The 71,350-nt window shown below is 44.1% G+C and overlaps 3 protein-coding genes across 4 annotated transcripts in view; 2 read left to right on the top strand and 1 right to left on the bottom strand.

The window, feature by feature from the left end:
• BRAT1 (BRCA1 associated ATM activator 1) overlaps nt 1–18,419 on the top strand; it is a 25,596-nt gene extending 7,177 nt beyond the window's left edge. Inside the window, exons 2-13 of the mRNA XM_070954999.1 lie at nt 7,398–7,552; nt 8,255–8,402; nt 8,931–9,303; nt 10,281–10,400; nt 11,321–11,415; nt 12,455–12,534; nt 13,307–13,490; nt 14,258–14,337; nt 15,662–15,764; nt 16,120–16,218; nt 16,591–16,772; nt 17,481–18,419. Of these exons, the coding sequence (XP_070811100.1) occupies nt 7,398–7,552; nt 8,255–8,402; nt 8,931–9,303; nt 10,281–10,400; nt 11,321–11,415; nt 12,455–12,534; nt 13,307–13,490; nt 14,258–14,337; nt 15,662–15,764; nt 16,120–16,218; nt 16,591–16,772; nt 17,481–18,197 (2,336 nt within the window). The 3' untranslated portion in view covers nt 18,198–18,419. The remainder of the gene's footprint in view (nt 1–7,397; nt 7,553–8,254; nt 8,403–8,930; nt 9,304–10,280; nt 10,401–11,320; nt 11,416–12,454; nt 12,535–13,306; nt 13,491–14,257; nt 14,338–15,661; nt 15,765–16,119; nt 16,219–16,590; nt 16,773–17,480) is intronic.
• Nucleotides 18,420–37,312: 18,893 nt separating this feature from the next.
• On the top strand, nt 37,313–45,225 carry AMZ1 (archaelysin family metallopeptidase 1). Of its 2 annotated transcripts, none has more exons than XM_070955219.1 (6): nt 37,313–37,616; nt 38,467–38,634; nt 39,341–39,469; nt 41,289–41,458; nt 42,523–42,642; nt 44,628–45,225. In XM_070955219.1, exons 1-6 carry the CDS (start codon nt 37,313–37,315, stop codon nt 45,198–45,200), a joined length of 1,464 nt encoding a protein of 487 aa, XP_070811320.1. In that variant the 3' UTR covers nt 45,201–45,225. The 2 variants fall into 2 exon arrangements, with proteins under 2 accessions (XP_070811320.1, XP_070811319.1); XM_070955218.1 differs by having other exon boundaries at nt 42,466–42,642.
• A 7,770-nt stretch (nt 45,226–52,995) lies between these two features.
• GNA12 (G protein subunit alpha 12) lies at nt 52,996–65,606 on the bottom strand. The gene is made up of 4 exons (XM_070954955.1): nt 65,159–65,606; nt 62,154–62,369; nt 55,105–55,155; nt 52,996–54,373 (listed from the first exon to the last, which is right to left on the bottom strand). The coding sequence occupies exons 1-4, from the start codon at nt 65,528–65,530 to the stop codon at nt 53,804–53,806; spliced, it is 1,209 nt and encodes a 402-aa protein (XP_070811056.1). The 5' UTR covers nt 65,531–65,606; the 3' UTR covers nt 52,996–53,803.
• Nucleotides 65,607–71,350: the final 5,744 nt, after the last annotated feature.

Below are 71,350 nucleotides of genomic sequence, written 5' to 3'. Positions count from 1 at the left end.
GACTCAGGGTTGACTCAGCCTTCCATCCTTTCTAAGGTAGGTAAATTGAGGACCCAGTTTGTGGGGGCAATAAGCTGACTTTGTATAAATATACAAAAGTATGAAGGCTATTGCTTAACACACTGTAAGCCGCCCTGAATCTCCAGAGAAGGGCGGCATATAAATCAAATTAAAATAAATTAAAATACAATACAATACAATACAAAATACAATACAATACAATACAATACAAAATACAATACAATACAATACAAAATACAATACAAAATACAATACAATACAATCAATACAATACAATACAAAATACAATACAATACAATCAATACAATACAAATACAATACAATACAATACAAAATACAATACAATACAATCAATACAATACAATACAGAATACAATACAATACAAAATACAATACAATACAATCAATAAAATACAATACAATACAAAATACAATACAATACAATACAATACAATACAAAATACAATACAATACAATACAAAATACAATACAAAATACAATACAATACAATCAATACAATACAATACAATACAAAATACAATACAATACAATCAATACAATACAAATACAATACAATACAATACAATACAATGCCTGGTGGCTCAGCAGACAGATAGCATTGTGATTAACACCAGCTGCCTGCAATTATTGTAAATTCGAATCTCGCCAGGTTGACTCAAGGTTGACTCAGCCTTCCATCCTTTCTAAGGTAGGTAAATTGAGGACCCAGTTTGTGGGGGCAATAAGCTGACTTTGTATAAATATACAAAAGTATGAAGGCTATTGCTTAACACACTAAGCCGCCCTGAATCTCCGGAGAAGGGCGGCATATAAATCAAATTAAAATAAATTAAAATACAATACAATACAATACAATACAATACAATACAATACAATACAATACAAAATACAAAATACAAAATACAAAATACAAAATACAAAATACAAAATACAAAACAATACAATACAAAATACAATACAAAATACAATACAATACAAAACAATACAGTACAATACAAAATACAATACAAAATACAATACAAAATACAATACAAAATACAATACAATACAATACACAATACAATACAATCAATACAATACAATACAAAATACAATACAATACAATACATACAATACAATACAAAATACAAAATACAAAATACAAAATACAAAATACAAAACAATACAAAATACAATACAAAATACAATACAATACAAAACAATACAGTACAATACAAAATACAATACAAAATACAATACAATCAATACAATACAATACAAATACAATACAATACAATACAATGCCTGGTGGCTCAGCAGACTGATAGCATTGTGATTAACACCAGCTGCCTGCAATTATTGTAAATTCGAATCTCGCCAGGTTGACTCAGGGTTGACTCAGCCTTCCATCCTTTCTAAGGTAGGTAAATTGAGGACCCAGTTTGTGGGGGCAATAAGCTGACTTTGTATAAATATACAAAAGTATGAAGGCTATTGCTTAACACACTGTAAGCCGCCCTGAATCTCCAGAGAAGGGCGGCATATAAATCAAATTAAAATAAATTATAATACAATACAATACAATACAAAATACAATACAATACAATACAATACAATACAAAATACAAAATACAACATGCAATACAATACAATACAATACAATACAATACAAAATGCAATACAATACAATACAAAATACAATACAATACAATACATACAATACAATACAATACAAAATACAAAATACAAAATAATACAAAATACAAAATACAAAACAATACAATACAAAATACAATACAAAATACAAAATACAAAACAATACAATACAAAATACAATACAAAATACAATACAATACAATACAATACAAAATACAATACAATACAATCAATACAATACAATACAAGGCTATTGCTTAACACACTAAGCCGCCCTGAATCTCCGGAGAAGGGCGGCATATAAATCAAATTAAAATAAATTAAAGTACAATACAATACAATACAAAATACAATACAATACAATCAATACAATACAATACAATACAAAATACAATACAATACAATCAATACAATACAAATACAATACAATACAATACAAAATACAATACAATACAATCAATACAATACAATACAGAATACAATACAATACAAAATACAATACAATACAATCAATAAAATACAATACAATACAAAATACAATACAATACAATACAATACAATACAAAATACAAAATACAATACAATACAATACAATCAATACAATATAATACAATCAATACAATACAATACAATACAAAATACAATACAATACAATACAATACAATACAAAATGCAATACAATACAATACAATACATACAATACAATACAATACAAAATACAAAATACAAAATACAAAACAATACAATACAAAATACAATACAAAATACAATACAATACAATACAATACAAAATACAATACAATCAATACAATACAATACAATACAAAATACAATACAATACAATACAAAATACAATACAAAATACAATACAATCAATACAATACAATACAATACAAATACAATACAATACAATACAATGCCTGGTGGCTCAGCAGACTGATAGCATTGTGATTAACACCAGCTGCCTGCAATTATTGTAAATTCGAATCTCGCCAGGTTGACTCAGGGTTGACTCAGCCTTCCATCCTTTCTAAGGTAGGTAAATTGAGGACCCAGTTTGTGGGGGCAATAAGCTGACTTTGTATAAATATACAAAAGTATGAAGGCTATTGCTTAACACACTGTAAGCCGCCCTGAATCTCCAGAGAAGGGCGGCATATAAATCAAATTAAAATAAATTAAAATACAATACAATACAATACAAAATACAATACAATACAATACAATACAAAATACAATACAATACAATACAAAATACAATACAAAATACAATACAATACAATCAATACAATACAATACAAAATACAATACAATACAATCAATACAATACAAATACAATACAATACAATACAAAATACAATACAATACAATCAATACAATACAATACAGAATACAATACAATACAAAATACAATACAATACAATCAATAAAATACAATACAATACAAAATACAATACAATACAATACAATACAATACAAAATACAATACAATACAATACAAAATACAATACAAAATACAATACAATACAATCAATACAATACAATACAATACAAAATACAATACAATACAATCAATACAATACAAATACAATACAATACAATACAATACAATGCCTGGTGGCTCAGCAGACAGATAGCATTGTGATTAACACCAGCTGCCTGCAATTATTGTAAATTCGAATCTCGCCAGGTTGACTCAAGGTTGACTCAGCCTTCCATCCTTTCTAAGGTAGGTAAATTGAGGACCCAGTTTGTGGGGGCAATAAGCTGACTTTGTATAAATATACAAAAGTATGAAGGCTATTGCTTAACACACTAAGCCGCCCTGAATCTCCGGAGAAGGGCGGCATATAAATCAAATTAAAATAAATTAAAATACAATACAATACAATACAATACAATACAATACAATACAATACAATACAATACAATACAAAATACAAAATACAAAATACAAAATACAAAATACAAAATACAAAATACAAAACAATACAATACAAAATACAATACAAAATACAATACAATACAAAACAATACAGTACAATACAAAATACAATACAAAATACAATACAATCAATACAATACAATACAAATACAATACAATACAATACAATGCCTGGTGGCTCAGCAGACTGATAGCATTGTGATTAACACCAGCTGCCTGCAATTATTGTAAATTCGAATCTCGCCAGGTTGACTCAGGGTTGACTCAGCCTTCCATCCTTTCTAAGGTAGGTAAATTGAGGACCCAGTTTGTGGGGGCAATAAGCTGACTTTGTATAAATATACAAAAGTATGAAGGCTATTGCTTAACACACTAAGCCGCCCTGAATCTCCGGAGAAGGGCGGCATATAAATCAAATTAAAATAAATTAAAATACAATACAATACAATACACAATACAATACAATACAATCAATACAATACAATACAAAATACAATACAATACAATACATACAATACAATACAAAATACAAAATACAATACAATATAATCAATACAATACAATACAATACAAAATACAATACAATACAATACAATACAAAATACAATACAATACAATCAATACAATACAATACAATACAGAATACAATACAATACAAAATAGGAAAGTTTGTGGGGGCAATAAGCTGACTTTATATAAATATACAAAAGTATGAAGGCTATTGCTTAACACACTAAGCCGCCCTGAATCTCCGGAGAAGGGCGGCATATAAATCAAATTAAAATAAATTAAAATACAATACAATACAATACACAATACAATACAATACAATCAATACAATACAATACAATACAAAATACAATACAATACAATACATACAATACAATACAAAATACAAAATACAATACAATATAATCAATACAATACAATACAATACAAAATACAATACAATACAATACAATACAAAATACAATACAATACAATCAATACAATACAATACAATACAGAATACAATACAATACAAAATAGGAAAGTTTGTGGGGGCAATAAGCTGACTTTATATAAATATACAAAAGTATGAAGGCTATTGCTTAACACACTAAGCCGCCCTGAATCTCCGGAGAAGGGCGGCATATAAATCAAATTAAAATAAATTAAAATACAATACAATACAATACAAAATACAATACAATACAATCAATACAATACAATACAATACAGAATACAATACAATACAAAATACAATACAATATAATCAATACAATACAATACAATACAAAATACAATACAATACAATACAAAATACAATACAATACAATACAATACAATACAATACAATACAATACAATACAATACAATGCCTGGTGGCTCAGCAGACAGATAGCATTGTGATTAACACCAGCTGCCTGCAATTATTGTAAATTCGAATCTCGCCAGGTTGACTCAGGGTTGACTCAGCCTTCCATCCTTTCTAAGGTAGGTAAATTGAGGACCCAGTTTGTGGGGGCAATAAGCTGACTTTGTATAAATATACAAAAGTATGAAGGCTATTGCTTAACACACTAAGCCGCCCTGAATCTCCGGAGAAGGGCGGCATATAAATCAAATTAAAATAAATTAAAATACAATACAATACAATACAATACAAAATACAATACAATACAATACAATACAATACAAAATGCAATACAATACAATACAATACATACAATACAATACAATACAAAATACAAAATACAAAATACAAAATACAAAACAATACAATACAAAATACAATACAAAATACAATACAATACAATACAATACAAAATACAATACAATCAATACAATACAATACAATACAAAATACAATACAATACAATACAAAATACAATACAAAATACAATACAATCAATACAATACAATACAATACAATACAATGCCTGGTGGCTCAGCAGACTGATAGCATTGTGATTAACACCAGCTGCCTGCAATTATTGTAAATTCGAATCTCGCCAGGTTGACTCAGGGTTGACTCAGCCTTCCATCCTTTCTAAGGTAGGTAAATTGAGGACCCAGTTTGTGGGGGCAATAAGCTGACTTTGTATAAATATACAAAAGTATGAAGGCTATTGCTTAACACACTGTAAGCCGTCCTGAATCTCCAGAGAAGGGCGGCATATAAATCAAATTAAAATAAATTAAAATACAATACAATACAATACAATACAAAATACAATACAATACAATACAATACAAAATACAAAATGCAATGCAATGCAATGCAATGCAATGCAATGCAATGCAATGCAATGCAATGCAATGCAATGCAATGCAATGCAATGCAATGCAATGCAATGCAATGCAATGCAATGCAATGCAATGCAATGCAATGCAATGCAATACAATACAATAAAATACAAAATACAAAATACAATACAATACAAAATACAAAATACAATACAATACAATACAATACAATACAATACAAAATACAATACAATACATTACAAAATACAATACAATACAATACAATACAATACAATACAATACAAAATACAATACAAAATACAGTACAATCAATACAATACAATATAATACAATACAATACAATATAAATACAATACAATACAATACAATGCCTGGTGGCTCAGCAGACTGATAGCATTGTGATTAACACCAGCTGCCTGCAATTATTGTAAATTCGAATCTCGCCAGGTTGACTCAGGGTTGACTCAGCCTTCCATCCTTTCTAAGGTAGGTAAATTGAGGACCCAGTTTGTGGGGGCAATAAGCTGACTTTGTATAAAATATATAAAAGTATGAAGGCTATTGCTTAGCACATTGTAAGCCACCCTGAGTCTCCGGAGAAGGGCGGCATATAAATCAAATTAAAAAAAAATACAATACAGTTGTTGAGCAAATGCCACAGTCATGAATACAATTACGATACAAATACAATACAAATTTTTATTGTCACTTTGAATGTACACTAATCGGCGTACGTTAAAATGAAATTTCATTGCATACACGTTTCAAAGGGTCACCAGCTCCAATATACCCTACATAACCATGACAAAATAAATAAATACAAAATTATGCATATACCCACATATATGACACAGAGAAACAACTCAGTCTAGTTTGGATGTACACACGTACATGGCGAGAAAAGCAAATCTTGTGAGTTTACGAGATGGATGGCCTAGGGAACAAAGCTGTTACAGAATCTGGTAGTCCTACAAATACTTCGAAACCTCCTCCTAGAGGGGAGCAACAGAAGCAGGCAGTGGAGTGGGTGTGTGGGGTCTCTAACAGTGCTTTGTTAGTCTAATTTAGTACTTATAACCAGTATTCTGAATAACAGGAAGCGAGCTTCCTATAATCTTCTCCGCTGTCCTCACCACTCTCTGTATGGACTTTCTATCTGAGGCACTGCTGCCACCAAACCAAACGGATGCAGTTTGTTGCCTTTGTTGTTAAGTGAAACATTATTAAAAATGAGTCCATTTTAGCCCATGTGTGTTTTCTGCCACAGATGGGAAGCAAACACCATTTTCTGACAAAAAAAGCTAAAAAATTGTGGTCGCATGACTGCAGGATGCCTGACATGGCCATAAATGCAGGCTGGTTTACCAAGTACGGAAAATGCTATCACATCAAAGCAGTGTGTATATTTGGCTGTCAGACTTCGAAACTGGGTCATAAGTAGTTCTGGGAAGGTCCGTCGTAACTTGGACTGGTCATAAATTGAGAACTACCTGTATTTCCCCCCCCCCTTTCTTTCCCCCTCTAGGGCCTAGTTTGCTGGTGTTAAAAGAGAACCCATGTCTGATCGAGTTGATCCTTGCGGTGCTCAAACAAGGGGAACCAGATCCCGTCCTTCTTTCTTTCGTCCTGAGGCTGACGGGGATCTTTGCAGCTTCCGAAAGCAGCTTCCAGTATCTGCAGGTTAGTCAGACACACAGGAACCAATTCCAGTGCAGGTGTCCTTACTGAGCGAGGGGAGAAAAACTGCATGATTTAAAAACTGCAGATTTAGTTTAAACGCCAAAAAATCCCACCAGTTTGAATGTCTATTGCAGAGCCCGGATGGATGGGTCAGGATTTCTCAGCCATTATTTAGTAGTTCCACAGCAGTGAGGCATCCTTCAGAGCAGCAAGAGACTGATCTGGCAATCCTTCCTTCCTTCCTTCCTTCCTTCCTTCCTTCCTTCCTTCCTTCCTTCCTTCCTTCCCTCTTTCCTCCCTCCCTCTTTCCTTTCGCTCCCTTCCCTTTCCCTCTTCCTTCCCTTCCTCCTTTCCTTTCCTTCCTTTCCTTTCCTCTCCCTCCCTCCCACCCTTCTTCCTTTCCTTTTCCTTTCCTTCCCTTCCCTTCCCTTCCTTTCCCTCTCCCTCCCTCCCTTCTTCCTTTCCTCTCCTCTCCTCTCCTCTCCTCTCTCGAAATATTAAGATGTCTACTGTTTTACACAGTGCCCCCAAATGACCATACAAACTTCAAGCGTTGCCCCAAGGAACACAACCTAGAATTTCATTTAAAATTGAGATAAACTTAACCCAGGAGGAAAATGTAAGGTGCAGTCAACCAGGGAAGCATCATGATTTCAAACGAAAGCTGCCATCTTGATGTCTTTTCTTTTCCTCTCGCGTCAGCAACGGGAGGTGGTGTTTGGAGCCTTCGGAGAAGCGGGTCCCCTGGGCAGCCCACTCTGGGAAGACATGACCATTCGGAGCGGCTGGGTGCAAGGCGCCTACGTCATGCTGCAACATTACAGCGCCTTCCAGTTCCTCTGCAACTCTGGCAAGTATAGATTTTTCCACCTCTGGGATCAGCTTGTCCAGACGGTTTCTCCTACCCTGGATCCCATACAGATAGTCCTCGACTTACGGCTGTAATTGAATCCAGAATTACGGTCGTAAGCCGTGCCTCTCATTAAGCACAGGCCTGTGCCTGTTGCTTGTCAGGGAAATGAAGATTTAAAGCTGACCAGCTGTTGTAAAGCTGTAAATCAAGATGATGAACTGAGGATGAGTCATCAGGTTTACTGCCACTTTAAGAAGCTGTCTATATAAGGGAGGCCATTAGAGGGCGTCTCTCTCTCCTTCTGTATCATTCTCCTCGCCGTGTTCTATCTCCATTGTAGCTCTCCGTGTAGAGTTGAAGAATGGTTGCTTGTCTGGTATGTGCCTACCACTTGTATGTCTATATATAGAAGTCTTGTATATAAACCACTGTAAGACAAATCTCTGTGTCCTGTATTTTGCTCCTGGGTTGTCTCAAAATAGTAGTCACGCTGTAAACACTGACATTGCTTATTGCTGCCTACAGGAGCTCTGGATGTGATCTTCACTCTTCAAGGAGACCCCAGCCTCTTCATCGCCGCCGGAGCCAATCGGCTTCTTGCCCGCCTGCTCATTTTTTCCGTAGAGTCCGAACCGTCTCGTCTACTCAGTTCAAAGGACTGCGATTGGCCGGCCTGCGCTCGGATGATGGTCGTCCGTGTTGAGGAGGCTCTCGCGTCCCACTCTTCGTCTCGGATCAAGCATTCCCTGAAGCTCTTAATGACATTATTCGAACACAACCAGGATGCCTGGACTGAAATCTTGTGGTCACGCATAGCAGAAACGGTGGAAGCTGTCCTGATGGAAGAGCCAATCCAAGCAGGACCCTGGTTGGTTGATTTGTTCCTTAGCATGGCGAGGTAAGAGAGGGTCCGTAAGTTACTCTTTAAGAGCCCTGAATTGGTTAAGATGGCGGGACAGTGATTGTATGTAGGGTTCTTGCATTGTTCTGACCCATCAGGTCCTATGTTTCAACTAACAAAATAGCGGGAAGGCAGCTAAGCCAGCAAAGTTGAAGTCCACAAGTCTTAAAGTTGGAGCCAAGGTTGGAGACCCCTGCTCTGATTAATTGTCACTATCAAGAAATTTCTCCTCTGTTCTAGGTTGGCTCTCTGGTTGGTTTCCATCCATTGCTTCTTGTCTTGCCTTCAGGTGCTTTGGAGAATAGCTTGAACCCCCTCAAACCTATTGGTTTATAATCTAATAGGTGTCAAGTTTCAAGGTCGTCTCAAATAAATTGCATTTCAAACAAAGTCTTTGATGAAAAACTCCCATTTATTAAGCACGACATTCTAATTCTGACTCCATCGTAGCCAACACTGACTTCTGACCCAAAACCCTCCCTTTCCTTTCCCCACTCCTCTGCACTCATTGGCCATCTTCCAAGTCACTCTACCCCTAATCTACTGCTCCAGCTCAAAGGAATTTCCCCCCTCCCATCCCATCTCCTAGGGGATATTATCTCCAGGGAAAATAGGTAGGTGAAAAGTCAAACGTCCCTTTCCAGACGCCTCCACTTCTCCTTCTTATGTCAGCACTAGAGTAAATGCAGCTTGAAGTGCTGACAGTAGGGTGACATCCATAAATTATTCCTTAAGAGCTCTTGACTTGGTTAAGATGGTGGGATAGTGTTTGCCTGTAGGCGTCTTGCATTGTTCTTCTCTATCATGGATGATCCTACACTGCTGGGACTTCTGTTTCAGCTACTGACAAAAAATGGGACATGTAGGGAAACATGTGAGCACTTCATTACATTGGAGGGAGGAAGTGGCTTGCTTTAAGTCTTGCAGATGCTTTAAACAGCCAGCTCTTCAACAGGTCATTCTTCCTCCAATAGGTCTCCTGCATTTCGCTCTCATGAATGCAGCCTTTGGAAGCTGGTGGCCCTCGCCCTGAAGAATATCAGCCTGGCTCAGGCCGGCCCTCTGGCACACGGACTTTTGAAGCTGGAGGCATGGTAGGAACGGATGCTCTAAAAAAAAGGAGGCAATGATCTAATGCAGTTGGCAACTTTAAACAGATGTGGACTTCAACTCCCAGAATTCCTAGAATAGTAATATTCAATAATGAAGGAGCCTCATGGAGGGGTTTGCTAAGAATTTTGCTTGTTTAGCCGCAGATTCCAATGACACTTTTCTTCCGGGGTCACACTTAAGCCCTTTTTTCAAACCTGATAAAAATCTGGGATCGCAGTCCTATTGGGTGGAACTTGAGTTTTCCAATCAAGCGTTCAGTTAAGGTGAGCCCAGACAATCGTGGCTTATTGGAAAAACGTTGGCTTAGGGTGCTGTATGAGCTCAAGTCATAAAAGCCAGAGAGGCCCCTTCTGCTCCGGACTCTTTCCCCTTTTCTCCACTGTGAAGTTTTTAACGTCCTTTCGATAGTTCTAAAGATGGTAGAATTTGTAGAAGGTAGCGAGTTAAACCAAGTAACATATCACTCATATAATTTGAAACATGGTATGTGTGTGTATCAGAAGTGAAATGCTCCCGGTTCTGACTGGATCGCCCGATCCGGTAGCAATCGTGGCGGGCGGTTCGGAGAACCGGTAGCAATCGCGGCACGAGGCTCCACCCATCCGCCTGGTTGTCGTTACTTCCTGGTTTTAATCAGGAAGTAATGTGTTTTGTATCCTCTGTACATGCGCGGAGAGGATTTGAGCATGCGCAGTGGGTCTGCGCACACATGTGACGGCACATGCATTTCCGAACCGGTAAGGAAGGTAGGTAGATTTCATCCCTGGTGTGTATGTAGGCACGTTGTGTGGTTTTACGTTGAAGGGATTTTTGATTTGCGAAACAAACTTTTGACCGACGTGAAACCAAGGGAAAGCGCTAATCTTCGTGCACGCAAAGCAAACTTTTTCTCTTCTTCAAGCCCGCAGGCCATCAAAGCCCAGAGCCTGGCTGTTTTGCTCCAGCCCATGGACTGCATCTTACGAGCCACTTCGCATCGCTTAGCCGCCTCCCCAAGTGAGTGGTACAACACAGTCTTATTAACGCCCATATCTGTTAGACTGGAGTTCCCCCAATGTTTTGGGCTTTGCAGACCTGGGGATGGGGGGGAAGGGGATGGTTTTGCACAAGGGGCTTGCAGGTATGTGCGCCCGCAGCACCATATGTGCCAGCGGTGTGCACATGCACCTGCCACTCGCTTAAATGGGAGTGTTGTGGCCTGTCGGCCACCGGCCCCTCCAACAGCCAACTCAGAGGAAGAGGAGGAGCGTGGGAGTCAGGATCAGCATCAAGGCAACCTGAGAGCTCCGAGGGGGGGGGATGGACCTGTCAGACAGAGGCAGAGCTTGGGACGTCCGTCAGCCCTCAGTTGGAGAGTCAACAGCCCCTGGGTCTGGAGGTGGCTGATGAGGAAGAGGAGGAACGGCTGGGTCCAGTGCCTGACATGCGGATGCACAGAAGGCAGAGGAGAGGAGAGCAGTGGAAATCTATGGGCCGGTCCTTGGGACGAAAGAGCCACTGCTGCTAGCAAGGCCCCACCCTAGTTCTGGGGATAAAAGGCAGGAGGCGGAGATGAATAGGTGTGGCAGACAACTATTCCTCTCCCTGCCGGACAGACTTGTTAGCCTGCTGTATGAGAGAGAAACATTTTACCCGGGCTGCCGGCATTCCTAATAAAGGAATCTTTTGCGTTCATGTCAGAGGGTTTGTCGTGTTTGGGGAGCTGGGTCAGAACAGGGACGTGCATGCAATCACCTGCTCGTGCAAGTGAGGATGTGCGTGTGTGCCCTCGCCGGCCGTTTCCATGGCCTGGTTGCAAACCTCTTGTGGCCCATTAGTAGGCCGTAGTAGCCCACAGGCTGGGGATCACTGCGTTAGACAGAACGGGAGGGTAGGGAAAAAGAGGCCCTTGGATTATCCGGAGACTGGGTTTAGAACAGCTCCAATGCTTTGTAGGATCAATGCATGGGAATTCACCTGTTTGTGGTGAATTGTCCAGCCGTGTCAGAGATGCCTGTTTTTGTCTGAAAATTGTCGTCTCATCCCATGCTTTCAGATGCTTCCTCTGCAGAGTCTCTTCTCTCTACCAGTCTCCTGTGTCAGACGATGGCTCATCTCGAGGAGGTCCAGGAGACGGTAAGAAAAGAGCAGGCTCTCTTGACGCGTCTATGGAGATTCTCCATCGTCCAGGTCATCGTATGGCCCCAAAGGTGCTCCTTCCAAAAGGCGATGGGGCTTTCCTGAATTTTTTACCTCGAAAACGTTTCGTTTCTCGTTCCAGAAGCTTCTTCAGCGTCTTCACGCGGAGAAAATAGGCTTGTGGGGGGCCTTCTGCAAGTTCAGGTTTTCCCAAAAGACTCCCTCGTCATTTGAAGCCTGGAAATTTCTAAGTGTGGTGAATTCTGGGGATTTGAAGTCCGTAAATGCTGACTCTGTGGCATTCTGGGAATTGAAGTCCACAGAGCTTAAAGCAGGAGTGAAATGCTACCGGTTCTCACCGGTTCGTCCGAACTGGTATTCCCGACAATCAGCTGTGTGTTGCGTGATTTATATTCGCTAAAAAGTGGGAAATAGTGCTTTCTAGCGAATCTAACTCATGCGGCACAGCTTTCCCCCCCCCCCCCTCGCTGTTCTACTTACCTTGTTAAGTTGTCTTTTTCTGTGCGGAGTGCGCATTTCGCATACACTGTACATGCGTGCACACCCAGAGTGCATTTGGTGTGTAGTGTGCATGTGCACGCAATGTACTTTTGGCACACACTGCGCTTGCGCCCACGCAGCACAAGTTTGGCACGCATCGCCCATGCGCGGGCAACGAACCAGTTGAGGATTTCACCACTGGCTTAAGTTGCCACAGTTGAGAAACTCTGGTCTACAGAGTTAGAGCTCTGATCATTTGCTTCTCCAGGCCTGCTTGGCGGTGGACTTTCCCCATAAGCCTTTGTTATGCTCCGTGGTGACCATACTACAGGTTTGCGCTGGCCAGGCTGTGTCGTCCTCCTTCGGAGCTACACTAAGCCACCTCTTGATTGGCAGCTTCCGAGTCCAGAGGGCAGCCCTCAGCCTCCTGGGAGCACTCTCACGATGGGCTGGTAAGTAAGGCGTGTGGTCTGTGTCGGATGCCCAACTGCGGAAGAATTGCAACCGTGCCTGAAATTCTATCCATAAATGTTTCTCACTTGCCCGTCAGGATTCTGTTAACCGTCAAGATTAGAAGTTTCATAAATCAGGGTTATAAAAGTGGCTTTATTATCCCACTTTTCAATTGTAGGTACTGCCAATATTCCATTTGTTGTGACATTTATTTAAAGGGACGGGGTTATAAATAATTGAGCAACTCTCGATTACTCAGATGGCTTCCCAGCGTCTATGGAAACTGCCATATTTTGTCTGTTCAGTTAGTAAATAAATAATAAGAGATGGAGTGTTATAAAACTGAAAATGTGATGTATTATAAAAGAAAATGTATAATAAAAACATTTACAAATTATTATTATTATTATTATTATTAATAATAATAATAATAATAATAGTAATAATAATAATAATGCTGTTTGCAAAATATGCACTTTTTTACAAAAACCCTATTCTGCCATTCAATCAAACACCAACAATAATCAATAGGGATAAAAAGCAGAAGAGATCCAAAGCTCTTTTCCCCCCTCAAAAGCAACTTATTTGGGGCAAACTGAACATAAGGAGTCTTTTTGTCAGGTCCATTTTAGCTCTTAAGGTTTCCTTGCTACGGAGCAACTGTTCCAGCTATAAACTCCGAGAAGTAAGATTGGGGATGAAATCCAGGCTGGATTGGAAGGGCAAAAGAGCACACGCAATTAAAATGTTTGTTCTTTATATTTAGCATTGGTTCACGACGAAGAAAGGCTGCAAGTGTTTGACGTTCTCCTGACATACTTACGGAGTCCGGACAACAGTCCTGTGGTGAGTGCAGGATTGTACCAAGGCTTTCTCTTGTCTTCTGTAAGGAAGTCTGTTGCTTAGAGGGGTGGGGGATGCCTTTCCTTTGGACGAGAAATGGGAATAAAAGCCAGAGAGATATATCACCTCTGCTGGGAGACCAGCAACTTCTGGAGTTCCTTAGTTATACCCTGCTTTTCATATTGTTGCAAATAACTCAAGGCTGCAGCCATACCCGTTGTAATAACGTGTTTCCCCCAAAATAAGACCCAACCAGAAAATAAGCCCTAACGTGATTTTTCAGGATGCTCGTAATACTGAAAATAAGACATCCCCTGATAATAAGCCCAATCGGGCTTTAGACCGCATGCGCTAAAATAAGCCTCCCCTCCCTCCGAAAATAAGCCCTCCCTGAAAATATTTAAATGCAGAGCTGCATATCAGGTAAGACGGCAAGAGGAGCCCCATCTTGCTCCACGCACCCCAAAATAATAGGACCTCTCCAAAAATAAGGCCAAGCACTTATTTTGGGGTTTTTTTTAAAAAAATATAAGACAGGGTCTTATTTTCGGGGAAACACGGGTAAGCCCTACCTCCAAAATAAGTCCCAGTTTTAAGATGGTTCACAGGTTTCCAAGTGATGAAACCCATTCAAAAAAGGGTTGGCAAAATCCATCTTCCAAAACAATTTTTTTTTTATTTAGGTAGGCATCAAATTGGCAAAGACTGTTGTAATTCCGGATCTGACACAAACCGGAATTGCACCACATAATATTGTAAGATAGAAACATCCTTCAAAAGTCACATTCTCCAATAAACACTCCATCCACATTTCCCCGGTGACTTCAAACTTCACCTTCCACACTCACCAGGAGTAGCCTCTGTTCCCATGGGAAAGAAAGTCACCTAGCCAAAACAATCCTCACTATCTATTCCTTCCTCCCACCTTAAGAATGTGGTGAGCCCGAAAAAAAACCTCTTACAAAACAGAGAGGAAGACAAGGAATAAATGAGTATAAAATAAAGCTAACTAAAATGGCTACACATATGTCAATTTTGGGTTCCACACTCGTCAGCCAGATGGATGCATTTAGTACCGTATTTTCTCAAAAATAAGACCCAACCAGAAAATAAGCCCTAGCATGATTTTTCAGCATGTTCGTAATATAAGCCCTCAGTTAAGTTCACCAGCCAGACTGACGCATTTACTATCGTATTTTCTCAAAAAATAAGACCTAACCAGAAAATAAGCCCTGATGTGTCTTTTGGAGCAACGATTAATATAAGACCCGGTCTTACGTTTGGGGAAACACGGTAATAAATTAAATATCTTTCCACTTCCTTCCAGATTTTGAAGAAAGTCCTTCAAGGAACCCTGAAGTGGCTTCTGACTGACTTGCAGCCTTCTGTCTCCCTTGCCGATCTCCAGCAACACCAAAAGTTTCTCAGAGGTGTAAATAGCAGGACTAGACGAGACACACACGAGCTTGAGCTAACTTGTCAGAAAGGAATCCGCTACTCCAGCCTTCCTCAATCTTGCAGATGTTTGGGGATGGCACTGACCAGCACATCTGGACAGTGCTAGGATAGGGAAGGCGGGTCTCTGCAGCTGATCCATGCTAACTGCCCAATATTGTGTTATCGTTGTTGTTTTTTTCCCCTTGCAGTTCAGATATTTAATTTTTCGAGCCGGAAGGCTTCGATTTTAAGCCAGTGTTATTTCCTCCAATTGACCTGCATTGAGTAGTGGATTAGAAAGGATAGCCAAGTTTTGCAGCCTACAATTTTCTCTCCTTTTCTTTGAAGATACGCTGCAGGTGTTACGGAAACATCTGTGCAGTCCAAGCTGGGAAGTACGCGATTCCTCCCTGGAGTTTCTCAGCCTGGCGATGAAGCATTTGAGAGGTAGGGAAGCACCAAGATACAGATGACACATGGAGCTATATTGGGGGACATGCGAGCGTTGCACTGGCAGGCTAATTTTTGGGCCTTCTGGGCCCACTGGAAGTCGGGAAACAGGCTGTTTCCAGCCTCTGGGGTGGGAGGTCCATTTTCGCCCTCCCCAGGCTCCAAGAAAGCCTCTGGAGCCTGACACAAAACCTCCAGACCAAACTGCAGCAAATGGGCTGGGAATCATGGGAGGGAGGGCAGGGGGGGGCTACATTCGGTGTATAAGATGCACCTAAATTTTCACCCCCTTGTAAGGAGGAAAAAGGTGCGTCTTATACTCTGAAAAATACGGTACTTGTATTTTAGCAGTGCCATTTCCTTACACAGGGCTAGACTGGTTTTGGCAAGAGCTGCTCTCTTCAGAGTTGCCCACGCTTTTGGAAGATCTCCTGAATGATCCCGAGAGCTACGTGCGTGCCAGCGCCGTGAAAACCTGGGGCCTTTTCTCCCTCATGGCCCACTCTGGTCCAGAAGCGCCTCTTGTCAAAAGGAACGAGAACACCAAAGAGGTACGACACTTGTGCGCAAACTGGGGTTTTTAACTCCCCATTTCTCTACATTGACAGATTAACAGAGTTAAGAAGGGACCTTGTAGGTCATCTAGTCCAACCCCCCGCCCAAGCAGGAGACCCCACACCATTTCTGACAGAGGGCAGTCCAGTCTCTTCTTGAAAGCTTCCAGTGATGGAGCTTCCACTACTTCCGAAGGCAACTTCTGTTGATGGTTCTCACTGTCAGAAAATTTCTCCTTATTTCCAGACTGAATCTCTCTTTGTTCAGCTTCCATCCATTGTTCCTTATCTGGCCTTCGGGTGCTTTGGAAAATAGCTTGACCCCCTTCCTCCTCTCTGCGGCAGCCCCTCAAATATTGGAAGATGGCTATCATGTCTCCCCTGGTCCTTCTCTTCACTAGATTAGCCAGGCCCAGTTCCTGCAACTGTTCAGCATATGTTTTAGCCTCCAGTCCCCTCATCATCCTGGTTGCTCTTCTCTGCACTCTTTCCAGAGTCTCAACATCTTTTTTATAGTGTGGTGACCAAAACTGGATGCAGTATTCTAGGTGTGGTCTTACTAAGGCTTTATAGAGGAGTTTTGATTGTACCCCTCTGTTAATGCAGTTTAGGATTGCGTCGGCTTTTTTGGCTGCCGCTGCGCACTCAGACATAGAGATGCCAAGTTTTCCCTTTTGAGATTCTCTCTGTCCGCTTGTTCCCCAGATCTGTGTCGGGGCCGCTCGCTTGCTGGAAATCTTGTCTTTGGACTCCGAAGGTTTTCCTCGCCGAGCTGCCATCGGTGTCTTCATTGACTGGCTGAAGGAAGGACATCCTGAGGCCTGGGCGGATCCTGCTGAGTTCGTTTCCCGAGCTCTTCAAGCTGTGGATGGAGACTTAGATTGGGAAGTCAAAATTAATGCTCTGGAACTGGCGGGAGTTTTCATCGCCCAGACATTTGACCGGCTTGGACTCGGACAGAGCTCAACTTCAGCTGGTTCTTCGCTTGCCAAGATGCCAGCGCATCTCGCCGACGTGCTGCGGCTCTTCTGTCAAATGAAAATGTTTGGCTTCCTTTTCAGAGCCCTTCAGGACTGCGACAGGCCGGTGGCACTCAAGGCCTGCGAGGTCGTTTTGGCTCTGAAATCCGCTCTTTGCAAACACCGGTCGAAATCGTCACCGTCGGGAGATGCTGCTGGGCTAAAGGAAGTTCCTACAGAGACACCCTTCTCTTGTCTTTTGAGCCTTCCTGCTGGGGAGGCTGCCGAAAAGGATTGCCAGGATCCAGAAAGGCTGCGCCTGATATTAGAATCTGTGGACCTGGAGGGTTTGCGAAGGGCTCTGGATGTGAGCAGCGATCACCTGGAGAGGAATCCCCAGTCTCTCCTGCAGGATATCCTGGCTGCAGGGAACGCGGAGGAGAACAAAGTAGATTGCTATTGAAAGGATGGGCTGGAGCTCGCCAGCCAGCTTGGAAAAGGGGCCAACTGTAAGAACTAAATGACTGCAAGCACGCTGCTTTTTCCAGGCACCTCCAGAAAATGGGCCTGGTAGAGCGAATTAAAACAGGAAGAATAAACACCAAAGAAGAGCTAATGGACATTTGAACCAAAAGGCAAAACTCACACAAACTTGGGGTGAATGCAGGGGATGAAAATAAATGAAATAAAGACCCAATACTCCTCCTTCCTTCTATTTTTCTCACAACAATGATCTTTAACCACTAGACCCAACTGTCTGTCTGTCTGTCTCTCTCTCTGTCTGTCTGTCTCCCTGTCTCTCTCAAAACAGCATTTCCTCAATCTACCAGTAAGAAAACGCCTCTCCATCTGATTTCTCTAATGCATTTGACAAGATCCTAGCAAAGAGGGAAAAATCTTAACTTGGTGGTGGGTTATTCCTAGCCTGGCCGGTTTTGCTTCAATTCATGGGAGTGGGAGATCAGCTGGATTTGGGCTGAACGGGATCCGGCTTCTAATTAATCACTGTAAATTACGCATCTTGGTCAGGAATGCCTAATCTTGGCAAGAGTAAGGCTTGTGGACTTCAACTCCCAGAATTCTGCTGGCTGGGAATTCTGGGAGTTCCCAGAATCCCACAAGCCTTACCCTTGCCAAGATTAGGCACTCCTGACCTAACTAATCCCACTTAAGAAATCCTTGAGGAGAAAACGGAAGGTTTATTTGGGCTCGTCACGTAGCAGCCTATGTCCGGAGTACGTAGGAATGGGTCTATAACAACTCGCCATGGCCCAACTTTCTGCGGGACAAGAGTTATATTAATATCAAAGAAACGGTAGAATAGAGTCATCCAAGGCTGCAAAAGGACAGAATGAAACGTGAATGACAAAAATTAAAAAGGTTTGATTTATTTTAAATAATTAAGTTAAATTGTCCCATAGCGAGTTGTCCCATTCTATGTAGGAATACCCACAGACTACGCCAACAAAAGTGCGTCTAGTCAAGGCTATGGTTTTCCCAGTTGCAATGTGAGAGTTGGACCATAAGGAAGGCTGAGCGCCAAAGAATGGAGGCCTTTGAACTCTGGTGCTGGAGAAGACTCCTGCGATTCCCTTGGACGGCAAGGCAATCCAACCGGTCAGTCCTAGAGGAGATCAACCCTGACTGCTCTTTAGAAGGTCCTAAAGATGAAACTCAAATACTTTGGCCACCTAATGAGAAGGAAGGACTCACTGGAGAAGAGCCTGATGCTGGGAACGATTGAAGGCAAAAAAAGAAGGGGACAACAGAGAAGGAGGTGGCTGGATGGAGACACCGAAGCAATCGGCGTGAACTTAAATGGACTCCAGAGGATGGTAGAGGACAGGAAGACCTGGAGGAACGTTGCCCATGGGGTTGTGATGGGTTGGACATGACTTCACGACTAAGAACAACAAAATACTTAGTCCATTAGGGCAGGTCCTTCCTAAGTTTCTTCCTCTGACCATTAAGCAATTGTGGGCTCCTGCCTCTCTTCTCTGATTGCTTCCTAGTCAGTATCTCCTCTTTTCCCCCCAAGGTCATTCCTACGATCCATTACAAGCAGACCCGTGAGATTAAATGGACTCGGGGAGATGGTAGAGGACAGGAAGGCCTGGAGGAACGTTGTCCATGGGGTCGCGATGGGTCGGACGCCAACAACCCACAGAGTTGAACCCTGCATGGCGGGCCACTTAATTATTAAAGGAGGAAAGCCAAAAAAACGAGAGCTCTGAGCAAAGATCCCAGGTCTTAAATCACAGCCAAAGGACGGGGGAGGAGGACCATGCAGATAATGGACTTCTATTAAAAATGCATTTTCTTACATGGAACTACACTTATTTCCTGCCGAAGAGCCGTGGATAATAATGGTGATTATAAATGATTACAGCCAAGTTTTTCCTCCTCCTTCCTCAGGAGGAAGAATAAAATGCAGTTTTATTCTCAGGGCAATGAGGAAAAGTGCTTGGCTGCCTTCAGATGAAGCAAATTGGGCCGAGATTCGTAGGTTTCCGTCGGCACAGTCGAAATCGGAGGAATCTCAGACATCAAACACGTAGCACTTCTCACATGCGTCTCTTGATGTGTTGTTTGGAAATCTGAACAAATGTGCTGTGTGCAGCTCCTGTCTTGAGTTAGTGGGGAGCGGAGCGCTCTTGAGTCAAGTCCGAGATTTCGTGTGGGCGAAGACTCGAGACAGAACTTAATAGAAAAGAGAAGAAAAAAATAATAATAATAACCCTTTAACGCCAAAGCCAGCCGAAGCTACAAATCCAAAGAATTACATTTGCCTTCTGGAAGCATTGACAGGAGAGTATAAAAAAGATGATTTATTAGTTTTTTTATGACTCTTTAATCAAGCATATCTAAGCAGCTTGCAAAAGTTCTATTGGATCGCGTATACGACCATGCAGGTATAGATAAAAAATAAATTCAGTTATAAATCTAAGGTTTTACTTAATAAGGGTTTTGTACAAAAGTGGACACTGATCCCATCTGGGGAGAATTAATCCATTCCAGGGGAAGGGAACCGAAGCCCCCGCTAGCAACCCACCTCTGGATTGAGGTCAGCCAGATGTGTTAGGAGTATCTCACCCATAATCCTCAGCCAGGAGGGGCGTTGCAAGCCAAAACGATGCCAAAACGAGGAATTCTATCCTGAAATGGGTTCTGGACATACCTAATAAAAGAAAAAGGACCCACCCCCACACACACAAAATAATTGTAGACAGAACTATTTGCATTACTTTCGACAGCCTGGTGCAGTGATGGCTAACCTTTTTGCCATCGTGTGCCAGGAATAGGGGGGGGGTCGCACATGTGCCCACACCCATAATTATATGCACCCTACCCTCGCGCATGCGCACACAAATCACCTCCCCACACTCCCCACGCTCCTGGCATGCGATGGCATGGTAGGCCCATTTTTTGCTCTCCCCAGCCTCCAGAGCCTTTCTAGGAGTCTGGGGAGGGCAAAAACGGCCTTCTTATTTATTTATTTTATTTATTTGATTTGTATACCGCCCTACTCCCGAAGGACTCAGGGCGGTGAACAGCCAAGCAATAAGATACATAAATACAAAAATTTAAAAAACCAGTTAAAATCGAATTAAATCATTTTTTGGCCCAGACAAATTAAAACACCCCAATAATTTAAGAACAGATTTAAAATTTATATATTAAAAGAGGGAGGAGATTAGGCCAAGCCTGCTTGATGGAATAAAAGAGTCTTCACAGCGCGGCGGAAGGTGCGCAGATCCGGGATCCTCCGTATCTCTGGGGGGAGCTCATTCCAGACGGTAGGTGCCCCCACAGAGAAGGCTCTCCCCCTAGGGGTCGCCAGCCGACATTGTTTGGCTGACGGCACCCGGAGGAGTCCCTCTCTATGAGAGCGTACTGGCCGGTGGGAGGCTATTGGTGGTAGTAGGCAGTCCCGTAAATAACCAGGTCCTAAGCCATGGAGCGCTTTAAAGGTGGTAACCAAAACCTTGAAGCGCACCCGGAAGACCACCGGGAGCCAGTGCAGCTTCTCCACCCCCACCCACCCCTGGAAGGCCGAAAACAGCCCATTTGCCAACTTCTGGTCCCACCAGAAGTTGGCAAACAGGCCATTTCTGGCCTCCGGAGGTCTGGGGAAAGCCATTTTTGCCCTCCCCAGACTCCTAGAAAGGCTCTGGAGTCTGGGGGGGGGAGAGAAACGGGCCTTCCCCACCAACCCCCCAGATCCTCCAAAGGCAGGAAACAGCTTGTTTCCCTACTTCTGGTTGGCCCAGAAGGCCTGAAAATCAGCTGGCTGGCACGCGCATGTACACCGGATCTCAGCTTGCGTGCCCACCAATATGGCTACCCGTGCCACCTGTGGCACGTGTGGCATAGGTTCGCCATCATGGGCCTAGTGCATTTTTCCCGAAACAATATCAGGGTTGGAAGGGACCTAGGAGGTCGTCTAGTCCACCCCCCTGCTCAAGCTAGAAACCCTAAACCAGTGGTCCCCAACCCCCGGTCCGCGGACCGGTGCCGGGCCGTGGAGTACCTGGCACCGGGCCGCGCAGCGGCCGGGGGACATGAATGCTGCAGCGCAAAGGCTCCTGGGCCGTGCGCAATGGGCCGTGCGCAAAAGCTCCTGGGCCGTGCCCCCACCCCTGCGCGTGCTCAGCGGGCCGCGGCGATAAAAAGGTTGGGGACCACTGCCCTAAACCATTTCAGACAAATGGTTATCCAACATCTTCTTAAAAACTTCCAGCGTTGGAGCATTCACAACTTCTGGTGGCAAGTCGTTCCATTGGTTAATTGTCCTCCCTGTCAGGAAATTTCCCCTTAGTTCTAGGTTGCTTCTCTCCTTGATTAATTTCCACCCATCGCTTCTTGTCCTACCTTCAGGTGCTTTGGAGAATAGCTTGACTCCCTCTTCTTTGTGGCAACTCCTGAGATATTGGAAGACTGCTATCATGTCACCCATTAAGACAATTACAAAAAAATAAATCAGTTTTTAGCCATCCAAAATGCCTCATTTTAGCTGCTCTGGATATATGGAAAGCAGCTTTTGGCCATCTGATTTTTGCTCCCCAAAACAGAAGGAGCCCTTTCTTTGCAAGGGGGTGGGAGGCTGGGGGGGCAGGAGAGCTACGGAAGACCTACAACCCTAATTATCTTAAGCGCCGGAGCGTGCTTGGCTCTGCCTCTGCTCCCAGCACCCGGGCTTCAGGGCTTCAGAATTTAATGAGAATTGTTACACGTAAAGAGAAGAATGCATCAGACAGGATGACCGATCCTCCCCCCCCCCACCCCTCTTCCAGGTCTCTGCAGAGAATGAAAATATTCGACATCTGCAAGAGATGGGGTTGGAGGCAACGACAGCCTGCTTGTTGACATCATTTAGCGCCCGGCGAAGGCAAGCAAATAAAAATATTAAAAGCCTTGCACGCTGCAGTGATTCACCCTGCTTTGCAAAACAGGGACAAATGATTCCTTTAGCTGGGAAGATCTGGGCAGGCGGGCTCCTCCGGCAGATGTGGTGGGTGATCTGAATAGGTGACATTTCCCCTCTCCTCTCCCACAGGTGTGTGTCTCCCAAGTGTGAGAAGGAAGCACGCATAAAAGCGAATCGGAATATTCCACCAGCTTTAAACCAAGCAGCGATGAAGATGCGATTATGGGAAATAAACCTCTGTTCCTTTTGCAGCTATGCTAATAGCAGAGGCTAGAGCAGTGTTTCTCAACCTTGGAAGCTTGAAGATGGGTGGACTTCAACTCCCAGAATCCCCCAGCCAGCGCTGCTGGCTGGGGGATTCTGGGAGTTGAAATCCACCCATCTTCAAGCTACCAAGGTTGAGAAACACTGGGCTAGAAGTGTGTGGCTGTTTTTTTGTGAATGCAAAGACATCTCCAGACCATTCAGTTGGCTTTTTTTTTTTTCCCCATTACGATGCGATACAGCATCTCTCTGAGGCCAAAGCTGACACCCTCTGCCTCCGAGACAGAATGAAGTGTGGTGCCTCCACCCGTTTTAATTGACTGGGGAATTCTGGGAACTGAAGTCCAGGAATCATAAATGCAGGGGGAATTCTGGTGGTTGAAGTCCACCGATTTTAGTTGGCTGGGGAACTCTGGGAATTGAAGTCCACCTGTTTTAGTTGGCTGGGGAATTCTGAGAGTTGAACTCCACCCGTTTTAATTGACTGGGGAATTCTGGGAATTGAAGTCCAGGAATCATAAATGCAGAGGGAATTCTGGGAGTTGAACTCCACCCCTTTTAGTTGGCTGGGAAATTCTGGGAATTGAAGTCCAGGAATCATAAATGCAGGGGGAATTCTGGGACTTGAATTCCACCCCTTTTAGTTGGCTGGGGAATTCTGGGAATTGAAGTCCAGGAATCATAAATGCAGGGGGAATTCTGGTGGTTGAAGTCCACCGATTTTAGTTGGCTGGGGAACTCTGGGAATTGAAGTCCACCTGTTTTAGTTGGCTGGGGAATTCTGGGAGTTGAACTCCACCCGTTTTAATTGACTGGGGAATTCTGGGAATTGAAGTCCAGGAATCATAAATGCAGGGGGAATTCTGGGACTTGAATTCCACCCCTTTTAGTTGGCTGGGGAACTCTGGGAATTGAAGTCCACCTGTTTTAGTTGGCTGGGGAATTCTGGGAGTTGAACTCCACCCGTTTTAATTGACTGGGGAATTCTGGGAATTGAAGTCCAGGAATCATAAATGCAGGGGAAATTCTGGGAGTTGAACTTCACCTGTTTTAGTTGGCTGGGAAATTCTGGGAATTGAAGTCCACGAATCATAAATGGAGGGGGAATTCTGGCGGTTGAAGTCCACCGATTTTAGTTGGCTAGGGAATTCTGGGAATTGAAGTCCACCCATTTTAGTTTGCTGAGGAATTCTGGAAATTGAAGTCCACCCATTTTAGTTGGCTGGAGAATTCTGGGAACTGAAGTCCAGGAATCATAAATGGGTGGGGAATTCTGGTGGTTGAAGTCCTCAGTCTTAAAGTCGACACTGTTGAGAAACTATGGTCTAGCATCAGAGGCGGACCTGTTCTTTTGTGGAATATTCCACGGGAAAACAAGGAGACATCCTTGTGGATTGGACCTGGGAATGCAGAAGCCCCAAATCCAGTTGGAAGAAGGAGATGGAGACAGAGAGAGAAATATACACTGAAAAAACATTGGCCAGTTTAAAGCCAGGCCATCTCGGCCTTTTTGCTCTCGGCTCCTGAAGCTCAACCAGTTTTGTGGACGGCCCCTTCCTTAAATCCAAACAAGGAAGACCCCCATCTGAACAGACTCCGTGCCCTCCAACTTCCAAGGGGCAGCCTTTAAAAGAGAGAGAGGGTCATTCAATCATTTCCTTGGAAAGGAGACGGGAGGGCTTGGGAGTTCAACACACACGGAGCTTTCTTTTGGAGACAGACATGATTAAGAAGGAAGAGGGAGAGCAATGAAAGGCGAGAGGGACACCCCCCTCCCATGACCTCCCCTCAGAAGCCAGGAGGGAGGGGGCTTGCCAAAGGTCAAGGCTGAGACCCAGACCCCCATGCCCAAGAAATCTGGAAGGCGTTCCTAACCCAGCCTCTGGATAATTGGGTATCTTTGGGAGGATGGAAAGCAAAGCGTGAATTCTCGAATACAGCTCATCTGCCTGAAACCCGCATTCGGGAGTAGGGCGGTATATAAATCTAATAATAAAAATAAAAATAAATAAATATATAAATTGCATATCGGACATTAATACTGTTGCAATATTTTCAGGATCAGACTCAATAAAGATAATAGAAGTTATAGGTTTAAATATAATTCTCTTTAATCATAATAGGCATTCTATATTCGCTGAATATTCAAGATAGAAGCAAGGAAAATGGGGAGGATGGCTCCTTTTATATACAAGGGGCGGAGCCAGGAATGGGAGTGGTAAAATATGAATACATTAAAGCTCAAGTAATAAGTTAACCCCTGATGTTCCATATATACATTATTTACACATTAGAGAATAAGGCATTTACATCTGACAAATCCCCCTCTAAATGCCGGTTCGTTATACAGCACCAGTTACATTCAGATTCAGGACAATATAATACATATAATTTAGAAGTTAAATATTTGTGTTGTTTAGAAGGTAAGGGTTTTGTTAATATGTCAGCTAATTGTTCAGAAGTATCACAATGTATTGCTTTGATGAATCCGTCTTGAGATAGTTGTCTCACGTGCTTAAATTTTATATCAATATGCCTGGACCTTTGTCCAATTGCATCGGATCTAGAAATTTCAATGGCCGCTTTATTATCTTCATGCATAATAAATGGTAAAGTAGGTTTCTTCCAAACATCTGTGATCAAATCATTGAACCATACAAGGTTATTTGCAGCTTTGGACAAGCAAACATATTCTGCTTCTGTGGTAGAGGTGGCTACCAGTTCTTGTTTACCAGTATACCAGTAAACTGGACAATCGTTCAATAGAAAAACATAACCAGAGGTACTCTTTCTGCATGATGTATCACCAGCCCAATCTGCATCAGCATAACAAGTAATTTTTGGTTCTTTGTCATTATTGGGTTCCAATATTAAACAAAAATCTAATGTACTTTTCAGATATCTTAAAATTCTTTTGACAGCTTCCCAATGATACAAGGTTGGTTTGCTAACATATCTTGACAATAAATTGAGAGGTAATGCAATATCTGGCCTAGTCCAATTAGATATATAAAGGAGTGAACCTATAACTGATCTGTAAAATGTGTTGTCTTTAAACTCAGGGGAAGATTCATCATTGTTTCTAAGAAAATCAGTTTGCATAGGTGTGTCACATGTTTTGGCATTATTTAAGTTACATTTGTTTAGGAGTTCAATGATTTTATCTTTTTGGGTAAGTTTGAATCCCCTTTTTGTTTTGTTAATTTGTACACCAAGGTATTTATTCACTCTACCTAGTGATTTCAATGAGAAGTGTTCGTTTAACTTATTTACAAAGATTTCCCTGCTCTCTTTATGCTTTCCAATATATAAAATATCATCCACATAAATTAATACAAATTCAATATGATCATTGCTCTTTTTTACAAAGAAACAGTTATCAGCAGTGGTGGCGTTGAAATCCATGGTCTTTAGTACTTTTACCAAACAATCGTACCATCTTTTGCCAGATTGCTTCAATCCGTACAGACTCTTATTTAGTAACCAAATTTCGTTCTTATTAGTGTATTGACTGTGTGGTGCTCTTACATATATTTCCTTATCTAATTTTGCATGTAAGTATGCAGTCTGTATGTCATATTGAAACACGTCTAGATTGAGTGCAGATGCTACTACAAGAGCTGTTTTGACACTCTCTGTTCTCACTGTGGGTGAATATGTGTCAGTATAGTCTTCTGGATATTTTTGTGCATAACCTTGTGCAACTAGTCTGGCCTTGTATAAGGTATTACCTCCTTCTAAATTCTTAATTTTATAAATCCACCTGGTACCTATAATTGTTTTATCCTTAGGTGCGATCGCAGGTGTGAATACATTTAATCCTTGTAAACTTTTCATTTCTTTTTCCATAGCTAGTTCCCATTTTTCTCTTTCTTCACTGGGAAGTTTCAATACTTCCTCATATGTATTAGGTGTTATTTGTTCTCCATCCATATGCATAATATAATCTTTGTATTTATTTGGTATTTGGTTTCTATTATTTCTAATATTTCTTTCAGGTTTGCTATGGTTGTCATGCAAATATCTGGCTTCCTTTTTTGTTAATGTGTCTGTCTTTATTTTATGCTGACTATTTGTCCAAGTTTTGGTTTTGTTCTTACTTTTGTTAATATTTTGATTTTCTGTTGTTCCTTCCTCGCAAGATATATTATCTTTGCTTTTATTAGGAAAAATTTCATTAAGGTGCAACTTAGACCAATTGGCCTGCTCATGAAACACAGCTGTTCTGGATACTATAAATTTGTTATTATTATCGATGAATCTGTACCCTTTGGTTCCAGTTTCGTATCCCATGAATCTTAATCTCCTGGATACGTTTTCTCCCTTTCTCCTCAATTGTTTAGGTATGTGCACGTCTGCAGTAACTCCAAATATGTGCATGTGTGCTAATTTAGGTTTTCTATTGTACATCACCTCATATGGTGTCTTATTCACAATACTGGACCATGTTCTATTTTGAGTGTAATTTGAATAATGTAAGGCTTCTGACCAAAATTGTTTGCCTAAACCAGCATCCTCTAATGTGCATCTAATCATGGTTTGTAGTGTGGAGTTCTTTCTCTCTGCAATCCCATTTTGAAAGGCAGAAAATGGATTGGACGTGAAATGTAGCATCCCTCTATCCTTTAACCATTGGGAGAATTCTTTAGACATGAATTCACATCCCCTATCTGTCATAATTTGTTTTATTCTGATATTATGTTGTGTTTCTATGCGTTTGTAGAATTCCTTAAATTTCTGAAAGGTTTCATCCTTGTGCTTTAATGTGTAAACAAAACCATAGCGACTGTAATCATCCACTATTGTTAGGTAGTAACGTTTTCTATAGGTAATTGATGGAGTTAATGGACCAACTAAGTCCATATGTACCAAATCAAAAATATTGTTAGTTGATCTGTTAGATTTTTTTGGTCTAGGACTGGTTTTTAGTTTGGTGGATTTACATACTGAGCATTCTAAATAATTTTCACAATTTTTTATTCTTACACCTTCTGCGTGTTCAGTCATTTTTTGTACTACAGGAAAGCTTGCATGTCCTAACTTCCTATGTAAGATATGAGCACACTCATCATGAATTGGTTTACCTATTTTTGGTTTCTTCTCATTGTGTGTATTTTTGTTATCATGAGTTATTTTACATTCATCATTGTCACTGTTACTGACATTTTCATCATCTGCTTCAATACAATCTTCCATATTTGAATCAATGTTATGTAACCATCTTTCTTTGGTTATCAGATAGGGTAGACCCCCTTTTATCATCACTGTGCCTACATTTGTTTTGTTCTTTTCTATAGTTGCTTTCCCCTTTGAGAAAACTATATTGATGTCAGATTCTCTGCTTAGTTTTATAGCACTTAGTATGTTGTGAGGTATTTCTGGGATTAATAATACCCCCTCTATTTTCCCTAAACCAGGCAAGGTCACATTTCCTCTGCCTAATACTTGAACCTTTTCTTGATTAGCTACCTTTATCACAAACTTATCTTCTGTAAATGAAGATAATATACTTTTGTTATTAGTGGTGTGATTTGTTGCACCAGAATCAATAAGCCAATTATTGTTCTCATCTTGTTGTGTTTTGGTGCTGTCTTGTTTATTTAGCCCATTTAGTGACCCAGATTTTCTCTCTTTTGAATTTTCTCTACCCCCTCTACTTTCTCTGTAGTTTGGTGGACTTCTATATTTGTGTCTATCTGTGGAAGATTGTCTGTAATTGTATTTGCTCCTATATTCTGGCCTATGTCTCTCCCTTGGGACTTTGGGACAGTCTCTTCTACTGTGTTCCCTGGATCCACAATTGTGGCATCTAAAGGCTTCATTATATTTATCTTGAAAGACTACTTTCCTAAAAGATTTGTGTTCTGTTTGGTTACTGGAACGATTTTTTCTTGAATTGTCTTCTGCTATCAATTTGTTAGATAGACTTTCTATTGATAAATATCCCAAATTAATGGTATCTAAGTGTGACATAAAGCTATCCCATGATGGATCAAGTGAATTGATAATAACACTTTTCATAGTTTGATCTGAAATCACTTCCCCCCTCAATTGCAGCTCAGCTCTTATTTTGTTTAGATTTATCAAATGTTCACTTATAGAAACCCCTGGTTTCACTCTAGAAGAAAAGAAATCCTTAGACATTCTTGTGGTTGTGGCTACGCTATCGCTGTGAAATAGATTAAACATGCATTGAATTATTTCTGATACAGTTAGGTTTGGTTTGATGCTATGATACATTGCAGGAGACACGCTAGAAATTATTATGAAAAATGCTCTATGATGTAAACAGTCTATTTTTAAAGTCCAAGGTCTTCTTGGAGGACTAGTTATAAAGAATAGTAAATTTTCTTTCATAAAAATAACCTGAAGCTGTTGGTACCACTCTTGTAAATTAATGCCATCAACTCTAAGTTTTGGGAAGTCACTGGGTAAGTTCCCCACATTATTTTGTCCATTACTTACAACCTGAGGCAGTCCGTGGTCTCTCAAGTGCAGGAAATTACAGAACGGCATTGGGATGCTTGTAACGAGTCTGCGCGGTTCTCTGGCCAGTTCAAGTCTTTCGGGGCCGTCTACGTAGTTTTGCACATGCGCGTTGCTCATTTCTTCTTTGGCGCCGTTGTGGAAGGTTCTCTCCATTTCAGCTCTCTCGATCCGCTCCTCTTCAGATGAGTCGGTCTCTGGCTCGGTTTTTGGGGCTTTGGTGATGGCGGCGGTTCTTCTCTTTCTCTTGTGTGTGCTGGCACTCGATTCTGTCTGCGGTGTAGGACGGAATCGGCATGGCTCTCTGGGCTCGGGTGTCGTCGTTTTCGAAGTCAGGATGGGAGCGTGCAGGTCTTGAGTTGTCGGTTTGATTGCTTGCTTCTTCGTTGATGTCTTAGAAATTTTCAATCTTGGCCCAAAAGCAGCAAAAAGTGTTTTCATTGCTGACTCTACTTGAGACTTTGTTAAATCGTCTTCACTTTCTGATTTTGGTTCATCTGAAGAGTTTGAGACTTCTTTTTCACTTTCTTCGTCTGATAGCGTTTTTCGCGCCAGAAATTTTGAACTGAGCGTTTTGATTGGCTCTGCTTCACTCTCTTTTGAAGTTCGTTGAAACCAAGATGGCTGCCGTTCAAAATTTCGCGCGGGGTCACATCTTTTCTTTTTTACAACTATTTTCTCAGTAGTCATTTCACTCACAGTTTTTTGATCTTTGGGTTTTTCTTTAATGATGTTTTTCTCTCTCGCTGCTCCGCTGTTCCTCAGCATCTCCTGGAGGTCCGCGATGAGGCTTTCATCATTCTTTTGGCTTTTTAGTATTTTTAATATTTCTGACCTGAGTTCGTTATTTTCTATCTCGATTTCTTCCTGGTCGTTATTTTCACTCATCAGTTCTTCTTCTTCAGTGGTGTATTCTTCGGATTCTCTCGAAATCGCATTAGTGGATTCGTTGATCATCTCTTGATCAGTTTCTATTTCTTTGCTGTAGACCCTGGTGTTGGGCCTATCTTTCTTGGACATTTTTAATTACTTATTGAGTCAATTAACCATCCTCTGCTACCAGCTTGTTGCAATATTTTCAGGATCAGACTCAATAAAGATAATAGAAGTTATAGGTTTAAATATAATTCTCTTTAATCATAATAGGCATTCTATATTCGCTGAATATTCAAGATAGAAGCAAGGAAAATGGGGAGGATGGCTCCTTTTATATACAAGGGGCGGAGCCAGGAATGGGAGTGGTAAAATATGAATACATTAAAGCTCAAGTAATAAGTTAACCCCTGATGTTCCATATATACATTATTTACACATTAGAGAATAAGGCATTTACATCTGACAAATACAATTGAGTGAGTCCAGAGAGATTTCACGAGAAGAGCCCTCCACTCTTCTTTCTGCTCGCAACAAAATCCCTTATGCCACCAGGCTTGAAATTATGAGATTAGACAATTTAGGACTACACAACCTTCGGTCTGACCTAAGCGTAGTATACTAAATTATCTGCTACAACATCCTACCTGTCAATGACTACTTCAGCTTCAACCTCAATAATAATAACACCGGGGATCCCCCACCCTTATGGAAAACGTATTTACCTCCAGCCGCCTTTCCTCCTCTGGAAAAGGGCCAGAGAAAAGCCATCCACACGACCCCCGCCCCGCCCCAGCAAACCCCCCCTCCCAAGCGGTGGGGAGTCCCCACGCCTTGTTTTTCCTCCAGTGGGAACTTCTCCCCGGCTTCCCTCGATCGACTCTCCCCCCCCCGCAAAAGCAGGTCGCCTCCCCCCCTCCGCAACGTCACGGGCTCGGAAGCATCCTTCCCTCCGGTGCTGCCCCCCCCCCCCCCAATCGCACCACCACCATCCGCCCAACCAACCCGCCGAGCTCTGCAGAAAGGCGAGCCAGCGGCGTCACGCAGCCCAGCCGCGGTCCGAGCGGTAAGTCCCGTGCCCGGTCAGCCGGCCGAAGACCCCCCCCGGCCCCCCCCCAGCAGCGAGAAGGAGGGAAGGAGACTGAGCTGACCCAGCCGTGGTCGCTTGCAAAGGTGGGAGACTCCGCTGAGGAAGGAAAGGAAGGGAGGGAGGGAGGGAGGGAGGGAGGGAAGGGAAGAGAGAGGGAGGGAGGGATGAAGGAGAGAAGGAAGGAATAGAAGGGAAGGGAAGAGAGAGGGAGGGAGGGATGAAGGAGGGAAGGAAGGAATAGAAGGGAAGGGAAGAGAGAGGGAGGGAGGGATCAAGGAAGGAAGGAAGGAAGGGATCAAGGAAGGAAAGAAGGAAGAGAGGGGAAGGGAGGGAGGGAGGAAGGAAGAGAGGGGAAGGGAAGAGAGGGAGGGAGGATTAGAAAGGAAGGGAAGAGAGAGGGAGGGAGGAAGGGAAGAAGGAAAGAAAGAAGGAAGAGAGGGGAAAGGGAGGGAGGGAGGGAGGGAGGAAGGAAGGAAGGAAGGATTAGAGGAGAAGGGAAGAGAGAAGGAGGAGGAAGATGGCAGGGGAGAAAGGGACGGAGGGGTCCGGATAAGATCCGGAGGGACCGGGGCTTTCAGAGGGACTTTTGCCGACCGACAACCCCCCCCCCCCCAGCCCCCAAGGGAAGATGCATGTCGAGCATCGGCGGAGAGACCGACCTGCGAGTCGCGTTTGCGGGGCGTCGGAGAGTTTGCGGGGCCCCGTGGAACGAGCCTCTCCCCTTCCCTACGCCCCAAGGATGGCGAGACCCTTGCCCTGCCCTGCCCTCCCCCCCCCCCATTGCCTGGCCCAACGCCTGGGCAGGTCCCCCATCCATCCCCGGGTAGGGAAACGCACCGGCGGCACGGGAGGCTTTGGAATTTGAGCGGCGGGTCTTTCGGCTGTCAACGGGGCGCAAGGGAGCCGTCGGGGCCAGGAGATAAATTGTTTTCTTGCGCCAGTGGTCTGTCCCGCGAGGAGGGAGGCTGCACAGTTGGGATGTGGGCAAAAGAGGGGCTTCCCCCCCACTCCTCAAGCCTGTCTCCCCTTTTCCAAGCCTGCAAAGCATGGCAAGAAGGGAGGGAGGGAGGAAAGAAAGAAGGAACTGAAAGAAAGAGATGGAGGGAGGGAGAGAGGAAGGGAGGAAGGAAGGGAGGGAGGAGATGAGGAGATAAGAAAAGAGAGGAAAGGATGGAAGGGAGAGAGGGAGGAAAGAAGGAAGGAAGGAAAGAAGGAACTGAAAGAGAGAGATGGAGGGAAAGAGGGAGGGAGGGAGGGAGGAAGGAAGGGAGGGAGGAGATGAGGAGATAAGAAAAGAGAGGAAAGGATGGAAGGAAGAGAGGGAGGGAGGAAAGAAGGAAGGAAGGAAAGAAGGAACTGAAAGAGAGATGGAGGGAGGGAGAGAGATGGAGAGAGGGAAGAGATGAGGAGGTAGGAAAAGAGAGGAAAGGAAGGGAGGGAGGGGGGAAGGAAGGAAAGAAGGAACTGAAGGAGAGAGATGGAGGGAGGGAGGGAGAGATGGAGGGAGGGAGGAGATGAGGAGGAAGGAAAAGAGAGGAAAGGATGGAAGGATGGAAGGGAGGGGAGAAGGAAGGAAGGAAGGAAAAAAGGAACTGAAGGAGAGAGATGGAGGGAGGGAGAGATGGAGGGAGGGAGGGAGGAGATGAGGAGGAAGGAGAAGAGAGGAAAGGAAGGAAGGAAGGAAGGAAGGAAGGAAGGAAGGAAGGAAGGAAGGAAGGAAGGAAGGAAGGAAGGAACTGAAGGAGAGAGATGGAGGGAGGGAGGAAGGAAGGGGGGGTACATGGTATGGCTGTTTCCTCCAAACTGGCACTCATCTAAATGAAATGATATGAAGGAGCGAAACCAGCATCTTTCCATACAGGGCTGGTTAAACAAATCATGGCAGCCTCTGATTCATCCCCTGCCCGGAGGCAGGATGGGCTTTAAAGAAAGGAAGGAAATATTGGAGACAGATGTGGAACTGCACAGGCAGGGTACCCAAATTTCCCACGAGAAACAACTGTCACTTACACCACCATCCTGCCTTGAAAGTATCTGGAATTCACCCTCAATGTGCACAGCAATCGAGTCAGTATGGATAGAAGAGAATATTTGGAGCTCAGGACTGATCTACAGTGTTCTCTGAACTTGGGGGTTTTCTTGCAGACGTTTCGTGACCCAACTAGGTAATACTATCAGTGCTAGAAGGAGCCCTGGTGGCGCAGTGGTTAGAATGCAGTATTGCAGGCAAACGTTGCCCACAGCCTGGAATTTGTTCCTGAGGGGGCTCGAGGTTGACTCAGCTGTCCATCCTTCCAAGGTAGATTAAAAGAGGACCCACATTGTTGGGGGCAAATAGGCTGACATTTTAAGTCACCCAGAGTGTGCTGTAAAGCACTATATAAGTCTAAGTGCTGTTGCTATAGAAGGGATAATAAACAGCAAACCTTCCTTCTAGCACTGATCATGTTACCTAGTTGGGTAATGAAACGTCTGGAAGAAAACAGCCAAGCTCAGAGAGCACCAAGGACCCAATAGTCCTCCTCCTCCTCCTCCTCCTCCTCCTCCTCCTCCTCCTCCTCCTCCCCCCCCTTCTCCTTCACTCCACAAACCCCACTCTCTACCACTACCCAGTTGGGTAATGAAACGTCTGCAAGAAACCCACCAAGGTCAGAGAGCATCTAGGACCCCAAAGCTAGCAAGTATTAGCATCTGATTCCCTAGATCAGGGGTCAGCAACCTGCGGCTCTGGAGCCGCATGCGGCTCTTTCACCCCTCTGCTGCGGCTCCGTCACTCAAAATATGCATCACAACCACCAATGTGCGACACTCGCCGGCACGCAATTTATTGAGCTTTTCAACCCCCAGTAGGCCAATCATGGATAAATCCAAGAAAAGAAAAGTTTCAGAAGAAAACAAAGTTTAATTCAACTACATATGCTAGTTTTGTGGCCGCTCAAGAAATAGTCAGGCACAGGAAGGGTTTTGTGGCTCCTGGTGTTTTCTTTTCTGTGGGAAACGGGTCCAAATGGCTCTTTGAGTGTTTAAGGTTGCAGACCCCTGCCTTAGATCGAGAGCCATTTACTTCCTAAAATGATTTGTCCCTGCAGAAGATTTAAGAAATACTCCCAACTCCAAAGTGGAACTAAATTTAATCTCCGCCTCTCCTAGCTTTGCATGCATTCCCTCCCACACTTGTGGGGTCCGATGAATGTTACAAAGATGTCATCACATCGGGGGCTAAGCTCTATCTCCGTCCAGGAAGTTCTTGGATGATCCTCTGTGGGCTGTCTCCTCTCTTCTTACCCCTACCCCCAAATCTGTGAAACCAGGCCAGAAGAAATGCAGACTGGAAATAAACATATTGGAGTAAAAATTGAATCTGAAAATCATTTCCCACGTGTCTTTCGGGGGAAGCAGCGAATAAGAGGAACTAGGATGCGAAACCTTCTCGGTCTGGATGAAACCAAAGCATTAAAACAGAAGTCGTTTGTTTCTGCTCTTTCCAGACCAGACCAACTTCCTTTTCGCTCCTATTTTGCAAAAGATTCCAGAAACATTTCAAGAGCCTCTAAACTAAGCTTCAGGGAAGCTTAATCTATGAATGCTGGAATACCAGATTTTATTCCCTCTCATATATATATAAAACTCCTGCCTCTTTAGAAGGGATGTTTCGGCATTCCAGTACCCAGGTCCAAAAATAAGGAAATCAGTCTATCCTGCGTTGACAGGGTTTATTTCAGGGGTGAAATCCACATTTTTTTTACTACCGGTTCTGTGGGCATGGTTTGGTGGGCGTGGTGTGGCTTGGTGGGCGTGGCTTGGTGGGCGTGGCAGGGGAAGCATACTGTAAACTCTCCATTCCCACCCCACTCCAGGGGAAGGATTCTGCAAAATCCCCATTCCCTCCCCACTCCTGGAGAAGGATACTACAAAATCTCCATTCCCACCCCACTCTGGGGCCAGCCAGAGGTGGTATTTGCCGGTTCTCCAAACTGCTCAAAATTTCCGGTACCGGTTCTGCTGGATTTCACCCCTGGTTTATTTAATCATGGTTTGTTGACTGTACTCCGGCTGGCCGGATTCACACAACACAACAAGTCAGAGCCAAGTACAGGAAGCTCTCCACTTACGACCATTCATTTAGCGAATGTTCACAGTTGCGACAGTGCTGAGAAGAGTGACTTATGACGAGTCCTCCTACTTACGACTGTCGCAGTGATCCCCTCTGGGATGCTGCCCAGGGGAATTCTGGGAACTGAAACCCAACCTCTTAAATCAGCCAAGGTTAGCTGATTTGATTCGTGCTCGTGCACATAATTGTGTGGTTTCTAGTGGCAATTAAGCGTGGCTTGTAGAGAACTTTATGCGGGCAGAAACAACAATTTTAAAAAATATTTTCAATACCATTAAAACACTTCCATACAGGGTCCTGGGATCAATTATGTTTCACCCTACAGAAATACAGCCTCGTTTTACCGGTTACTAGAAACCCAAATGGGACCACGAAGCGCTAAGAGAATTCATTAAAATGCCTTTTCACCCCCAGCATGTTGAAACATCACCGTCCTTCCTTTAGAAGGGACGCCAAGGTTGATTTGGGGTTTTACTACCTCGCAGGCGTCTGCAGTCATCTTTTCGGTGTATGTTTTATTCGGGGGGGGGGGGGGAGCAGGAAGCGGGGGGAGGGAGTACGCCGGAGGAAAACAGTTTGCGAGTAGCCCAGACGCGCACTTTCAAACAGAATAATCCAGGGATGCTTGCCACACGGAGTTGGGAGTTGCTAAAGAGGAGCCAAGTCACAAAAAATAAGAATTATTCATGAATGAATGGGGAACGGCTGCAGGTTTTCCCGATGTGCAATTTTTAGCAGGACGGCAGTTAAAACTTATTTGAAAGGAAGAGACCCGGTTGGGCAGCCGGAAACAGGACAATGCTGAGGAAGAGTGAGGTGGTGGAAGAGTTTGAGAAAATGGAAATTATTAATTTTTTTAGTAGCCGCCGTAATTCCGGGAGCTTTCCACTACAGGGGTGGAAATTTTCCCGTCAGCCTTCTCCCTTGGTGGAAAGGCTAACCATTAAATGTGGCAGGGCCTCGCTCACCAATATTCCAGTTGTGTTTGTGTTGGTAATGTGTGGGAGGCATTAATGACATTTTATATTTTCTTTTGCCCTGCTGGGAAAAAAAAATATCATTTTATTTTCCCTTTCCCTTCCATGCACGTGAAGTCCAGTTGGCAGGCGCACTGGAACCCGGAAAAGCAACGGGCGATGGCTCGCGTGCCCGGAGAGATGGCTCTGCGTGCCACTTCCAGCACATGTGCCAAAGGTTCACCATCACGGCCCTAGATCATTCCAGAACAAATGGCAGTCGAGTCTCTTCTTTGCCAAGTGTGGGTAACCTGGTTAATCACCGGCTTTTCCCTTTGTTCCTCCCAACCAGAGTCGGCTGTCAGCGATGTTGCAGTGCAGACATGCTCAGGAATTCAGCTTTGGGCCCCGGGCATTGAAGGATGCTCTGATTTCCACCAATCCTGCCCTGCAGGAGCTCTACGCCAAAGCTTTCTCTAACACCGAAAAACTCTTCCTGTCCGAAGCCTACAACCCACACCGGACCCTTTTCTGCAGCTTGTTCATCAGGACGGCTTTTGATTGGCTGCTCAGCCACCCCGATGCCCCGGAGGATTTTGAGACCTTCTACTACACATTGCTAAAGAAAAAGCAACGGTTTTGCCGCAAGCACATCTACCTGCAACCCATAGGTAAGCCGGCTGATGGATCGGAAGGCGGGTGGGAGGAAGGAAGGAAGGAAGGAAGGAAGGAAGGAAGGAAGGAAGGAAGGAAGGAAGGAAGGAAGGAGCCTACCTACTTGCCTTCTCTTGCAATAGCAGCTTTCTTAGGGCAGCCCGTCGCAGGGATACTCCATTCCATGGTGTTCCTTAACAGTCAAAGTCCAAGGAGGTTCCCTAAACCCGTTGTAAAACTCTACTAGGACTAGTAGAATCGGTGATGTTTTGATAAGCTGTTTCATCCATTTCTTCCTGCGTCAATTTTCTCACATTGCTTTGACTACTACCGTGTTACCCCCAAAGTAAGACCGAGTCTTATATTAATTGTTGTTCCAAAAGATGCATCAGGGTTTATTTTCTGGTTAGATCTTGTTTTTGAGAAAATACGGTACTAAATGCGTCCGTCTGGCTGATGATCTTAACTGAGGCTTATTTTTTGGGTAGGGTTTATATTACGAGCATGCTGAAAAATCATGCTAGGGTTTATTTTCTGGCTGGGTCTTATTTTTGAGAAAATATGGTACTAAATATGTCCATCTGGCTGACTATCTTAACTGAGGCTTATTTTTTGGGTAGGGCTTATATTACGAGCATGCTGAAAAATCATGCTAGGGCTTATTTTCTAATTGGATCTTATTTTGGGGGAAACACGGTATATGCAGGTAATCCTCGATTTACAAATATTCCTTTAGCTACTGTTCGAAGTTACAAAGAGAGTGAAAAAAGTGACTTAGGACTGGTCCTTACATTTATGACCATTCCAGGATCCTCATAATCATGTGATCAAAAAAGTCACCCTGTCACTTGACGCTTCTGTTCCCAGACCTAAGCGAAGGGCCTGTGGGAATCTCTCTCCTGGATTCCCTCCGGAGCTGCGTGGAGTCTTTCTTTCTGGGTCTCCGAGTCAAGTGCCTCCCTTCCGTCTCCATCTCTTCCATCCACTGCTGTTACCGTCACAATCAGGATTCGGACAGGATGCAGCTTCACACAGGTGAGGTGGTGGGGGTGGACCACCTGGGAGATTGATCATGGTGGAGTCCTTTAAGACGAGGTCCTCGGTGGTCTCTGAGCTTGGTTGTTTTCTTGCAGACATTTCATGGCCTGACGAGGTAATGGTATCAGTGGTAGAAAGGAGAGGGGTTTGCAGGGAGGAGGAGGAGGAGGAGAAGGAGGAGGACCACCACCGTGGGGTCCTTGGTGCTCTCCAGACTTAGTTATTTTCCTGCAGATGTTTCATTACCCAACTAGGGAACCTCATCAGTGTTAGAAGGGACTGGAGTTTGTGGATTGGAAGTGGAGGATGATGGGGTCCTTAGTTGCTCTCTGAGATTGGTTGTTTTCTTGCAGACCTTTCATGACCTGTCTAGGTAATATTATCAGTGCTAGAAGGGAGAGGGGTTTGCAGAGAAGAGGAGGAGGAGGATTGTGGGGTCCTTGGTGGCCTGGTTACATTTGTCACAGCACAACTGGGCTGCAACTTTCATTTGCTAGAACTTCTTTCCATTCATTTTGAAGAAGCTGTCCTTTGTATGAAACAGCCTTTTGTCTGACTCGTCTCAAAGCAGACCAGACTGTTCTTTGTTTTGAAAAAAAAAAGAAAAAAAGAAAAAAAAAAGCGAGCATGCTACAGTACATTAAACCCAACCCCAAAGTTTCAGGCGTAATTCCATCCTGTCATTTTTTGTTTGCTCCTTTAGATGGCATCTTGACCTTTCTGAAGAACAACAAGCCGATGGACGCTCTCTGCGTCCTGGGCCTCACCCTCGCTGACCTCTACCCGTGCGAGACGTGGAGTTTCACCTTTGGCAAGTTCTTGCCAGGCCAAGGTTTGCTTGATATCTTGGTCCTCTTCTGGGTTGGGTCAACCTTCCAAAAGTTGAGTCGAAGGTGTGCGCTGCTGGGATGAGATTTCTGAGATAAGAGGGAGATCCAGAAGCTCTTCACTGCCACGTCTGATGAGGGGAGGTAGAAAGAGCTTCAAAAACATGGTTTCTTACTTCAATTTTCACAGAATGTGATAAATCGTACTTCTTTGGGCACTAAAATTCCAAGGTGTTCTTAATATTGCAAGTGGTGGGATTCCAAAACTTTTCCCACCAGTTCCATGAGAGCGCAGTTCGCACGCGCGCGCAGCACTCAAACGCTGCCCTCGGTGTCAGCGCTGGTGAGCTGAGCTGTTGCCGTGCGAATCAGCTGAGCTAAAAAACATGGGAATATAGGACAGGGAACGGCGGGGGCGGGAGGGCAGGGCCAGCCAGAGGTGGTATTTGCCGGTTCTCCAAACTACTCAAAATTTCCACTACCGGTTCGCCCGAATCTGTCAGAACCAGCTGAATACCACCTCTGAAGTGTTGGCCTGGAGATTCCCATAGAAAAGGTTGCCGAGATTAGAGAAGATCGTCTTCTCAAGACTGAGAAGAACTTTGCTAGAAATTGGCCCTAGCAAAATTTCTGACCAGAGAAATCTGTGAAAGGAGACAAACACAACACCACGGATATTTATTTTATTTTATTTTATTAAATTGGCATCGCCAGCAAAGTTTCCATCCAAAACGACCACAATGCCACCAATCCCTCAAGAGCCTTCAAGTGATGCCACTTTCTTCTTTCCCAAACTCTTTTCCCCCCAGAAGTTCATTCATAAGATGTTCCATCCTGTTTTTATTCTACAGATAAAAACACCGGGGACTCGATTGGCTTCCGTTATCTTGTCCCTTCTCTCTATTGGTCCTTCTCTTCACTGCCAAAGCTCCTTCAACAGGGAACCTCAATTGGATGAGGAAGCCAGATCCAAAACACAGGGACTAATGAAACTCTTTTTTTTTCCCCACTACCAATCTATTTTTGAATGGTTGTTAAAAAGAAAAAGCACATTTAGTTCTAAACTTTGCATCCAGAGATCTCGGCAGCTCTTCTGCTATGGAATAATTCTGCCATTTGCACTAAATTATACCGTAGCAGAGACATCACTGAGGCACAGCTGGTTTAGCTCCATCTCCCCTTTTTGATATTGGGCACGGATTAAAAGCTGGCAGAAATGAGAGATGAAAAAAAATCATCTCCTTCTTTTAACAATCCCTTGTGCGGTGGAGTATGGGCAACTGAATGGAGCTGAGTGTTTCCTGGCCAGATGCCTTTCCTGTCGCCAATGCGGAGTTTTTTTCGGCAGATATATTTCTCATCGTGCCCAGAGAGAGAAATATCTGCCTCTACCTAGGATCGAACTCACAGAACTCACCTGATTGTGAGGTGAGAGCTCCACCTCTAGACCACCGCTGATTGAGCCTTAGCCCAAGCTTCATTCTCCTTTTTTATAACCAGCTTGTTTGTTATTTATTCCTTGGCTGTGAGCTGAGATGTCCTTGAAGGGGTTAAAGCTGAAGAAGGCCTGGTCATTGAAACCAACCTTAATCCAACTGTGATTCACTTTCATTCCATTGTGTGTGGAATTACCTCACGGCTCATCTTGTAAAATGTACCCGTTGCGCTAGAAATCGATTTAAAATGGCCCAAGGACCAACTGTTTGAAACAGATGGTTCAATCCGGCACAGGAAGTCTGTCCTTGATGGTTGCGTATAGGAGATGACACACCTGCGGGAAATGCAACCCACCTTTCTCACCCTTCGTTTCCTCTCTCTCCGTAGAAGTGGGCGTCTGCAGCTTTGCCAGATTTTCCAGCGATTTCCCGCAGGTGGCTTGCCCGGCTTTCAATCCATCTCCACGTCGACAGGAAGCTCGTGACGAAGAAGAAGTGGAACTAGCCAAGAAGCAGACCTTGTTGTTCAACATGTTGGAAATGCTTCAGTGTTGCAAGGTGAGGAGTACCCGGGCCAGAGTGGGTTCAAAAATAGTTAAGAGACATGCTCTGGTGTAGATTTCTCATGCTTCTGGTGGGAAAGATCTCACCAACGTGGCCTGCTGGAATGACCTTCTGAGGTTTGGAGATTTTTAAGGGAGGCTTGGGAACTCTGGGAGTTGAAATCCATAAGTCTTAATGTTGGCAAGATGGGATGCCCCTGCTCCATGTCTGGGCTGGGGAATTCTGGGAGTTGAAGTTTACATGCTCTGGTGTAGACTTCTCACGGTGGGAAAGATCTCAGCAACGTGGCGTGCTGGAATGGCCTCCTGAGGTTTGGAGCGTTTTAAGTGAGGCTGGATGGGACGATGGACTTTTTTTGAGAGGGCTCCCCGAAGGCCAAACTAGGATGTTCAGAAAGCCAATGATACAACGGATTCTAAGGTTGTTCAGATATGGTCAAGAAGGCAACAGCTGTAGAAGGTTCTACAGCAGGGGTTGGCCACGATGTCAACTTTATGACCTGTGGACTTCAACTCCCAGAATTCCTGAGCCAGCTGAAGTCCAGTTCATAAAGTTGATAGTTGTCCATCCTTGTTCTACAGCCAATTCTCACCCTTTGATGATGTATTTAGGGACAACAGAATAACAGAGTTGGAAGGGACCTTGGAGGTCTTCTAATCCAACCCCGTGCGAAAGCAGGAGACCCTAGACCGGGGGTGGGCAATTGTAGCTCTTTCTAAAGATTCCCCCTTCCCCTCCAAATCATATCAATAAGACTCAGTCTTGCACAATGCTGAATCAATAATAATGGGCAGGATTCCATACTTTTCTGGTCCACTGGATTAACTCTTCGAAACACCCAAATGGAAGGATGTTGTACACGTTGTACGAGGTGCGATGACAATAAAGTAAACCAAACTAAAACTAATAGGGACATGGGAAGAAAAGCCAGGGAACTGAACCCTAGGCAGGGAGACAGTTGCCTGTTCGACTTGATGGATTCTTAATTTTTCCTACGAAAGATCACGTGTCATGAGATCTGTCATCTGATCGGCTTGGGGAACTGCCGTTGGCTTCAGTGCATCATGCAAGGGGCCCTCAGCTTGGACGAGATCCTGCTGCGGCCGCTGGAACCGTGCCCGATATGTCTCCGGAAGCTGCAGTACGTGGTGGGCTTCAAGCTCATTGAGCGCTACAGGGTGAGTTAAGGATAAGAGGTGGCATAGTCCTTCTTCTCTAGGCCAAGTCCAGCTCCTTGTTGAGGAGCTCCGGAAGCCCACCAGAAGAACTGAGGTGTGTTATCAGAGGGGTCAGAGAGTCCTCATAGTTGGTGGCCTTTTGTCAGTAGACTCAGCCTGGGTCCCTGCCACCAGTTTTCTGTTCCAAGTAATGTTGGCCTTCGGTCAAGACTGGAAGAATAGCAATAGCGCTTAGACTTATATACCGCTTCACAGTGCTTTACAGCCCTCTCTAAGCGGTTTACAGTGTCAGCATTTTGGCCCCAACAATTTGGGTCCTCATTTTACCGACCTCAGAAGGCTGGAAGGATGAGTCAGCCTCGAGCTGGTCAGGATCGAACTCGTGGCAGTGGGCAGAGATATCCTGCAACACTGCATTGTAACAACTGCTCCTTCCTTCCTTCCTTCCTTCCTTCCTTCCTTCCTTCCTTCCTTCCTTCCTTCCTTCCTTCCTTCCTTCCTTCCCAAGCTATAGTAGACTTATATACCACTTCACAATGCTCTACAGCCCTCTCTAAGCGGTTTACAAAGTCAGCATATTGCCCCCAACAATTTGAGTCCTCATTTTACCCATCTCGGAAGGCTGGAAACCTGAGTCAACCTTGAGCCTGGTGAGATTTGAACTGCCAAATTGCAGTCAGCCGGCAGTCAGCAGAGGTAGCCTGCAGTACTGCACTCTGACCACTGCGCCACCATAGCACAAGAAACAACTTTTGGGTGGAGAGAAAGTTTTGGAGAAGTCAGGAGGAGTTCTTTGCCTTCTGCTTACAGCCTAAATTGGCCACACGGGAGGGGAAAGGAAGTTGGGGAGTGGAAGAGGGCCGGAAGAAAATGCATCGAATCACAACTTATAGTTCAGCCACGGATACCGATTCTGACATTTATAGGATCACAGTTCAGAGTTTGTGTTATGGATGCATTTGAAGTATCGAGCAGTCATGTTGTCACTGGGGGGGGCATTGATCCAAAATTTCTGCCTTAAATTAGAAGGCTGGATGAAATTAGCAGCCAAAGATACTTTCCAACTCTGTCACTGGATTGCTTCAACTTGGAAATTCCTGCTTTGCAGGACTAATGCCAGGAACTTCCTTTTCAGCTCTCTCACTTCTTTCAAGTTGGTGGGAACTTAGCCTGTCCGCAGACAGTTTCAGAATCGCTTTGACAGCTGTTAAGAAACGAGAAAGTTTTTTTTCCCCCAAAGGTGGCTAGCTTTTGTTTTGTTTTGTTTTATAAAATTGGGTGCATATTTATAGAGAAATGATTGCTTGCACAATGCTGTGTAATCACAACAGAAAGATCCCTCTTGCGTGTTTGTTTTTTCTTGAGGGGAGCGGAATCTGGGGTACAGAAACTCTACCCCCTGGATGCAGATGGTTTCAGAATCACTTTGACAGCTGTTAAGAAACCAGGAAAGGTTTTCCTCCCCTCCCAAAGGTTGCTAGATTTTTTTTTACAAAATTGGGTGCATAATTGTAGGCAGTGGTGGGATTCAAATAATTTAACAACCGGTTCTCTGCCCTAATGACCAGCTGGGTAGGGGTGGCTCAGTGGTCATGTGACCGTGTGAGCGTGGCCAACTCAATGTCACTCACATCGATGGGCTTAGCTGTTACAATATAATAAGGGTTAACCAGAGAGGCAGTTTCTGTAAGCAAGGCAATAAAGATTAGGCTAGAAACACCACCAGAATGTTTCCTTCCTGCCTTCCTTACAGGATTAGCCCTGTAAAGTGGGGAAAAAAAAACAAAATAAGATTTCTTCCAACAACCGGTTCTCCAAACTGCTTAGAAAGTTAACAACCGGTTCTCCCGAATAGGTGCGAACTGGCTGAATCCTACCACTGGTTGTAGGCTATGCAGAAAAATGATTGCTTGTACAATGTTTGTAACCACTACAGAAAAATCCACCTTGTTTTTTTGGGGTGTGTGTGTGAATTTGGGGTACAGAAACTCTACGCCTGGATGCAGACGATTTCATCCAGCTGGCTCAGCCAAGACTCGACGGATCTCTCCGTATCGGAGGACATTTGGCCACCCAGTGCAGACTCGGGGATGGGTGGTGAGAACGATTCTGAGGCCATCACCTCCCTCTCGGAGCCCTTGACCCCAGACACATGTAGCCAAGCCGCGTCCACCTTGCAGGATCTCGACCTGGATGAGCAGTCGACGTCTTTGGCCGGCGTCCCAGACCAAGAACAGCTGGGCAGGGGCACCCCCAAACCCTTAGACATGATCAAGGAATACAAACGGTGGCTCGAGATGTGCATCGCGGCTCTCGAGAAGGATGTGTCGGAAGACGAAATCCAGCAACTGGACAAGACTGTGGATGCCCTGGCCCGATGGGAGATGTTCACGGGCCAGCTGCCCCACAGGCGGAAAGATTTCCATTTCCCTAACGACAGCCCTGGGCTGAGGAAAGTTCTCGGAGACAAATTCTCCTCCTTAAGAAGGAAACTGAACTCCAGAAAACTGGCCAGAGGGGAATCTTCTCCTCACCACTGGAGGTGGGAGGAGAGTTAGCTTCTCAAGACATTTTGCAACCTGTTTTTTTTTTTTTTAAAGGAAAAAAAAACAAACCAGCGATGAATTCCTCTGTGGGTTTGGTGAAGTCTCGTTTCTTGGATGACGCCTCGTCTTTTCAGCTGCACATTCTTATTGTTTCCTCGGATGAAAAAGAATTTCCCAAGCGCAATAAAATACATCTGTTCTTATCTTTCCTCCGGGAGTTCCTGGTGGGGAGGGCGAGGCTCTCTTTCATCTACAAAGGGAGAATGTAGGGATCTTGACGTAATAGTAGTAGCCGTGAGTCTCGTTTCAATTATTGCAATTTGCAGGTCAAGACAAGATCCCTATCAAACACGGCGAGCCTGCTACCATGGGGAAAAACACACACACACACACACACAAATGCAAACAAGCTCTGCAGGAGACAGCTTTACATGTTTATGTAATCATCTTGCAAGTTATGTAATAACTCGATTTTTTTTGACAGTGGAAATTCGGGGTGGGGAACCAAATCCACGCTGGGTAGCATTCTCAAAACAGGAGCATAGAGAAACCCCCGTTATTCTGCCATCTTCTGCCAGGTGCATCAGGTTTCCTACCTGTTATCATTTCACCTGTTAACACATTTGTCGTCCAGAAAATGCCCCACTCGGCCTGAACTTCCTCGTGGGACAGGAGAGAGAGAGAGGAGAGAGAGGGAGGGAGGGAGGGAGAGTGAATCTGGAAAAAGTGAGGTATTATTAGGTGGGTTTCACTTAACTTTGCTACCAGTTCATTCACGCGCGCCACCTCTGTGCATGCGCAAAAGCTTCTGCGTGTACGCAGATCATATTTGATGACATCCGGGTGGGTGCCTCCCGCCACTGCTACTACCGGTTCGCCCGAACCGAGGCGAACCAGTAGGAACCCACCACTGATTAGGTACCTTTTTGCTTAATGGTTGGGGTGCAAAAGATCTGGTTTGAAAAGCAGATCTCTCCCTCTTCTCCCACAACGAAGCTTTTTGATTTTACGCAGCGGTTTTAGAATTCCAGATCGTGAAAGGGTTGCTCTTTCCTTTCTCCCCGACGAGTGATCTTAAAATCGGGAACGTCAATGGGAAACCGGTTCAGGAAGGATTCCCTTTCTGTTTTAAGGAAATGTTGAATTAGCACTTGGGGTTGACCTAAAACCAGGACTTAGGAAAGCCAGATTTCTCAACGTTGATTTCTCTACCCGAAGACGTTTATCGTTAAAATAGCCAGTTACACACAGCTGCTACCCTATAGCAGTCAATGAGGTGTAGACACATCCAGAGCATCTTACACTGCCTAAATATCTAATAAGCTTAACTTTGAAAAAAAAGGCAAATATACAACCACCCGTTGGATCTTTGGACTCCTTGCTTTCAACCCCATGTTATCTCTCACGAGAAAGAAATCACGGAGGCTGACCTAGCCCCCACCTTCCTGTGACTCCCAGCTGATTAAATATTGTTTTAATTGCTTCTGTTGCAGACCTTCAAAGCTGCAGAGGTCACACACTCATTCCTCGTTGCTCGTTAAAAGAAAGAAAACAAAAATCGGCAAGCCGATCTATTCTTTTGGAAAATGCCCGGTGTGTGTGTGTGTGTGTGCGTGCACAGAAGATCAAGGCAGGCAGGCAGGGGAAAAAAAGAGTATTTTAGAAATAAATAGTTTTGATTAATTTTTTTTTTTAAAAATAATAATAATAATCAGGGAAGAACAGAGAAGCCGGATTAAAAAAATAAGCTTGCATCTCCTCCATCAGTTAGCAAAAGGGTTTGCAGAACTCGGGGGGGGGGGAGTTTGTTGTTGCCATAGCAACCGCCCCCCCCCAAGGGAGGAGAATCTATCTGGCATCTCTTCGCCCAAAAACAGATGCTGGGTTGGAGCTCACGGGCAGGCATCTGCCTCAGGCTTCCCCGCAGTTCAATTTCGGCACCGGGCTGAAAAAAAATGCCTCTCGTCCACGAGAAGCCAAATGGGTGCCTTCTTCCACATAGGTGGTTCTCGACGTACGACCGCCATTGATTGAGCCCCCGATTTCCGTTGCAAAGTGAGACGTTTGTTAAGTGAGCTCTCTGCCCCGTTTTACGACTTTTTTCTTGCCACCGACGGTTGTTAACGTTTACCAAACTTGGCAAATTCCATCCGTGCGGCCTTCTGCACCCGGGATTCTCCTCTATAGCCCTGCTGGCTAGCTAGGGAATTCTGGGAGTTGAAGTCCACCCATGCTGACGGTGGAATTCTGGGTGTTGGGAATCCACGTTATGTTAAAAGTTGCCCGGGTTGAGAAACGCTGCAGCAGGCTGGAATAACAGAATCGGAAGGGACCTTGGGAGGTCTTCTAGTCCAACCCCCACCTTGGCAATTTTCAACGGCGTGGCCTCGAGCAGCCAGAATTCCCACCAATGGCCCTGTTGGCTGTGGCATTCTGGGATTTGAAGTCCGCCCGTCTAGGAGGAGCCCTGGTTGGGGGAACCCTGCAGTAAACACTCTGCCAATCATTCTTTTTTTTTACAACCCCAATTAAATAAGGGGGGAGGAAGAGAAAAGAGGCGATCCTCCAAATTCCCCCCATCTGTTCAAACCCATTAATAGGCAGATTTTACACATCTCGCAGCATATAAAACTCATATTCCTTTTGCAAACAGATGGCCGCGATGCGTTCAGAAAGGGTGACCGAATAAAAACGCTGCCATTTGTTTCACAATCTCTATTCCTTTAAAAAAAAAAAAAAAGTATTAATTGCCTTTGGGGTGCTCTAGGCGAAAGGCAGAATGCAAATCCTGCTCAGCCAATTTAGAATTATTTGAAGTTTTTCTTTCACAAAGCACCACAGGGTGGGAAGGAGAGATATATATATATATATATACACACACATACACACATACATACATACATACATACATACATACATACATACATACATATATATATATATATATATATATATATATATATATATATATATATTTTCTTACTTCTTCGTAGGGTTTATGTGTGTTTTTCTTCTAGCCAGGTTTTCCCTACGTAACCAAGGTTTTTTGTAGCTCCAGCTCAGTAGAATCACATCTACTCGGTTCTGGGCTTTTTTCTTTTCTAACAGCTAGCAAGCTCTAACTGCTAGGTGGGAGACCTAAATAGATCCATTTCTAGCTCGTTTGCTTTCATCAGTAGGCCACACCCATATCTTATGTATCCTCCCTGTAAAGGTACAGTATCAATTTTCTTACTTCTTCGTAGGGTTTGTGTGTGTAAATGCTAGAAATGGGATCTATTTAGGTCTCCCACCTAGCAGTTAGAGCTTGCTAGCTGTTAGAAAAGAAAAAAGCCCAGAACCGAGTAGATGTGATTCTACTGAGCTGGAGCTACAAAAAACCTTGGTTACGTAGGGAAAACCTGGCTAGAAGAAAAACACACATATATATATCTATATATCCCTCCCTTACATCCCTTATAATAGAAAACTGATTTAACAGGTAACGTGTAGAATCTAACTGTGGTTCTAAGTACTAAAGCATGAAATGCCTCTAAATTGAGAGGATTTCTGGCTGCAATGCCAGCTACTGAAATGCTAGAAGTGTTGCACCAATAGAAAATGATAATTTGTACTCGGGATTTAATTGTAGGGTCCTCGGTGCTCTCTGAGCTTGGTTTTCTTGCAGACGTTTCATGACCCAACTAGGTAACATCATCAGTGCTAGAAGGGAGTGGGGTTTGCAGAGAAGAAGAGGAGGAGGAGGGGGAGGACTGTGGCGTCCCTGGTACTCTCTGAGCTTGGCTGTTTTCTTGCAGACGTTTTATGACCCAGCTAGGTAACATCATCAGCGCCAGAAGGGAGTGGGGTTTGCACTGATGATGTGACTTCGTTGTAATCATGGCTATATTAAAAGAAAATCTGCAGGCTGTGTTATTTCTAAGAGAGGCCACTATAGTTGCTGTCCCATCCATCGCAATTGCCCGCTCCCCGGCGGAATTTAAATGGTTTGGCAGAGTCTAAGGCACAGTAATAACAAATCACGTTTTAATGCATTTACAAAATTCCGTTATGTACAAAACAGCCGATTCAAAACGAAAGCCGTTACATTTTTTTACACCACGGTAATTTTAATAACACAACTTTCATGAAGAGACAGGGGCGCTGTAAAAGAGGCCACAAAAAGTCAAGGGATTTCCCTTTTCGACGAGGTGTATAAAATAGAACGATTGAAAAGCGCGGACAGTTCCAGATTGCGACAGAGGATGCGGTACAACCGTTTCAATTCGAGGACAATGCACCTGGACTAGGTTGAGCTTCGAAAATTAAGGCTTGAACCCCGTCTGTCCTCCCCCTACCCCAATATTCATACAAGTTCTTAAGATAGGATGCTGTTTTGAGGCTGAGGACTCAGAATGACCTTCCATTGGTCTGGGTTTCTCCAAAGTGGTCAGTGTTGACCTTGGAGGCGTATGGGCTGGTCCAAGAGATCAATGTTACTATAATAGTCATAGAATTATACAGTCATAGGGCTGGAAGGGACTTTGGAGGACTTCTAGTCTAACCCTTATACCCATATCCCAGTCAAATCACTGTCCAGTCTATTTTCAAAAATCTCCAGGGATAAAAGAGCATCCATAAGTTATTCCATTTGATTAATTTGCCCGCATTAGTGGTAGTCCCATTAATCGGAGTGGTAAATATTTTTCACCTAATAAATGTTTGAGGGCCGATGAACAACCTGAAGCTTCGTGAAAAGGAAAAGCTGGCTGGGGAATTCTGGAAGTTGAAGTCCAGACTTCTTAAAAGTTACTAAGGTTGTAAAATACTGCTTTAAAAGTGGCCTCCATGGTTAAGCGTGCCCTTCTCAAAGGATACACCACCTTCGCTTTCGGGAAGCTTAACAGGAAGCTTTGCTATAGCCGAGATCTTTTTACAGGTAGTCCTCGACTTCCGACCACAGCTGAGCCCAACGTTTCCGTTGCTAAGTGAAACAATCGGCAAGTGAGCTTTGCCCCATTTTAAGACCTTTTTTTTTTGCCACAGTTATTAAGCGAACCATTGCAGCCTGGTCAATTAGCAACCCGGTTGTTAAGTGAGTCTGGCTTCTACATTCTGACTTTGCTCGTCAGGTTGGTCACAAAAAGGGGGATCATGTGACCCTTGGACGCTGCAACAGTTATAAATATGAACCAGTTGCCAAGGGTTTGAATTTTGATCACGTGACTACGGGGATGCTGCAACGGTCGTACGTGTGAAAAAAAGATCCTAAGTCCCTTTTTGCCAGTGGCGCTGTAACTTGGAATGGTCACTAAGTCAACCGTTGAAAGCCGAGGACTACCTGTGGGCACTTCCAACGAAACGCCTGCGGCGGGCTGACATGTGAGAAACTTTCTCATTGTTTCCAAAACCGTTCTTCTGGAAAGCTTTACACGGAAACAATTCTGATGTAAAACCGTCTGGAGGTGGATTTGTGTCTACACTGTGGGATTGACACGACACCGAGTTTCCTCTTGGCCCCTGGCCAAGATGATGGAAGTGACACAGAGCGACACGCCTTGACGGAGGCTTCTTTGGACAAAGGACAAACTGTACAACTCACTCCAGGCTATTCAAAAACTGGAACACAACTCTGCGGAGTATAAATTCAAAGTCAATTGTCTTTATATACGACCCGTTTCCTGGCTAGTCGGCACCATTACAATCGAATGCTCTGTCTTCAAATCTGGTTTTTTTACATCCCTCCCCACATTTTCCTTTTTCCAAGTGTGCTTGGAAGAGAACAATCTGGGGCAGGAATGAAGGCAATTAGATTAAAAAACATTGTGGCTCTATCAGAAAAAAAAAAAACCCATAGAAACAGGGCTTAGATGGCTAAAGTTCAGGTCATATTTCTGCACTGGGTTACAAAAAAGGAAGAAGTTGTTAACCGAACAATATACAGCAACATAAATGTGGCCGAATAGATGTGCTTATGTTATATAGGCAAGTGCTGTACAGTATAGATTTTTTAAGGACTGAGCTACCAGGGAGAATTAGAGCTGGCTCTTATGGTTAAACGTAATAAATAAAGACTGGCTGGTATACAAGTATTGTGGCAACCACAAAAAATTGAATGTCAATTACAGTCCTTAAGAAGATGGTTAGGGTCATGAGAATAAGCTTACAACAAAGGCGAAGGAGTAAAAATCTTCGTTCTAAAAGCAATATAAACCGCCTGCAAGATCCACTGGGCGGATTAGACAATTGAAAGTTTTATCTGGCTATCAAAACTTTTTGTTTGTTTCCCTCGGTAAGGAGCTCTGTTTGGTTAGCGAAGAAACGCAGAGCTGTACAATACATTTGGCCAGGCATGCTTCTACAATAGAAAAGATAAAATAAAAAAGAATAAAAAGCAAGTTTTGATAAATACAGTGGATTAGCACACTGGTGGCATAATCCAGGTTTTAAGTACTACCTGTAAAGCGGTTTGTGCTGCTACTGGAGTCCGTTTTAGAAGTCATGTTACCAGATAGACCGATTTTCATCTACACGGAAGAAACCCCTGGCAAAGAAATTAAAATATGTACACATGTGCCATTATGATGTGTCTGAACTTCGCAGAGTTCAGAGTGGCAAGACTACTCTTCGAGAAATGTATCGGAAGTCCCTGGGCCACTTTAGGATTTCCAAAGGATAAATATGGCATTAGCTATTAATGATAAAATAAACTGACCATCAAACTTAAGAGGCGTTTCCCTTTTTTTTCACCAGACAACTGTTTTACAGCTTGCAAAACTCTAGGCTCTTGGCAAAAGGCGACATCTTATTTAGAAACGGTAAAAAATAATGGATTCCAGAGGTTAACTGCTTTCAGGTGTGTGCCTGTAGGTAAGCCCTTAAAAGAAGCAGCCTCCGAAACAAACGTCTGTGCCTTTTAATGATTAAGTCTGTCTTACTTTGATTTCAAACCCAGAAACAAATGTAACCCACTTCTCAGAAACAGCTCAGTTTTGCACAGAATATACTACCAGAATGGAAAAGTGTGGCCTTTAGAATGAGGAACATCACACCAGAAAAAAACGAGAGTGTAAATCTAAGTGATCGACACACCAGGGGATGGTGGTGAAAGAAATGTAGAATTCCCCTAACTCAGAGGTCTTCAAACTTGGCAGCTTTAAGACTTGTGGACTTCAACTCCCAGGATTCTGGGAGTTGAAGTCCACAAGTCTTAAAGCTGCTAAGTTTGAAGACCTCTGCCCTAACTGGAAGTCACAAAAGATTTTATTGACTTGTGCTACCAGCGCCTAGACAATTGCCTTGCGTTTGATTGTCCCTAACGGGTGCCCGACATTCAGAGAAGAAGATAATAATAATAGGAAAGACGAAGCCCTTCGGTTTATTACAAAATATGGTACCAAAGTCACAGTAAACGTTTCTCACGCTTGAAGATTATCCCTGAATCATGATTGTAGGGTGGATAAGGCAGGACTTCAGTTGGATTAATACATACCTCAAGAGTAGACAAAAAGTGTGAACTGCCTGTACACAAAAGAAAGGCACCCATAGTTAAATATAAACGTTTTAGAATGGAGGGGAAAAAAATAATAAGAAGCTCACATCAATGTTATTCACAGCCTTCTGCAAATTCACACATATTCTATTCTAGCCTTAAAGGGGCAAATTACAAGTGTTGGGTTTATGGTTTTTTTTTTTTAAATGCATCATGACATACATTGGTACACCCCTATATAATTAAGAATAAACTCAAAGCAAGACCCTTTAGTCCAGGGGGTCTCCAAACTTGGCCACTTTAAGACTTGTGGACTTCAACTCCCAGAATTCCTCAGCCAGCTTTGCAAAGCTGGCTGAGGAATTCTGGGAGTTGAAGTCCACAAGTCTTAAAGTGGCCAAGTTTGGTGACCCCTGCTTTAGTCCAAACTCAGTGGCTCTAAAACACTGTTTTTTTTGTTTTAAACAGCAAGGGAATTTTTTTTTTAATACAGATCTAATTTTAAACAGAATCAAAGATGTTTTACCAAAGCACTAAGTGTGTATTTTCTCTACTACTGTCTCACCAAGCAGTAACAATCTCATACAAAGCCATCTTCTTCCGACCCAGGATTTGGTTTCCTACACGAGGAAAGGCTGAAGACAGATTCCTTAAACAAGAGCTAAGACAACCCGTTGGCAAATGCAACCCGAATGTTGGCAAACCTCTGGGCATCCATCTGGCTCCTATACTGACCTTGGAGTTATGACCATGTATTCTCTTAAAAAGAACCCTCGGTGAAGAAATGAAATATATTACCAAATGCATCACTCCAGCACCCAAAACTAGTTTAAGGCTGACAGGTATGGAAGCTGGAACATTCTGGCACTGTTGCAGAATTAAGATTAATTCACACAGGCGCCCTTTGCTGTCCCCACCACTTTTGGCTTTTCAAAAGCCGAGAGGAAATCTATCGTTCAAGTTGCGTTCTTAGTTGAGGAGCGATGCAGCAGCTCGCTTAGGACTTCTGCAATTCTTCTACTTCTGCTTCTCAGCTTTTCCTAACTCAAGGCACAGCACGGATCTTCGGAGAAAAGACAACCAAGCGGTGACAGGTCGGCCTACAACGGGGGTTAGGTTTCCCTAGAGACGATTCCATTTTCGCTCACTGCAACATTATGTCCTTAAGGTTCTCCTGAAGGATGGTGTCCTTCACCGCGTGGAAGACGAAGCGGATGTTCTCAGTGTCGATGGCGGTGGTGAAGTGATGGAAAAGAGGCTTGCTGCGGTTCCGCCTCTTCCGGTCGAAGCACTGTACCAGGTAGCGCTGGACGTCTTCCAGATGGTGAGGGTCGCCCCTGAAGTCCGAGAAATACTTCTTGATGCTGACCGTCTTGACTTTGTCCACCAGGAGGTCCATTTTGTTCAGGAACAGGATGATGGAGACGTTGAAGAAGAGCTTGTTGTTGACGATGGTCTCGAAGATGTTCATGGACTCCACTAGTCTGTTGGTGCGGCGGTCTTCCATCAGGACCTGGTCGTATTCGCTGGAGGAGACCATGAACAGGATGGACGTTATGCCGTCGAAGCACTGGAACCACTTTTGGCGCTGAGACCTCTGCCCGCCCACGTCCACCATTTTGAAAGGGATCTTCTTAATGATGAAGTCGTGCTCCACGATTCCTTTGGTCGCTTTCCTAGCCAGCAAAATGTCTTGTTTACTGGGGAAATAATTCTGCAGAAAGAAAAGAAAAAAAAAAAAAAGAAAGAAAAACTCAGGAAGTAGGAGAAAGATCACGCTTCAAAAGGGAACTTAAGTCCGCCGAAGGGAGCGTCTAGATACACTACGGTGGAATGAAGATTCTGGAACTGAAGCTGGGAAGGGTAAGCTAGAAGCTAATCTTCCACAGGCTGTTCAGAAGCCAAGGTTGCGTCTGTGTTTGTGTTAAGAGCTCACTTTTATCTCAGGTTATTTTTTCCCCCTTATTTTGTGTGTGGTTGCTTGAAGTGAGGGTTAGCAAACTTAATCTGAAGAATGAATTTCAGTAGTGTACAAACCTTTTGCAGCCTGGTTTCTGTAGCCTCTGAAGTTCAACCCTTTGCCACCCTTTCAACCTAGGCAGTAAAAATCTAGAGCTCCTGATAAACTAGGTTTCTCTGATGCTGAGACTGGCAAACTGTCACTGCTACTACAGGGAGTTTGTCTGAACAATGGATGCATTCATCCTGTCTTGGTTTTTTTAAGCAGTGGGCACAAAACATACTTTTTTTTCTTCCCAGAGGAAGAATAAAAGCTCCTACATATAAGAAATTATTAGTCTGCTTTAGAAGAGATATTATTTACTAAATCCACATGCTCAAACATCCAGTGCTATGATTTTGAGGAACATTTTCCAGGGCTATTACTTCTCTTATCTATGATTTGAACGTGTATGACGCAAAAACAACAAGAACAGAAAATCTCACCAACTGGCCAATCCGATCCAGATTATCCAGGAAATATTTTACTGATTCACCCTGTTGAGAAAGAGAAGAAGAGTGTATTTACTTATGGTTTACATCCTGCCTACTTCAACAAACTCTTGAGCAGCTCACAAGAGTTATATTTAGATTAAAATGTCCCATGGTCAAGACATACTGAAGACTTTAGTGCACAATATTCCTCTGAAAAAGCCACGTTTTCACCACATCAGGATTTTAATACCCCTTGAATTGTACTCGGAAAGATACTGGCAACCAATGTAGTATCCAAAATACCCTGTTGAAATGTTTCTCATCTGCCAGCATGCAAGCTGCTGCGTTCTGTACCAACCAACTGACGTTTTGGGGTCAACTTAAATTATTTTAGAGCCATCCAATTACAAGGCAATCAAAGCAGCCATTTCTGCAAAATTTCGTTTACGTTAAGAAATGTAAAACTACAGTATAAGTGCTGGGATCAAGTATATCGTCACAGAACTGGCTGTATTGCTTCAGAACCAGAACTGTAATCTGGAAAAATCAACATATTTACACTGCTTGGCTCTGCCTTGAGATGATCCCTTTATGGGACACTCCATAAACCAAGCTAGAGCTGTGTACACTTTGGGGAAGAGAATTTACACAGCAGGCTATAAAATAAAATAGCTTTGTCTTTATGCCCTTAGGACAGGCCATAGATTCTTCTGGTGATATAAATACAATGGCTCTTTCATTTGTTTCCTCAATACCTGGGCAGGAATTGTTTTTTGTTTTTTTTTTCTTCTTACAAAGTAAAAAAAACCAAAACCCCACAACACAGAAGTGAATTGCTCTCTGTTTATCCGGATTGCTTACAAGATAAGACAATCTTCATGTGGCTTCCAGTAAAGCACACAATATTCACTTGAAAACCCTAAACTGTTTTCAGATACCTCCGCAGAAGGAACACATAGAGCAGAGGTCTTCAAACTTGGCAGCTTTAAGACTTGTGGACTTCAACTCCCAGAATTCTCCAGCCAGCTATGCTCTATGTCAGAGGAGTTTGACATAGACTGGGAGTTGAAGTCCACAAGTCTTAAAGCTGCCATGTTTGAAGACCTCTGACATAAGAGCATAGCTGGCTGGAGAATTCTGGGAGTTGAAGTCCACAAAATGTAAAGTTGCCAAGGTTGCACACCCCTGCTTTAGAGCTACGTAGGGTCCCACCGTTCTTGTATTTCTCAAGCAAGCAAAATATATTCCAATTTTAACTGCAGTTGTTGGTAAATGTCCCTTGTAGGATTGTTTTGTCTTGCTACATTATTGTGTTATTTTGCCTTTGTGTTTCTTTTGTTCACCAACAAGAATGGAAGGCGGTCAGCATTTACGGCAATTAGTATATAGTACGCAAAACAGCCAGATCTATGAACAATCTTAACTCCTGAATAATATCCAAGGTTAGACCACAATTTTTACACACGTCAGATCTTAAATGGGAACACTTTAATCCAACTTGATCTAGTTCTAGTTTCATCTAGTGCTCTTATCTGATTTGACTGAGATTGAAGTGTACTTCTTAATTCTTAAACCTTCCATCATACCAACAACGTCTTCAAATCATTAACCTCTCAGTTGTCCTTGGATTGGTGGGGGAAATCATATCTTTGTTATAAGCAAATAGCAACAAAAGGAAATAATATTTTGCTCAGGCTTAGCCATTTAACACCCCACAATTCCACATGAAACTGCTGTGCAAGATTGCTTCATTATAGGTGAGATAATTCTCAGATCGCTTATATATATATATATTACAGCTAAAGAGTTAACATAAAAATATAGATGATTCATTTTCACTTTATATCTCTCTCTTCTCGTGCATCCTCTGAGTCAGTCCGGCCAACTGGGACGACGTAGGAGGAGGTGCCGTCCCCATCGCTGAACAGCAGCCATGAGTCATCCCACATCTGGGAATTTGAAAACCCAGAACTGGGAACTACAGCCCTGAAATAAGACAGCTCCCACATCGGAGCATTGTTCCAAGTTTTTATCTTGTTTATTTCGGACCGATACTGCGGAGCTTCTTCTTGCTTTCATCTTGTCCAATTTACAGTTATAAAGTATAAAAATTCAGGCGGTTTAATAAAACACAGAGAAAATTCCATTTTAGCACACGAGAGTGCAAGTAGTCCTCGACTTAACGAGGAATTTAGCAAGCATTCGAAGCTACAATGGCACTGGAAAAAAAGTGACCTGTTTTCACACTTATGACCGTTGCAGCGCTCCTCATGGTCAGGTGATCAAAATTCGGACACTTGGCAACCGACTCATATTTATGACCGTTGGAGGGTCCCAGTGTCATGCGATCCCCGTTTTGCAACCTTCTGACAAGTAAAGTCAACAGGGAAGTCAGATTCCTGCAACTTAACAACCGTGGCAAGAAAGGTCGTAAAAATGGGGCAAACCTCACTTAACGACGGCCTCACTCTATCAAAACAGAAATCTGGGGCTCAATTCTGGTCGTTAAGACGAGGACTAGTTGTATTAAGAAACAAAAATACTAACTAGAGCAGGGGTCTCCAACCTTGGCCACTTTAAGACTCGTGGACTTCAACTCCCAGGAATTCTGGGAGTTGAAGTCCAATGAATTAAAGTGTCAAGTACTGAAAACACATCTCTTGTTAATGCATGCCAGCTGCCCAGATAGCTATGCTTCATGGCTTATCCCAGCGCAAAATTATAAGCCCCACAAATGTAGTGACATATAGTTGTGAATGAGCAGTTTTCCTGCCACGGTAGGGCTATAAATAGCCCTCATCTCTCACCATCGCCTAAAATTAGAATTATTGCTGCAAAGGCTCCATGCTTTCTGAATGGATGCCCACAGACAGACACGCTCCTTTTTAGAGATGGATTCTGAGTTCAAATGCTCAGGGGTGATCTCTGCCCAAAGTGCGTCAAACATACCCCTGGACTCCCACGTTTTATATGGCCATCTATCTGATGGCAAGATAATCCTAGACAGCTGACAAATGTGTTCAGTAAAACAAGAGTAAATAAAATAAACCCACACGCCAACACCATGTAACTCAAGACACAGCACCACATCACCTCGCCGTGTTGTGACAACTGCCATTTATGGGCAAGATCTAGAAGATTCCAGGGGAGGTAATGGAAACAAACTGAAGTTAAGCGAACAAGGGGTGGGTTTTTTTTAAGGCCACTGGTAACACTGAACTATTGTAAAAGGATTGCGTTTTCCCACCAAAAAATAAGGTCCTAGCATGCGTTTCAGCTAAGCCAGGGGTCAGCAACCTGCAGCTCTGGAGCCGCATGTGGCTCTTTCATCCCTCTGCTGTGGCTCCCTGTTGCTGGTCGGCTCCACAATTGATAGGGCTTTCGGTTAGGACAGGTAGAGGAGAAAGGATGCTGTGCTAGGAGGAGACTCTATGGTGGGGAAACCGGACTTCCAGTCCGTTCCGGAATTGAACGGGGGCTTCCGGTTAGGACCTCTGTGGCTCTTTGAGTGTTTAAGGTTGCCGACCCCTGAGCTAAGCCATATAATAATATCTGTGAATAAGATGTTGACACTTTGATAGCATAGGGAGTCCTCGACTTACGACCACAATTGAGCTAAGCGAAACATCTGTTCGGTGAATTTTGCCCCATTTTACTTGCCACCGTTGTTAAGTGAATCACTGCAGGTGTCAAGTCAGTCACACGGTTGTTAAGTGAATCGGGCTTCCCCATTGACTTTGCTCGTCGGAAGGTCGCAAAAGGTGACACCCCCCCATGACCCCAGCCAGTTGCCAAGCATCTGATCACATGACCATGGGAATGCTCCCATGGTCATGAGAAAAATAGTCACAGGTCACGTTTCCCAGTGACGTCTTAACTTTGAATGGTCACTAAATGAACTGTTGTGAGTACAAGATTAGTATATAGGGTTCCTTTAAAAAAGAATCCAAATTCAAACTACAACACAAAGAATGCTGTGAATTTCCACCTCGTTCTCTATACCGCACAGTTCCTTAAATGTTAACGGTCAACACACAAGATAACAGCAAAAGCCCAATTTTGGGCTCAATTGTGGTCGTAAATCGAGGACTACCTGTGCTATCAATGTGTCAACATCTTATTCAGGGGTATTACAAAGAGCCTTGGATTTTGCCTCTATTATATAGCACATATAATAAGTAAATAAAACCATATTTATCATCCCCCAAAGCAATACCTCGCACCACTTCCTAGATTTTGTCTGTGTGTTCACAGCTCAGCTAGGCACAGAGACAATTGCGACAGTAGGATGCTAATATCTGGTACACTTTACTCAAACAAGCGATCTTCCATATTTTAACTATTTTTTAGGTATTTTTAATTTGCAGTTCGGGTTAGGCAGTAAACAGGCGATTTAACTGCTGATGTATAGAATTATTTTTTTGGGGGGGGAGGCAGGTTCTTTCATGGAACCTCATATCCTGTGACGACACGGAAGTAAAACGGAAAAACATCTGGAAGGGCAGAGTGGGCTAGCACTGCTGCCAAGAGACATGGCTATGAAAAAGCTAAGCTTGACTTGATGGATTTCACAAAGCCTCAAGTTGTTGGGTTGTTTACAAATGGATTTAGGACCAAACTCAGTTTCCTTAGGATCTTGATTACATTTCATGCTTACATTTCTCAAGGAGGTAATTTAGGATTCTTGGCCCGAGTCCGATGATCCGCTCACAGGTTTGAAAGCTAAGACTGTTTTGGGGTTTAGCCTTTGCAGCAGAAATATACTCCTCACGTCAGTTCAAACAATGATGCAAGCCACACACCCTTTAGGAAGTTTTAGAGCCAATCTGCTCTACTGGTTAAAGCACCAGGCTATAAACCAGGAGATAGTGAGTTATAGTTCCACTTTAGGCATGAAAGGCAGCTGGGTGACTTTGGGCCAATCACAGGGAGACGGTGAATTCTAGTCCTGCCTTAGGCATGAAAGGCAGCTGGGTGACTTGGGCCAATCACCAGGAGACAGTGAATTCTAGTCCAGCCTTAGTCATGAAAGATAGCTGGATGACTCTGGTGCCAGTCACTAGGGGACAGTGAGTTCTAGTCCCCTTTTAGACATGAAAACCAACTGGGTGACTTTGGTGCCAATTACCCAGAGACAAGGGAGTTCTAGTCCCACCCCCTTAGGAACGAAAGCAGGCTGGGTGATTTTCGGCCTGTCACTCTCTCTCAGCTCAACTCACAGGATTGTTGTTGTGGGGAAAATGGGAGGAGGAAGTTGTGTTAGATATGGTCACCACCTTGTGTTATTTGTAAAAATAAAGGTGAGATATAAACAAACAAACAAACAAACAAACAGATAAATACTGTCCAAACTTCAGCATTTATGGCTTCGGCTATGCTGAAGAGGTACTGAACCAGGTTCTAAAGTTTCGATGTCTCACCCCAAAATGTACTGCACCCTGCCTCACTTTCTCACTAGAAGTTTCCTAATTTTATTTGCCTGACTTCAAAGGATAAATGGAGCTCAGTCAAGAAACCTCTTTCGGGGAGGCAGGAGGGCAACTTACTCTCTTAGGACACATCTGTACATTTATTTGGGACCGGGGCCAACAGAAGCACAAATCAGCCACAGTCCAAATTGCAGAAATCAAGGTAGGAAACAAAGAGGTTTGAAATTGCTCCAAAATTGAAAAAAAAAAAAAAAAACTATGGTGGATTTTATCTTTTGGTTATGAAACAATGTACATTTTTGTATCATTTTAAAAAAAGAAAGAGAAAAAGAAGAAAGCTGCAGAAAGTTACAGTGGCCTAAATAATCAGCCAAGAAGTTCTTAAGTTTGTCAAGGAGAGGCCACATCAGAGAGTTTTTAGCAACTGAAGACTTCATAGAAAACCTGCAGATATGGGTAAACTTCCACTTGCGACTGTGTTGCAATTTTTTTTGTGTGTTGACGGACACAAAGAAAACTGCAATTGAGATTTGGAGTTCTGACAGCCAGGCCTCCTCTGCAATCATGGGATTTACATTTTGGGTGCTTGGCAATCCACCTGCATTTGTGGTGTCCTATGATCATTTACAATTTTTTTTTTTTGCCAGAAACTGGTGTTTATTTCAGGTTTTGGGCAAAAAAAGAAGAAGCCCTTTACAGGTTATGGGTTCACTTAACGACCATAGATTCACTTAGTGACCTTGCCAATTCACTTAACAATCACTGTAGAATTGGGTCAGTCAAGTGATGATCTACTGAACAACCACTGAGCTGACTTATGATCATAATTTCTGCTCAATTATGGTCGTACGTCTAAGTCTGCCTGTATTGGCTGTTTGTTGGGGGGGGGGGGGCAGGGGTTTTCATACATGATCTTCTGCCTGAATGTTTGAGGATTTCTCTGCTAATCTTGGAGCGACACGTATGTCAATAATATACTCCTCCAATTTGTTATGAGCTATTTTGAAGCAACTTTCAATCTTCCGTAGAAGGCCAAAGACCCAAAGTCACAGACAGAGTTTTGTGTTTCTTTCCAGTCTAACCAATTTAAAAGTGGTAGAACCGCATTCATAGGATAATGTTATTATGTGTTCTTGCTTAACAAGGAAGTGGTCCGGTTTGTGGGGAAACAATTCTGTGAGAGCTTGTTCTTGTATTTACAAATAAAAACAAAGGAGGCATTAATAATGCCCTATGAATCTCTTTGCTTAAAACAAAGCTCAGATCCACTTCAAAGCCCGTGCCGAAATTCCCACATTTGTTACTTCAGAAGCAGCTTCCGAAGCTTTCAGCATGTAATAGCCTGAAAATTATAAGATAATCCTTAAACCCAGAAATAGCCTAGCAACATATTTTCAGATGAATAAATTCTATGATTTCACGAGCCATTGCTCTTCTCTTCAACCCAACAAAGCCACGCTAATGAAGTGAGCTGCAACTCACAATACTGCATGTTTTTTAATAAAAAAACCAGATTCCTCCTGATTTTTGGCTACCATAAACTAACACCACCTCTCTTGCTACAAGATGCTCCTTCTTAAACAAGTGAAGGGGTTGTACACGGAATGTTTGCTTTTGGTTCAGTTTACTCACCAGCTGGTATTCACTTCGACGGCTGAAAGCTTCCTTGATCCCAGAATCCCTCCACAGGCCGGTCAGAGCTGGTACATACAACTGGAACATGGAGGGTTCAATGAACATGCCCGCTTTATTTTCAAAGGCCATTAGGAACATGGCATGTTTCTCATTTTCCGCGTACTGCCAAGGAATGCCCAGTTTGTCGCGTGCATCGACTAAAACCCTGCAGCCCTAAAAAAACCCAAAAAACCCAGAGAAATACACTTTAGCTCCCATGTTGCCCATCTATGCTCAATCTTTAACACACTAATAGAACCACGTGCACTTCACTTGGCCAGTTCTCCCTTGCTCTACATTCCAAGATATTTTAGACAACTCTGAGAGCCAAATTCCATCCTTATTATTAAGCCGGGATGTGGTTTTCTTAAAGATAAAATTCCCATTTGTTGTGGGTAGTCGTGTACCACCAACACAGCAAGGCTACTGTGGGTGAAGGCGGCAAGAATTAAGTTTTGCAACACCTGCAGCAGATGACCACACTTCTTGGGAGACAAACTTCTGCTAAGTCTCACTTTTAAGGCACAGGAAGAGGTCCAGCAAAACCTTGCACAGAATAAACAAATGTTTTGTTTTTTCCCCCCCCTCCTTCTTAGGAAAAACTGTGGTTTAGGTCAATAATCTAGGATCGGTTCGCAGGAGGAACAGTCTGGATTCCTAAGATTTAGAACAGGTTTTTTTCTTTTTTAACCCTCAGGCTGGAAAGCCATATCTGAAGACAAGCTTGTGCAGCTAACAGGGTGTGTATATCCTTTTTTCACTGCCCCGTGCACATTAAGAAATAACATGGGCACATGTTGAATTAGATGTCTTCTGAGCTCTCAAGAAAGGGTGGTGGGGAGAAAATGTTGTAACATCCCCCCCCAATAAATTATTTTTTCCTCCAGGAACTTTAATAAAAACATGGCTGCCACGATAATCCATGGGTCATTTATTTGTGGTTTTCTGAATCCACTCATGGGATGCTGGAAATTAAATTTTAGTTTAATGTTATGGAAATGGAGTCCTTACAGACTTTCAGTATGATGGGTGGGCTGAGAAAGACAGAAGGATGTGAAATCCTTCGTGGGTGGGTTCCTAGTCTCAGGGAGGACTAGAATTCGGGTTTCAAGCCTAGCTGCTTAGCCCTTACACAGACCTGGGCCACAAGGGGGTGGGGGGTGCTGGGGAAAAGGCATCCTGGGATAGGCTGTTCCAACTTGGACAGCTCTGTTGTGGGGGGCAGGAGACCACCAGAAAATCCTGCAGGCAAAGTTGGGGTGGGGGGTGGGGAGAAGCAGGGCAGACTGACCACCAATCCTTCTTTCCAAAGGGCAAACCCTGTTCAACCTGGAGGTCTCTATTTAATAAAGGGATATGAGACCACCAGGAGATCTTGCAATGTTGGGGGAAAAATGTGAAGAAAGCTAAATAGCAGGCTACCACCCTGCCAAGGTGAGTTGGGCTGAGGGGAGAGGCCAAGCCCTTAAACCTCTGCCGGCTTCCATGCCCAAGGCAGGAACTGGAACTCAGGGCCTCTTGGTTTCTAGTCTAGCCGCTTACCCAGTACACCAAACTGGCTCTTAAGGAGGCACATCCGGAGGGGGAGAATCCCTCTTTTCCGAGGGGAGGAGGAGGGGGGCAGAGCCTATTCAACCCGGAAGTCTCTACTTAACAGGGGGATATGAGACCACCAGGAAATCTTGCAAGGTTGGAAGGGGGGGAGGAATGTGAAGAAAGCTAAATAGCAGGCCACCACCCTGTGAAGGTGGGTTGGGCGTTTGGGGGGGGAAGGGTCCCTAATCACCCCACTGGTTTCCCAATCCAAGGCAGGACTCATTACATCAAGGGGGGCTCTCAAGGGGCCCTAAGTGAGTGTGTGTGTGTGTAATGTCTCCTTCTAAGGGAAGGGGCTTAAGTGTGTGGGGGTGGGTCATAGGGGGCTTAAGTGTGTGTGTGTGTGTGTGTGTGTGTGTGTGTCTTTCTAAGGGAGGGGTCCTAAAAGTGAGTGTGTGTGTGTGTGTGTGTAATGTCTCCTTCTAAGGGAGGGGGCTTAAGTGTGTGTGTGTGTGTGTGTGTGTGTCTGTCTTTCTAAGGGAGGGGTCCTAAGAGAGAGAGAGTGTGTGTGTGTGTGTGTGTGTGTGTGTAATGTCTCCTTCTAAGGGAGGGGGCTTAAGTGTGTGTGTGTGTGTGTGTGTGTCTGTCTGTCTGTCTGTCTGTCTTTCTAAGGGAGGGGTCCTAAGAGTGTGTGTGTGTGTGTGTGTGTCTTTCTAAGGGAGGGGTCCTAAGAGAGAGAGAGAGAGAGAGTGTGTGTGTGTGTAATCTTTCTAAGGGAGGGGGCCTTAAATTGGTTTTAAATTGGGTTGTTTTAATTTACGGCCAGAATATCTAATTATTTTAATACTGTTTTTTAAATTTTGTATGCTTTGTTTTTACTTAGGCTGTGCACCGCCCTGAGTCCTATTTGGAGAAGGGCGGTATAGAAATTTAAACAAATAAATAAAATAAATAAATAAATAAGTGTGTGCGTGGGAGGGGTCATAGGGGCCCTAAGTGTGTGCGTATGTATTGACCCTAAGTGTATGGGAGGGGGGGCAAATCCCTCTTTCCAAGGGAGGGCAGCCTATCCAGGGGTCCCTACTTAACATGGGGACAGGTGACCCCCCCCCACTTCCCCTCCCCCTCTAAGGAAAGCATCATGCAGGAGCCCCGTTTGAAAGAAACATCCTTGGGTGAGGAAAGCAGGCAACAGACCCCACCACAGGTCGGGAAAGGGGCCTTAGAGGTCCTCTAGTCCAACCCCCCCCCTTGGCTCCAGCAGGAGAGACTCCCCCCTCCCCTCAATACCACCCTGCGGGGGAGGGGGGCGGGGCTTTCCAGGGAGGAGGGGAGGGGGGCGTGGCCAGGCGAGGGAAGGAAAAAGGAAGGGGAGAAAAAAGAGGAAAGGAGGCCACGCGGCGATCCCACCCCCACCCCCACCCCACCTTCACGACGTTCTCGTAGATGGTGGCTCGGAACTCGAGCAGCGCCTTCTGGTCGAACTCGCGGCCGTGGATGATGCGCATCTGCTTGAGGAAGGTCGACTTGCCGCTCTCGCCGGCGCCCAGCAGCAGGATCCGAACCAGGCGGCGGACGGCGCGGCGCTCGCGGGCCAGCAGCGCGTCGATCTCGCGGCTCCGACGACGCGCCTCACGCTCCAGCTCCCGGCGGCGGAGAGAAAGAGGCGGCGGGGAAGACGACGCCCGGGGAAGGCCGCTTTCCTTGCCCGGCTCCACCGGCCCTGCCGCCGCCTCGACCCCGGGGTCGCCTCCCGCCGGCCACAGGCAGCGGCCCAGGGAGCGAACCACCCCGGCCATGGAAGAGGCGGCGGCGGCGGCGGCGGCCCCCTCAGACAGGCCCGGGCGGGAAAGGCGCCGCCTCAGCCGCCGCGACCTTCCCTCCGTCCTCGCCCTCACGCCCACCCGAAGGGGCGGGGCCTCGGGAGAGGCCCAGGCGGCGCTCGCGCCCCGACGCGGACGCGGATTGGTCGGCGTGGCAAGGCAGGCGGGGAAATACCCGCGGAGGGGCGTGGCGGGTTTGACCGGGGGCCAATCAGCGGGCGAGGGGCGGGAGGAAATCATCTGAGAGACAGAGAAAGAGAGAGAGAGAGAAAGAGCGGCGGGGCGGGGTTTTCCCAGGGTCAGGGCGGAGCGGGCGCTGATTGGGCGCGAGGGGAAGGGGAGCGTGACGTCACCCGGGCGAGAAGATTATGAATGGAGAAAGGGGTGTCTATAATAGGCTGCCTCGCCCATCGTCCTTAGATAGGCGTGGGAGTTATGGGATTTGGAGTCCAGCGCTCTTCATTTGCATCATAGTATATATATAGGTTCTCCAGCTTGAGCGGTGGGCTGGACTAGAAGACCTCCAAGGTCCCTTCCAGTGCTGGTCTAGTTTTTATTCCTATTTCCTATTCTATCTAACAAGACAGACACAGACTTCAATGGATCATTAGAACTGCAGAAAAAACAATGGCTACCAACCTTCCTTCCATGGAGGACCTGTATACTGCATAAGTCAAAAAGAGGGCTGTGAAAATATCTACAGACCCCTCGCATCCTGGACATAAATTATTTCAACTCCTACCCGCAAAACAAGGCTGCACACCAGAACAACTAGACACAAGGACAGTTTTCTCCCGAACACCATCACTCTGCTAAACAAATAATTCCCTCAACACTGTCGAACTATTCACTAAGTCTGCACTACTATTAATCTTCTCATCGTTCCCACCACCCATCTCCTCCCACTTATGACTGTATGACTGTAACCTTGTTGCTGGTATCCTTACGATTTATATTCATATTGTTTCCTGATTGCTTATTTGTACCGTATGACTATCATTAAGTGTTGTACCTTATGATTCTTGACAAACGTATCTTTTCTTTTATGTACACTGAGAGCATATGCATCAAAGACAAATTCCTTGTGTGTCCAATCACACTTGGCCAATAAAGAATTCTATTCTATTCTATTCTATTCTATTCTATTCTATTCTATTCTATTCTATTCTACCCGACCCAACCCAACCCAACCCAACCCAACTCAACATTACCTCCTTCTCTCCTCTCCTCTCTATTCCTATTTGTACCCTATGACTATCATTAAGTGTTGTACCTTATGATTCTTAATGAATGTATCTGTTCTTTTATGTACACTGAGAGCATATGGACCAAGACAAATTCCTTGTGTGTCCAATTACACTTGGCCAATAAAGAATTCTATTCTATTCTATTCTATTCTATTCTATTCTATTCTATTCTATTCTATTCTATTCTATTCTATTCTATTCTATTCTAGCCCAACATCTCCAAAAGCTCAAAAAATGAGGGCAAAATGCAGAAAACTCAGCCTGTCTTTTCTTTTCAGAGTTTATGCTGTGTGTTGTGGTCTGCCAGCAGCCTGCGGAGCTGGCAGCAGAGTCGGACAGTGAGGAGGCTGGGGAGGACCATGGGCCAGTCCTGGAGGCTGGGGAAGGCTTGGACGAGGGCTCTGCGTCAGAGGCAGAGATGGGGCCAGAGCCATCTGGGAGTGATGCACGGACTCCGGAGCCTCCAGAGGCTGACAGTAGAGAGGCAGAGGAACAGGAGGAGCCTGTTCCTAGTGCACACATGCGCAGGGCTGCCAGAAGGCAAGAACAGTTAAAACAAAAGGGACGACTCGGGAGTAAGGCCCGGAGATGACTGGCCCCTCCCATAAGGCTTAAAAGAGGGGCAAAGGCACGTGGGCCCTTTGCAGGAAAGCAGCGTTGTTAATTCTGTTCCCAGTCGGCATCTTTGTTTGATTCTGGACTCAGTGTGGCTTTGCCAAGTAGGTCTTTGGCAGCGTGTCAAGGGAGATAAAGGTTGGTGATTATCCCGAAGGACTTTTTGCAACTAATTGGGACTCAGCTGTGAATGAACGTAATTCACAACTGTTGCAATAAAAGATGTTTTTGGGACTACTCGTGTGTTTTAATGACTCAGGAAGCCTAAGTCAGAACACTGTGCTCAATATTTCCCGGAGAAAAACCATTCCTTCTGGAGGCCTTTGCTAGCTCACCCACCAGATGTCACCAGATCTCCATCAAGACAACGGGGCTGAAGCCTTTTGTGAGAAAACATTTGAGTCCTAAAATCAAGAAATCCTGCTGATTAGATATTCTTTTTCTCCTCCTCCGGTGCTCTTCTTTTTAATGGGTTTTTGTCCTAAGTTGTGGTTAAAAAGATGCATTGGATAGTACTGGTTGAAGCCCTAAAGAGCTGGGTTTGATTCTGGAAGTAAGTCTTGAGTAGAAGATCCTTCAAATTCTGACTCAGGTAGGTTGGCCTATTCTGCAAGCAATTGGGGCTAGTCGTTCCTGATTCTAGGGGGTGGTGCTCATCTCCGTTTCAAAGCCGAAGAGTCAGCGCTGTCCGAAGACGTCTTCGTGGTCATGTGGCCGGCATGACTCAATGCCAAAGGCGCACGGAATGCTGTTACCTTCCCACCAAAGGTGGTCCCTATTTTTCTACTTGCATTTTTTACCTGCTTTCGAACTGCTAGGTTGGCAGAAGCTGGGACAAGTCACGGGAGCTCACCCCGTTACGCGGCACTAGGGATTCGAACCGCCAAACTGCCGACCTTTCGATCGACAAGCTCAGCATCTTAGCCACTGAGCCACTGCATCCCTTTTCTTTAAACCCAAAACCTGCAGTTGAAATCTCGTTTATTTTGTTTATAGGCCACTCGGGTCAGTTTACAAGTGGTTAACCACAGAAAAGCAAAACAGAACGGAACGAAGATGCCATAGATAATAAACCGAGAAAGGCCCCTGGGAAACGGATCCATTTCGGCGCAGAAATCCCCAAATTTCTGCTTAAATTCTCCCTCGATGCACCTCCGCTGCCAATTCAGCTTCGCAACCCAAAAACTGAGGCCGTCAGGAAGAGTTAGTGGAGAGATCCCACAAAGGGGAAAACAGCTCCAGTTTCCATCCCTAACCATACTGGACCTCATCCTGTATTTTGCTTAATGCTAACCATGTTTTTTTTTTTGCACAAGGAGCCAGACAAACCTAACATGAGCCTTAACCAGCATGGATCTGAATGGGGGGCCCCACAGACCAAGTTTGGTGGCTCCTGAGCCGTTCCCTTGTTTCGTTCTATTTGCAGAAGGGAAGATTTGGGGTTGGGGGTTGGGTTGGGTTAGGGGAAAGAAAAGCATGTTTTGCGAAGTTAATACGTTTCGGATCATTGTGTTCTTATTACAGCCGAGCCAATCAAACCTCCGTCTTCCCTTTCTTCTTTTTTGAAGTGTGCATTTTTCAAGAGGCAGAAGGAGAAAGACCTCTGATCAATATTAATATAATAAGAAAAAGATGGCTCAAAATATGCTTAGCCATATGACAGAACACATTTCATGTTATTTCATAGCGGGGGCTGGAGATGGGGAGCGCTAAAAAAGGGAAAGATAAATCACATCAGGCGATATGAAACTGCAGCAGTTTGGGAAATGACTGCAGGGAATATATATATATATATATATTCCCCTTTATATATAAAGGAATCCTGATGTCCTTTTTTTTGGGGACAAGAAGAAAATTAAATTAAAAAAAAAACTCCTGGGTTTTACTAATTGAAACATTTAAAGGGCTAACAGAAATAAGGGGCCGTATGATTAAAGGCATTTAACGTTAAGGGTTTATCTCACTTTTCTGATTGATTATGGGCCATTAGAGAGTGCCTGTTTTTTCCCCCCTGCTTATTTTCCTGCTAGCATTTAAAAGCACCCAGTAAGATACAGATACAGATTGCAAATTAACAGATTTGGAAGGGACCTTGTAGGTCATCTAGTCCAACCTTCCCGCCCAAGCAGGAAACCCTACACCATCTCATCTTAAATCAGAATTAAGATACGCAGGAGAAGCTGTGGATGGGTGTGTATCAGAGGTGGGTTTCAGCAGTTCTGGAGAACCGGTAGCGGAAATTTTGAGTAGTTGGAGAACCGGTAGTAAAAATTCTGACTGGCCCCATCTATTCTCTGCCTCTCAAGTCCCAGCTGATTGGGAGGAAATGGGGATTTTGCAGTAACCTTCCCCTGGATTGGGGAAGGAATGGAGATTTTACCGTATCCTTCCCCTGGAGTGGGGAGGGAATGAAGATTTTACAGTATCCTTCCCCTGGAGTGGGGAGGGAATGGAGATTTTACAGTATCCTTCCCCTGGAGTGGGGAGGGAATGGAGATTTTACAGTATCCTTCCCCTGGAGTGGGGAGGGAATGGGGATTTTACAGTATCCTTCCCCCGAGGGGTCTGTGTCTCACATGATCCGCTTTTGTGACCTTCCCAGCCAGCTTCTGACAAGGGAAGAGGCCGGATTCATTTAACGGCCACCCGATTCATTTAACAACCACAGCGGTTCGCTGAACAACCGGGGCAAAAAGGTCGTCAACTCAAGTGCCAGTCATTTAACAAGAAGGATCCCTTGTACAAGCTTGTACTAAAGCAGTGTTTCTCAATCTCAGCGAGTTTAAGACCTGCGGACTTCAACTCCCAGAATTCCCCAGCCAGTTGGCTGGGGAATTCTGGGAGTTGAAGTCCGCAGGTCTTAAACTCGCTGAGATTGAGAAACACTGTACTAAAGCATAGGTGATTTGTACAATGCTCTCCTAGACTAGTTGGCTCACACGTTAAGCCTTAAATCAGTGTTTCTCAACCTTGGAAGCTTGAAGATGGATGGACTTCAACTCCCAGAATCCCCCAGCCAGCGCTGCTGGCTGGGGAATTCTGGGAGTTGAAGTCCACCCATCTTCAAGCTACCAAAGTTGGGAAACACTGCCCTAAATCATTGGAGCTGGGTTATTTGTGACCTCTGACCCCCCCCAGTAACCGGGGTAGGGGGAGCTCTGGCAAAATTCTTCCCAAACCTGCAGATTGGCCCAATACAAGATTTCAAGAGAACAAGCGTGGTTTCTGGATATTCATCCATTATTCCCGAGGGCGTAAGGGGTGATCGATTCTGGAAAATTTACAAGCTCGTAACTAACCCTTGTTGTTGCTTATTCCACGCCCTTCGCATGGTCAATAAAGCCGAACTACAATCCATTTCCCCCACCGTCCGCAGATAACATGCCCAAGCAGTCTAAGCAAAAGATCTTAAGCCTTTCTGGATCCGTTAAACCAGCTTTTCTAATCTTGTGTTTAAAAGATTAGGAGGGATTACCTAATCAAGCTTAAGCACATTTCCTTTACACGGATTTTACTCCCCCCCTCCCCGGAGAAAACCGAAGCGGGCTGTTAATTTTCCCAAAGGGACCGAGGAGACTTTAACACGCTTATTTCTCAGGTGAGATACCCATGGATTACGCTGGAGATGTAAGTTGGTGCCCCCAGCCTGGCACTGGCTCGGATTTACTCCACGGCGACGTTCAAAGGCTTGGAAATTTGGTGAACCGGTTTTCTGGCTTATCTGGAAAGTGGCAGATTGGGGAATGCTGGCATCAGCAGTTTAAAGTTGTAGGCATTTGTTTTTCCTCTCAACCTCCATCCCCCTTGACAGAATTAATTCCCCCCTCCCCTCTCCCGGTTCAATTAAAACACCGATACCCCTGATGTAATTTCCCAGCCTAAAATTCAACTAATTGGCGTGGATGTTGTTTAACTTTGCGTAAAGATTTCCTGG

Source organism: Pituophis catenifer, unplaced genomic scaffold (genome assembly GCF_029215685.1).
Source record: "Pituophis catenifer annectens isolate HBS135680 unplaced genomic scaffold, rPitCat1.0.hap2 SCAF_16, whole genome shotgun sequence".
In the NCBI taxonomy this organism is placed as follows: Eukaryota; Metazoa; Chordata; class Lepidosauria; order Squamata; family Colubridae; genus Pituophis; species Pituophis catenifer.
This window is presented reverse-complemented; position numbering and strand designations above follow the sequence as displayed.

Coding starts and splice junctions, on each gene's coding strand:
- AMZ1 (XM_070955218.1), top strand. CDS start 37,313: ATGTTGCAGTGCAGACATGCTCAGGAATTCAGCTTTGGGCCCCGGGCA. Junction 37,617..38,466: donor CATCTACCTGCAACCCATAG/GTAAGCCGGCTG, acceptor TTCTGTTCCCAG/ACCTAAGCGAAGGGCCTGTG. Junction 38,635..39,340: donor CAGGATGCAGCTTCACACAG/GTGAGGTGGTGG, acceptor TTGCTCCTTTAG/ATGGCATCTTGACCTTTCTG.
- GNA12 (XM_070954955.1), bottom strand. CDS start 65,530: ATGGCCGGGGTGGTTCGCTCCCTGGGCCGCTGCCTGTGGCCGGCGGGA. Junction 55,156..62,153: donor GTCGAAGTGAATACCAGCTG/GTGAGTAAACTG, acceptor CTTTCTCAACAG/GGTGAATCAGTAAAATATTT. Junction 54,374..55,104: donor TGGATCGGATTGGCCAGTTG/GTGAGATTTTCT, acceptor TTCTTTCTGCAG/AATTATTTCCCCAGTAAACA.